General features: G+C 45.7%; 2 protein-coding genes and 2 pseudogenes across 3 annotated transcripts; 2 read left to right on the plus strand and 2 right to left on the minus strand.

Moving 5' to 3' along the window:
* The first annotated feature begins 1,208 nt into the window (after positions 1-1,208).
* Pdzk1ip1 (PDZK1 interacting protein 1) lies at positions 1,209-6,251 on the plus strand. Of its 2 annotated transcripts, XM_051171778.1 has the most exons (5): positions 1,209-1,336; positions 1,589-1,762; positions 3,791-3,899; positions 5,653-5,748; positions 6,160-6,251. In XM_051171778.1, the coding sequence occupies exons 2-5, from the start codon at positions 1,696-1,698 to the stop codon at positions 6,230-6,232; spliced, it is 345 nt and encodes a 114-aa protein (XP_051027735.1). In that variant the 5' UTR covers positions 1,209-1,336; positions 1,589-1,695; the 3' UTR covers positions 6,233-6,251. The 2 variants fall into 2 exon arrangements, with proteins under 2 accessions (XP_051027735.1, XP_051027733.1); XM_051171776.1 differs by lacking the exon at positions 1,209-1,336 and having other exon boundaries at positions 1,343-1,762.
* Positions 6,252-23,793: 17,542 nt separating this feature from the next.
* On the minus strand, positions 23,794-52,913 carry LOC127211426 (cytochrome P450 4X1). Its single transcript, XM_051171303.1, has 12 exons — positions 52,707-52,913; positions 46,173-46,314; positions 45,072-45,116; positions 42,383-42,510; positions 38,246-38,373; positions 38,014-38,168; positions 36,373-36,473; positions 35,621-35,811; positions 28,268-28,401; positions 27,008-27,072; positions 25,519-25,601; positions 23,794-24,107 (listed from the first exon to the last, which is right to left on the minus strand). The coding sequence occupies exons 1-12, from the start codon at positions 52,881-52,883 to the stop codon at positions 23,933-23,935; spliced, it is 1,524 nt and encodes a 507-aa protein (XP_051027260.1). The 5' UTR covers positions 52,884-52,913; the 3' UTR covers positions 23,794-23,932.
* LOC127212103 (uncharacterized) lies at positions 39,638-39,761 on the plus strand (annotated as a pseudogene).
* Positions 52,914-57,564: 4,651 nt separating the features above from the next.
* On the minus strand, positions 57,565-62,671 carry LOC127211938 (cytochrome P450 4A6-like; annotated as a pseudogene).
* Between the last annotated feature and the right edge of the window lie 8,396 nt (positions 62,672-71,067).

A 71,067-nucleotide genomic window follows, 5' to 3' on the forward strand; every position in this document is an offset into this window, starting at 1 on the left:
AAGCAGGCTCAGGGCTCTCCCTTGCACAACAGTCCTGCAATGGCAAGAGCTGTCTTAGAACAGCAGTTTGGTTGTCATCTCTGGACCTCTCTTGGTCTGGCAGCATTTCCTTCCTTCCTTCCTTCCTTCCTTCCTTCCTTCCTTCCTTCTTTTTCCTCCTCTTTTCCTCCTCTTTTTTCTCCTCTTGTTGTTGTTTTTTCCTTTGGACAGGAACTGGGACCTGCTGGCAAATGTGACTGTGGACAAGCAGCGCAGTGGAAACCGTCACGAGTAAAGTCCCAGCACCAGCCACAGTACTGGGCCTTACTGCCACAGCCACCTGTTCTTAGCTGCCTTATTTCCAAACTCACCCTTCTTAAACCTGGTCAAGCCAGGTTGATATTGGCTCTTCTAGGACTTGAACTTAGCCTTGTGTGGGACCTGGATCACAGACTCCATGTTCTTTACACTTGGGCATTATTCTGTACAGATGGGCATTAACGACTGTGCCCTGAGGCTTTCCAAAGGCATCTGTCTGAGAACCTGCCTGGAGCCAAGACCGCATGAGGTCTCTTATCTGAGTGTACACTGGGAAGGGCTGTGTGCAGTGTTGTCTTAGGAATCCACGTGAGCAACAGGGACTGCCAAGAAATCCTCTCCCCCATTTTCCTTAGGAAAGGGGTTTAGTCTGCTTTCACATCTCAACTCTTATTCTGGGATGGATGGATGGGCAAGGAGGCCTCCCCGCCCACCCCATGGCCTTAAGCCCCAGACTTCAGTAGGTACTTGGGCCATTCTTAGTGTCTGGAAGGTCAGGTGAATGCAATGCATCCTGTGGGATAGGAAGTGGGCTCCTGTAGAGTCTGGCTCTGGGTTGTCAGTGATGTCTGGGGACAGTTGAACTTCCTCCTGGCTACTCCTGGCTACTGACTGGGCCCAGGCATTTGGAACCATACTCCCTTCTGCTAGACCTTTTGTCTTCTATGATGATGGTGGATCTAAAGGTAGGTGCTGAGGTTACTGACCAAGTCGATGTTGAGTGGGGCTACGAGACAGCTGAACTGGTCAAGGCTGGGGACTGTGAAGGGAGGCTGTGTCTTAGAGCTGAGGTCCCAGGGTCTGGCTTGGTGGGACAGAAAGGTGAGGAGAGGGCAGAATGCAGGACAGGCTCTGGGAGAAATTGAGCGGCTGACTCTTTTGGCCACTGACGGTTTCCCTCTGGCTCCCAGAGCCAGCCAGCAAGTGTCTTAATCCCACTGTCAGTCTTCCAAGAAGCCCCACCCACTGGGCCCATTCAAGGCCGGACTGAAAAATGTGTCACACCTTTCCCTGGGAGCCCAGCCCACTGCCAGGAAAGGTGAGCTCAAAGGAAGACTTCTGAGGCTGCTTGGGTCTTGGGGGAGGCTGGGACTTCCCCTTTAGTCCTCCGTCCCAAAGACCAACTCCTTAACAGGGAGTACCTTAAATGCCAATTTGTTGGGCTGGGCATCAGCCAGGCCTGGCAGCTCATTTCCAGAGGAGGAAGGGCAGTTTCTCTCTACCAGCCTGCCAGTCTTTCCTCCCCGCCCTCTCTCCATTTCTGCTTAACCCAATTGCGCTGCTCCTTTAGAGCCAGACTGCTCCCCAGCTGATCTCATACAAACACCCCCAGACCTCCAGCAGCTCCAGGAGACCAAAAGCCAGCACTGGACCAAGGCAGCACAGCTTCCTGCAGCCATGTTGGCTCTCAGCCTGCTTGTGCTGGGTCTGCTCACCGCAGTGGCACCTGCCAGCTGTCAACAAGGTAGCACAGGGCAGGGGCACCTGGGCTACAGGGAGGAGAGGGCTGGTTGGAATACAGTGACCCAGGATGGGTTGGGGACCTGTGACGGTGTTTTGGAGGGGGGACAGACACTGGGCCAGTCACAGTCCCCTGACTTAGGCTCTGTGATTTGCTTTCCTTCAGTAGGAGGTGAGGCAGCAGGGGACATATTGGGTTGGGGGTTTAGGGGAGAAACAGGAGTTGAGATCCAATCTTCACAGCAACAATTGCCTTGGAGATGGCTGGGTTCTGAGCAGGAGCTAAAAACACGAGCCTGGGAGTGGTCCCAAGGCACTCTCAAATGCTCGCTCTGGGTTTGGAGAGGGTGTGGGATTAAAGGCATGAGCCACTGGACAGGATGACCTGGGTCTTCTTTTTCTCACCTTCTCCAGAGTAGCCCCACCATGGTGTACTTTTCACCAGGCTCTTTCTGTCTTGCTGTGCCATCATGAGGAAATTACTGGCTCACTCGGAGTCTTTGTTTTTTCATTCATTCTCAGTAAACCTTACCCTGCCCACCTCTCAGGTTGCTGCCGGGTTGGCGGTGTGGAAGGGCTTTGTTCCCAGTAGTCTGGTGCTCATTTATATGTTTCACCTCGGAGTCCCATGTCTTGGAGAGGCCCTCTGAGAGGCCAAAGTACCAGAGAGGTCCAGTAACTTATAATGGGCTCAGGAAGGAACAGATCCAGAGCCATTTTTCTTCTGCTACCGACTCTGCCCCTTGCTCTATAGGCTGTCTACAGAGCCACAAGAGGAGGAGGAGAAGACTGTGGCCCCTGGAATCGGGGGGTGGGGGGTGGTAGGAGAGTTATCTGTAAGATCTAAAGGAGAAGAAAATGGGGAGAGGGCCTCCCACGGTTGTTCCAAATGCCTGAGCATCATTGGCCAGAAAAAGTAATGGGCCGGAGTTTCTTGGCCAGGGTGAGAAGGGATGTATCCAAAACATCGGCCCTTGCAGGGCAGTCAGGCTGTGCATCTTCTGCTCCCTAAGGGAGTTAGGGGAGTTGCTAACCTAGGCCTGCCATAGCTATAGCCCGGAGAGTCCCATGATCCTCTCTTTTCCCAATGCCTGTCAGTCTTAAAGGAAGCACTTAAGGGTAGGCAAGCCACTGCTGCAGCAGCTGAGCACCGAGGTGGACCCTAAGAAGGACTTTGGAGTGGGAATGAGACAAGCTGAGGCCTTTTGCTGCCCAGCCTCTCATAATGTAGGGCGGCTCTCGCCCAAGTCGCCTGCCGTCCTCCCTTTCCTCCTGAGACTCCTAGCCGGTGGGTATCATGCCTTTGGAGAGTGAGATCCTTAGTCTAAAGGGGAAAATGGTTTCCCCTGGGAATGTCAGCAGCCTGAGGAGAATTTCTGGCAAGTTTTAAGGGTTGGAATTGACACCAAGGGTAAAACAGTGGAAGGGGTACATGGGTAGACCATAACCTGGCCTCTGAGCTTTGTGCCCTGGCCACACTGCTGAAGAGGATGCAGGGGCTCCAATCTGGAACCCACCCACCATCTTCAAGTCTCTACACCCCAGCTGAGCAGCCCTGGGCAGACTTCAACCCCTCCCAATCGTCCCAGAGAAGCTTTGTGCTCTAGAACTGGGTCTTCCAGATGCCAGCCTAGGCCTGGGGGCTCTGGGCCAGTGGGGGAGGAGAAAGGGCCACTTCCAGCTGACAGAGAAAGGCCTAGGCCAGCCATTGGGGCTGCCCTTTGGTCCCTGTTTACGTGTACTTCCTAGGGGGCCCTGCATGTGACTGTAGGGGGTGTGTGCAGGAAGGAGCCTCTGGGAGCCTGAGCCTCTGAGAAAATGCTGAGGCCTGTTCCCTGTCTGGCTGTTCACGTTTTCTTCAGACTTCAGTAGGCTTCAAGCCTCCATCCTTCCCTCATTTTCAGGAGAGTGGACAGGCCTTCGTTAGGCCTACTCTGGCCACTCAGATGTTTCCCTTGGCCTTCCAGAAGCTATTGGCCTTGGACACAGTCCTCAGACTGCTGTGTACCTGCTGATCCTCTTCCTTTTCCAGGTCTAGGGAGCCTTCAGCCCTGGATGCAAGGTCTTATTGCCGTGGCCGTGTTCCTCGTCCTTGTTGCAATCGCCTTTGCCGTCAACCACTTCTGGTGCCAGGATGAGCCGTGAGTATCATGTGAAGGCCTATAGTGGCCAGGGTGGCCCTAGAATCCATTGCTTTGACTCTAATAGGGGGGTGACCTCAGGAGCTCTAGCTGAAGTCTTGTGGCCATGAGGAAGGGAAACCGGGCTCAAGTTCCCAGCAGGAGTTCGTGACAGAACCAGCTCAGAGCCTTTCTGGCTTCTAGGTTTTCTCTCTGTTGGCCTCATAGATCTCTCCTCTCCCTCTGCATGACTCCAGCTCCGCCCCCAACATCTCCCGCACTCCCCCCTCCCCCGGGCATGAACTTGGGAGCAATGTCTTCTCTCTTTGCTGTCTCAGTTTTTGTTTCTACTCCTGGAGTTGGGGTTGGGAACCTGGTCTTCTTCCAGAAACAGACGGCCCCACCCTTTCGGAGGGTCAGTTACATAGGACCCCAAAGGCACACAGACTTGGATAAGCAATTCCAGCCAAATGTAGCGGAAGGAAAGTACAGAGTGCAGGACACCGCCTGAACTGGCTTGGGGCTGGGAGGGGGTTTGTTAGGAAGACTTCATTGATTGCACATTCACCCCAGAACCTGAAATACAGGAAGTCAGTCAGAGGATGGGGTGGTACGGAAGAAGGACACTTGAGTCCCAAGTTTGGGGCCTGGCACTAAGGCCAGCCACCAGGCATGAATGTGCAAATGCAACACCCCACCCCCACCCCCACCCAGTGAAGCGCTATACTGTCTTAGGAGATCTTTTCCCAGATCTCGACAAAGTGGCCTGGCAGCCAGGGGCTCAGGAGCAGCCTTGCATGGCCTGCAGAAGGAGCTCAGGTGTGGAGAACAAGAGAGTTAAGTGTGAGGCTGGTGAGGTCAGCGGGACTGTCTGGCAGCACCAAGGACCTAGAGTGGGGGACTTTATGTCAGTGCAGCTGAAATCAGTGGATGTCCTTCACTAGGTACTTTTCCTTCAGCTGCATTTGACCTGAGTTGCTTATCCAGTCTGGGTGCCTATGAGGCCCTCTGCATCCCATGAGGCAGACCTTAACAGCCTTCTGTCTGTTCCATGTGGGTGCATGCTACACAAAGTCGGCAAGTTTAGAGACACATGAGGCTGGACAGGCTGGACTTAGAGGGGAGAAAGGCAGCTCAGAAAAGGGATGGACATAGGAGCTGTTTGAAAGGGAACCTGGGAGTTGATGGAGGGGGGCAGTAGGGAGCATCAGAGGAGAAAAGGCAGGGATGGCTCTAGAAGCATCCTTGAGGCAGGGGACACTGAGATCAAGCTGCGTTGACTTGGGTGGGCCATGTCTGGTGTGACGTGACTGTGGGGATGCCTGAGGACAACTGAGCAGATATAAGGGCCCCTCACAAAAGCAGTTTCAAGGATGGAGTGAGGGAGCTCTCTGCCAGAAATGCTTTGTTAGCCTTATCTCTGCCTTCTGTGGCCCCTAGCCACATCTCCTAATTTGGGATGTACTCTGAGTCCTGTTGGGTCTATGATGGAGGCTGAGGGTGTGTGTGTGTGTGGTCAGTGAAAAGAGACCTGGGGCCCATGACGAGCATCTTACAAATGCCCGTGTTCCCCATTTTCCTTGTCGATCAAGGAGGAGAGTGTGAAGTCTGATGTTGGGAGCTGGTGTCCGCAGGGCCCAGGGGACAGAGGTGCTTTCTGATCTGGGGTGCTCCCTGCCTTGGACTTTGAGAACCAGGTTCCAGAATAGAGTCTTCTTGGATGGGATGGAGTGGACAGTCATTGATGAGCCTTCCTGATAAGCTTCTTTTCTAGGGAGCCTGGGAGCATGGTCATGATGGTTGGAAACAAGGCAGATGGGGTCCTGGTGGGGATGGACGGCAGATACTCCTCAATGGCGTCTGGTTTTCGGTGAGATGCTGCTGGGGGGACGTGGGAAAGGTGGGGGAGCCAAGGGAAAGGGCTGATGAAGAGAAGGGCTAGTGGAGTGAAGAGGGCTGGATGAAGACGGAGAAGGCTCAGTGGGGGAGGGGGGCAGGATCTTTGTAAGGCAGTGGGCATCATGGGAAAAGGGGAGTCACTGAACCGGCCAGTGAGTGGAGGACATGTAAAAGAGGAGTTCTTTGGGAGGCTCGATGGGGAACGTTTGGGGGGGCGGATGTTTCAGGCACACAGGTCCAGATATGTTCAGGGGAAGGCCTTCCCTCTCCACTCTCTCTCAGAGGCTAATTCTGGAGGGAAAGCTGATGCAGGAGGGTCAAGTGGGAAAGAAATGGGGGGAAGGGAAGTCAATGACCCAGTAAGCCCTACATCCTTTTTCAGGTCCAGCGAGCACAAGAATGCTTTCGAGAACGTTCTGGAGGAAGAGGGCAGGGTCCGCAGCACACCCATGTGACAAGCCCGTCTACGGGGGGCCCCAGCCCTTAGGCTGCAGGGAATATAGAGTTGATGCCTACCATTTCACCTGGCTGCTGCTTGGCAGTAATCTAGTGAAGCAAGCTGACCCTCTCAGCTCTCTTGAATCACTGCCATCTCAAGCAAGGGCTCAGACCAACCTGAGCATGGGATGCACTGTGGCCCTGGGGTCTTCCACACAATCCTAAAGAGATGCCCAGCTCAGGCCCTCTCTTATCTCCTCCCCCCCCCTCCTGCAACTATGGAAGTGGCTCTTATTTCTGTGAAATAAAGACTTTTTATACTTCTGGGGTGGCGACTCTGACCCAGCTTCCAGGCTCTAAGCAAGGCCTCACCCATTTCTTTTCACTTATAACTCCCTTCTAGGATCCATTGCCATGGTGGGTTCACATGCACATCCCTAGGGGCATAGAAGCCCAGCTGGAGAGGCTGAGTCTATGTCTAGGGGAGAGAGAGGTGGGTGGGGTGGGTGGGGGCAGTGTCCTCTGGTGTCTGGGTATGTGTGGGAACTCTCTGTGGGTGTGAACATTTGTGGGAGAGTTGAATTCATCCCTGTCTGTGTGTGGCTCTTGTCTCTCCCAACTAAACCCACCCTTTGCCTCAAGCAGGCAGGAGATCTTCTCACGAGAGGAAGACCCTGATGAGAGCTGGGTATCATGGACACCCCCAGCCCTGGCCCATTTCAAAATGCATCCTTCATGTGTGGAGGGCAGGAAGAGGCTGAGGAGCTTTTTACTCTGCCCTTGTTTAAGGCTGGGCCTTTCTGCAGGGATATCCCTCTTTGCAGTTCTTCATGGACCTTCTGGATTTTTCTATACAGCACGCCACCCACTATGCACAGCTCTCCCCTTCCCAGGGCTTCAGAGTGTTGGGCTACCACATGGAACATGTTGGGAAAGAAAACTGGGGCTGAGACTGAGGAAGCCCAAATTTGTGTCCTCAGTCAACCTACTATGTGATCTTGGGAGAGCTGCTGTCACTCCAAGCTCCCTGATACTGTGCGGAGGATTAGGCTAGTAGTGTCTGGAGGAGCTAGGATAGAATCAAGTCCTCGCCAGCGTCCCAACTCTCAGCCCTGGATGACATGGGAGTCAGGGAACCCAGTTGGGCAGAGGGGGAAAGAGGCAAGCACCTGCCTGGCCCAGCTCCTCCTCTGTGTCTGTGTCTCACTGAGCGTCATCTGCCCCTCTGTCTGTGGTAATAACCCAAAACAGACTCATTTCCAGATTTAGAGGCCTGTGTGGAAAGCCTGGCCAGAGCCCCCTCACCGTTTCACAGCATTCTTGTCCCAGTCATAGTGGTTACTTTGTGGTCTAAGGCTTGCCTGACCATCTCAAGGAGTACCCACAAATCACCTCCCGGGGTTTAGGAGCTAGCCTGCAGCACAGGTAGAGCTCTGAGCAGAGAAGAACAAGCGATGCTTCTGTTCCAGGTCTCCCTTCCCTGCTGTGTGATCTTGAGCACTCTCTGTTCCTCTCTGATCTTCAGCGTTATGAACATTGATCTCTGCTTCTGACGACTCCTCTAGGCAATCGCCTTCTGTGGTGTTCTATAGCTTGTGCCACCTCACCAACGGCTGCCAGTTTGAAGTGTGCCTATTCTTTCCTCTTTTCCTTCAGGAATGATTCCTTGATAAAAAAGCAGGGAGCCAGACTGCCCGGCTTTTTTTCTCACGGAAGGAGACAGAGGGTGGTAGAGACTGGGTCTCCCGCTAAGGCACACATAGTCTTCTTTGATCGAGCCAGATCTGATGCCCTTGCAGGTGGCCACATTCCTGCCTATCTCTGCCCCAAAGTTGTTCCTGGGAAGTGTTAGGTGGGATTAAATCAGCCCCCAGTCTGCCAGGGCCAGGACAGAACCACCTGTGAGGTGTTGCTAGGAGAGACCTGTCCCTCCCCTTTCCCCTCACCCCCCACCCCGCGCCCCCGCAACCCCGCAAGCTCGCCCTTGTCAGTCAGCAACTGTGAGGATGCCCGGTCCTGCTCTTAGAGCCTTGGTAGCCACCCTGCAGGGGCTAGGCTGATAATGACCTACAGTCGTCCCCCTCCCCCCCCCTCATGTTCCATCCTGACCAGGGGCTGGGAGTAAGCAGTCAAGACCCCCGTGCTTATCGCCAGCTCCCACCTGCCGGCCTGGTCGGATCTGGAGGGAAGGAGGCTGGGCTAGGGCCAGGCCGCTGCTTAATGACCCTCGCGGGGCCTAATCTCAGACTGTCAGCCGCTCGGTGGCGCGGGCCGGCTCCTGGAGGAGACTGATAACGCACCAGCTGGGCCCCTCACCATCTACTGGGCTGAAGCACCAGTCCCTAGGGGCGGCCTTTGAGGGCCTGGGGCGGGCCTGGAAGGCGAGCGCCCCACCCCTGCCGCGGAAGAAAAGCAAAACTCCCGAGTGACCAGGGGCGGGGCCGCACCGACTCACCCCTCTCTCTGATCACGCCCCATTCTTCGCTTTCCAAGTAAGACCTCTCAGCTGTCCAGTTTCTCTTTTGTCTCTTAGCTTCTTAAGAACGTTTTAGTTTTTGTCTCTGTAGTATCCAGTCCAGTCTCCCACTGCTCCCCCTCCCCCCAAGCTCGATCCGATGCCAGCTACTTCTCCTGTCTCTTCAGCTTCCAGCTGGTTCTCCCCGTGCTCCCTCAGTCCAAGCTTCCTTAAGGTCTGTGCTTGCCTTGCAAGTCTCATGCATGAGCCAGAATCTCTCACTTGTATGTGTCATCTCACCTGCCGCTGGTCCCTACCACCCGCTCTGTAACAAGCAAACTGTCGCCTGTCGCCGTCTAGCTCTTTCTGATTCCAGGCATAGGGCTTGTAACCTTCCGTCCCTTATCCCACCCGCAGCGTGTGGATTTCACAGGGTAACATGGTCACACCGAAGTCAGGCAGGAAGAGAAACATCTACCCAGACTGCACAGGTGGAGAGAGTTTAAAGCACTGCTAACCCGTTAGTGTTGAAGGGGAGCTTGACCTCTGCGGCTGCTTTCAATAAAGGCTGTGGAGTTCTAGCTACAGATCTATGACATGGGATGGAGAGCCAGGTGGAGATGAGTTTCAAGGTTACCTCCCTCGTACTCAGGGTAATTATGCAAGAAATAGCTTATGAGTCAAGGACTATTACATCAGGAAACTCGTAGGCGGAGCTTCATCCCTGAGCCTAGGGGAAAGAGGAGTGTGGGGCCAAGTCACCAGCCTCAAAACAAGCCACAGGGCTGGAGACACCAGAGTGTTCCTTGGGGCCCAGGCAGGAGGCACCTGCTTTCTGGCCGAGCTGCTTGGGGTGTCTCAGCTCTACAGTTTGTCCACCTTCTCAGTTTCAGTTGCTGCCAGCACACGGAAGCCAAATCCCGGCTCCAAGCAGCTCTGTCTCTGGGATTCCTACACTTCCAGATTATCCAGTCCCTGCCCGGAGAAACTGGTGCTGTAACAGCTTCCCTGTAGATGTACTGGGAGGAAGCCAGGGCAGCTTAGGTGTTGACATACCTCCCAAGACTTGCCAGAAAGTAAGACACCTGGGAAGATGTCTCTTCCTCCCATGCTCCTCCCATACCAGCCTCTAGGCAGTTCCATCCTGCCTGCCCCACTGTGCCATTAGGTCACTTCTCTGTGTCTGGCTCTAGGAGCCCCATGGGAGCAGGAAGGGAATCACTCTTACATTGCTGTTACTATGACAAGGATGGATAGAGTTAAGGGCAGCAGGAGGAAGGAGAAAAGATGCCAAGGAAGGGAACTAAACTCCAGCAGTCTGTCCACATGTCTGTCTGTATGTTTCCACCCATATGGATGTGGATGCAAATGCACATGCACACCCCTCTCCCAAGAGAGTTGAAGGTCAGTGTTAGGTTTTTCCTTAACATGGATGGTCATCTGATACTCAGTTTTGGAAGCGGGTAGCTCTGCTGCCATCTAGTGGCTGTACACTCTGTGGGAAAGACTAATCAGCAGTTTTTAGGTTTTTGTTGTTTTTCAAGACAGGGTTTCTCTGTGTAGCCTTGGCTGTCCTGGACTCACTTTGTAGACCAGGCTGGCCTTGAACTCACAGCCTCTGCCTCCTGAGTAGTTTTTTTTTTTAATTAAAACATTTATAGCTGGGCATGGTGGCGCACACCTTTCATCTCATCACTCTGGGAGGCAGAGGTAGACGGATTGCTGTGAGTTCGAGGGCAGCCTGGTCTACAAGGTGAGTCCAGGACAGACAAGGCTACACAAAGAAACCTTGTCTTGAAAAAAACAAAACAAAACCAAAACCCAACAAAGCTCTGGGTTTCTGGTAGGGATCTCTTCTTTAAGTGCCCAGACTCAAACCTTGCCACGTCTGGGTCCATAGTCTTACTGTGGCCTGGTCTGCATTGATGTCTGTGGCCTGTGCTACTACCAAAGGCCAAACTGATATCTGTGGTCTGTGGGGCAGTCTGACACCATGTTGCTATCTGTGGGCAATGCTGCCACAGGGGTCCAGGCTGATGTGGGTGGCCTGTGCTGCTTCCTGGGGCCGTGGTGATGTCTGAACCTTTGATGTTGCTGAGGGCATGTCTGTGTCCATGGGCATACTGTGCCTGGGTCTGTGATGATTATGTGTAGTCCGCATTGCTGCCAAAGGCTGGGTGGATGTTCGTGGCCCATGCTGCGGCCGGAAGCCATGTTGATATCAGTGATCCCAGTGGCAGTGGAGGGCCTTATCTGGATTCGTGGCCTTACTGCAACTGGGATCCCAGTTTGTGGTCTGTGCTGATGCCAAAAAAAAAAAAAAAAAAAAACCACGTGGAAGCCCAGGACCACATTCCTGAAGACTACAAATTGCAAATAAGCTAATTTGGCAACGATATCAATTTAGGCACACAAATGAGAAAGAGGGACATGGAAGACTTCTGTGACAACCTACTGCTACTCCCCTCAAACAACAACAACAACAACAACAACAACAACAACAACAACAACAACAAACCAAAATAAAACAACAGTTTCAGCAGGAAGCCATAGAAGAGAACTCTTTTTTAAAAACAATATTTATTATTTATACAGTATTCTGCCCCTATGTGCGCCTGCCCACCAGATCTCATTACAGGTTGTTGTGAGCCACCATGTGGTTGCTGGGAATTGAACTCGGGACCTTTGGAAGAGCAAATGGTGCTCTTAACCTCTGAGCCATCTCTCCAGCCCTAGAAGAGAACTTTAAAGAGCTGTCATAGGATGCTGAAGTGTGGCTCCCCACAATAGGTGGCTTCCTGCAGGGGTGCGGGAGGGGAAAGACTCAGCTCCATCTAAGGGGCAGGCCACCACTGAGAGTTTGACCATGATTCAGTGAGAATATATAGATAACAGAAGTTGGGTTTTTTTTTCTGTGGGGGGGGGGCAGGTCACAAGGGCAGGGCTGGGTAAGACAGGGAAGGACTGGGACGCGGACCAATAGGGTTATATGATGTCAAATCCACAAAGAATCCATAAAAATGTTATGTTGGAAAACAAACAGACAGACAAACGCTCAGAGAAAGCGTTTTGAGACAAAAGATCGGCAAAAGTGCCACCCAGTTCATTTTATCTTGGCTGTTCTACTGCTGGGCATGGGCCTCCCTTGAGTGTGGTTTGTATCTCAATGAGACTCCATTGGAGACTTGATTTTTCCTTTTCAAGTGGTTGTGAACTGGAGATGGGTTCTGAGTTAAGGATGAGAGCTTACATCTATTTCTCCTTTGATCACTGGGGGCCCATCTGGCTTGTACCTGTGCAGGCTCCGTGTATCCTGCCAGAGGCTTTGTGAGGTGATATGTTCATCGCTCTTGCGTTTGCAAGACACATCCCCTCTGGCTCTTACAATCTTTTGGTGCCTCCTCTTCTGCCCAGCTCCCTGAGCCCTGATGGGAGGGGTTTGATGAAGACGTCCCATTTAGGACTTAGTGTTCCAAGGTCTCTCAGCCTCTGCGTATTGCCCAGTTGTGGGTCTCTGTATTAGTTCTGCAGGAGGAAGCTTCTCTCATGGCTGCTGAGCAACACCTGATCTAGGGGTGTAGTTGAATATAATAGGAATCGTTATATTGCCACGTTCATTTAACAGTGTGACTCATGCGACATGGTGACTCAAGTGACAGGGAAAGACTTGCCTGCTGTGAATTCCCCTATACACTTTGTATGCTTCATATACTTTGTAAACTTTTAAATCCTCAAGGTAGGAAAGGGGCCAGGCCCCTGCCTGAGGAACTCCAGCAGCCACACTCCTCTCCCGGACCTCTCTGTCATAACAGCAATTCTAGCCTCTGTAACTGTCACAAAGGTCATCTCCACAAAGGTTCCTCAAAAGGACTTTCCCCAGATTATGCTAAATTTAGGTGAAAAGTCTGAACAAAAACCTACCAATCCCTGGACAGGAAGACCCATCAATCCCTGAACTTCTCCAACCTCAGGTCTTGAAATCTTGCTAATCCTCACCCTGGAAATCTCTGCCTGAGAAAGCTCCACTCCCTGAGAAATCCTATATAAAGGCTGTGTCTGATCAGTTCCCTACTGTCCTCCTCTGGGAGCAGGGGCAGCCAACCGTGGATTCATCTCTCCATACTCTGGACTCTTCCAATAAGTCTCTTTTATGAGATTTTCTGCCTGGTGTGATACTATCATCCAAAGAAGGCAAGAAGCAATGAAGTGAGGCTGGGGCTACTGAGCTCCTGAGCTCAGCTGGGGACACCCTCCCCTGGGAGCTACCACACCTCTGCTGAGGAGGCCTCCCCTCAGAGCTGTGTGGTTCCTGGGCTTCTGAGTCCCAGGACACCTTTCCATACGAGACCAACAAGCAGTATTTGGTTTTCCTCTAGGTCCACGGCCTGTCTCAGGTTCTTCGCTACTCAAGCAGTGTCAGGCATGCGATCCATCTTATGGAGTGGGCCTTAAACCCAGTCAGATAGTGGTGGGTTACTCTTACAACCTTTGGTGGCACACACCTTGAATTCCAGAATTCAGGAGGCAGAGGCAGAGGCAGGAAGATCTCTGTGAGTTTGAGGACCACTTGGTCCACATAGGAAGATAGTAAGTTAGTAAGTTACATGTCAGCCAGGGCTGCATAATGAGACCTTGTCTAAAAAGAAAGAAAGAAAGAAAGAAAGAAAGAAAGAAAGAAAGAAAGAAAGAAACACGCATATGAAATCCATAATAGGACCTAGCACACAGTGTACAGCATGCTAATTATTTTCAAATTAATTCCATCTTTATATAATGACGTAGTCAGATTCTTAGAATCACAGCCCAGTTGATTAATATGACATCTCACAAGGGGCAGTACCTGTCCAGGGTCACAGGTGGAGGTGGATAACATGCAGGCTGGAGGGCTTCATCACCCCACGCACAGCAGGGCCCAGCTGCTTTCCAGAATCACACCTGCAGAGGCATCTTAGAGCTGGTTCTATAAAATCATTCTATATTACTAAGACCAGCACAGGTATTCAGTGGACTCCATCAGTAAATAACCAGGCCTTTCCTTTGGGTCCTCAGGAACTGCAAGGTTAGACCGAGCTCAGCCTTTCTCCTGCCTGTGTGTGAGGGACACAGATGGGAGGGTGACGATGATGATGATGTCACAGCCAGCAGAGGTGAACTACACACTGCCCAAGTCCCACCCAGCTCTATAACTTTCCCTCTGGACGAGACCTGCCTGCCCCAGGAACATCCAGGCCATTGGGTCCCCAGGAACAGCCAGGTTAGACCCCACCCAGCCACTTTCCTGCTGCTGGGCCAACTAGGACACAGCCAGCAGAGGAAAACCCAGGCCTGCAGGTCCACAAGAACACCTAGCCAGCAGAAGCAAGCAGTCTGTTATTTCCTGTTATTTCAGGCACAAGGCTCTGTTAGCCTGTCAGCATTAGGAACATCTAGCCAAGACCAGGTCAACCAGATGGCTAAAGGCCAGCATAAGAACACAACTAGAGCCAGGGCATGATGACATCACCAGAGCCCGTCTATCCTATTACAGCAAGCCCTGGACACCCTGACACAAATGAAGCAAAAGAAAATGACCTTGAATCCAACCTTATAAAGATGACAGAGGCCTTAAAAGAGGATATGAATAAATCCTTAAAGAAATACAGGAAAATTCAATCAAACAGGTGAGTGAAATGAATAATTCTATGTAGGAAATATGGGAAGGTGCAAACAAATAGGTGAAGGAAGTGAGTGAAACTGTCCAATACCTGAAACTGAAAATAGAAGAAAAACAAAAGCACAAAAGCCAAACAAACAAAAACAACTCACAAACTGAGGGAATTCTGGAGACAAAAAAACCTAGGGAAGAAAACAGGAACTACAGACGCAAGCATCACTAACAAAATACAACAGGTGGAAGAAAGCATCTCAAGTATAGAAGATACAGTTGAAGAAATCCATACATTGGTCAAATAAACTGTTTAATCTAAAAAGTTCCTGACCCAAAACATCCAAGAACTCTGGAACACTATGAAAAGACCAAACCTAATAATAATAGGAACAGAAGAAGGAGAATACTTCCAGCTCTAGGGCCCAGAACATATTTTAAACAAAGGCTGGGCAGTGATGGTGCACACCTTTAATCCCAGCACTTGGGAGGCAGAGGCAGGTGGATCTCTGTGAGTCTGAGGCCAGCCTAGTCTACAGAGTGAGTTCCAGGACAGCCAGAACTGTTATACAGAGTAACCCTGTTTTAAACAAACAAAAAGCAAAATCATAGAAGAAAACTTCCCCAACCTAAAGAAAAAGATTCCTATAAGTACACAAGAGGCTTACAGAACACCAAATAGATTGGACCAAAGAAGAAAATCCTCCTGCCACATAATAACAAAAACATTAAAAGTACAGAACAAAGAAAGAATATTGAAAGCTGCAAGGAAAAAAGGCCAAGTTATATATAAAGGCAGACCTATCAGAAGTATACCTGACTTCTCAAAAGAGACTTTTAAAAGCAAGAAGGACCTAAGCAGATGTCTTACAGACACTTAGAGACCATGGCTATCAGGCAAAAATACTATACCCAGTAAAACTTTCAATCACCATAGCTGCAGAAAAAACAATAAGCAATATCTATCCACAAATCCAGACATACAGAAGACACTATAAGGAAAACTCCAACCCAAGGATGTTAACTACCCCCAGGAAAACACAGGAAATAAATAACCCCATATCAGCAAAACCAAAAGAGGAAGCACCTCTGTCTCTCTCTGTCTCTGTCTCTCTCTCTGTCTCTGTCTCTCTCTCTCTCTGTCTCTCTCTCTCTCACACACACACACACACACACACACACACACTACACACACTACCACCACCAACATCAATATAGCAGGAACTAACAATCATTGGTCATTAATATCTCTCAATGTTAATGGACTCAATTTCCTAATAAAAAGACACAGGCTAACAGAATGGATGCAAAACCAGGATCCAACATTCTGTTGCATACAAGAAACACACCTCAGTGACAAAAATAGACATTACCTCAGAAAAAAGGGCTGGAAAAGGTTTTCCACGAGAACAGACCCAAGAAACAAGCTGGAGTAGCTATTTCACTATAATAAAATAGACTTTCAACCAAATGAACCAAAAGAAATCAGGAAGGATATTTTATACTCATCAGAGAAAAAATCCTCCAAAATGACATCTCAATTCTGAACATCTATGACCCAAATGCAAAGACCCTTTCATTCATAAAAGAAAGGTTACTAAAGTTTAAATCACACATAGAAACCTACACATTAATAGTAGAAGACTTCAACACCCGACTCTTACCAATGGACAGGGCATCGAGACAAAAGGTAAACAGAGAAATAATGAAACTAACAGATGTCATCAATCAAATGGACCTAATAGCTATCTACAGAACATCTCACCCAAACACAAAAGAATATACATTCTTCTCAGCACCTCATAAAACTTTCTCTAAATTTGACCATATAATTGGTCACAAAGCAAGCCTTAACAGATACAAAAAATTGAAATAAGCCCTTGTATCTTATCAGACCACCATGGATTAAAGCTGGATTTTCAACAACAGAAACAAGTGAAAAACTATAAACTCGTGGGAAGTGAATAACTCTCTATTCAATGACCTATGGATCAGAGGAGAAATAAGAAAGAAATCAAAGACTTTCTAGAATTAAATGAAAATGAAGGCACACATATCCAAACTTATGGGACACAATGAAAGCAGTGCTAAGAGGAAAGTTTATAGCACTAAGTGGCTTCATAAAGAAACTGGAGAATAACGGATCATGGTGGTAACGCACGCCTTTAATCCCAGCACTCAGGAGGCAGAGGCAGGTGGATCGCTGTGAGTTCGAGGCCAGCCTAGTGAGCAAAGTGAGTCCAGGACAGCCAGGGCTGTTACACAGAGAAACTCTGCCTCAAAAAACAAAAACAAAAACAGAAACAAAACAAACAAACAAACAAACAAAAAAACCCAAATCAAACAACAGACAAAAATGGAGAATTTAAAAGCACAGCTGGAATCTCTAGAATGAAAAGAAGCAAACACACCCAAGAGGAGTAGAAGGCAGGAAATAATCAAACTCCGGTCTGAAATCTCTAACTTGAAAACAAAGATAACAACACAAAGAATCAATGAAATGAAGAGCTGTTTCTTTGAGAAAATCAACAAGATAGACAAACCCTTAGTCAAACTAACTAAAAGGCAGTATTCAAATTAACAAAACCAGAAATGAAAAGGGGGATAAAACAATAGACACGGAGGAAATCCAAAGAATCATTGGGCCTTACTTCAAAAGCCTATATTCGATGAAAATCTAAATGAAATGGATGATTTTCTTGATCGATTTCACTTACCAAAGTTAAATCAAGATCTGGCACTAAGACATCTAAAGGAGATCAAAGGGATACAAATTGGGAAGGAAGAAGTCAAACTTTCCCTATTTGCAGATCATGTGATAGTACACCTAAGTGGTGCCCCCAAATTGTACAGAACTCCTACAGCTGATAAACACCTTCAGCAAAGTGGCTGGATACAAAATCAACTAAATAAACAGACAAAAAAAAAAAAAACAAAAAAAACAACAAAAAAAAGTAGCCCTCCTTTATACAAACAATAAATGGGCTAAGAAAGAATTTAGGGAAACAACCTCCTTCACAATAGCCACAAATTATATAAAATAACTTGGTGTAACTCTAACCAAGCAAGTGAAAGACCTGTATGACAAGAACTTTAAGTCTCTATAGAAAGAAATTGAAGAAGATATCAGAAGATGGAAAGATCTCCCATGCTCATGTATTGGTAAGATTAACATAGTAAAAATGGCCATCTTACCAAAAACAATCTGCAGATTCAGTGCAATTCTCATCAAAATTCCAACACAATTCTTTACAGACCTTGAGAGAGCAATTCTCAGATTAGTATGGAAAAACAAAAAACCCAGGATAGCAAAAATAACCTTGTACACTAAAAGAACTTCTGGTGTATCACCATCAGGTATCACCATCCACGATTTCGAGTTGTACTACGTAGATATAGTAATAAAACCACATGGTACTGGCATAAAAACAGACAGGTCAACCAGTGGATTGAATCAAAGACCCAGAAACAAACCCACATACCCACAGACACTTATTTTTGACAATGAAGCCAAAGCCACACAATGGAAAAAAGAAAAAAAAATGCATCTTCAATAAATAGTGCTGGTCTAACTGGATGTCAGGGTGTAGAAGAATGCAAATAGATTCATATTTGTCATCCTGAACAAAACTAAAGTCCAAGTGGATCAAAGACCTCAAAATCAGACACACTAAATCTAATAGAAGAGAAAATGGAGAATAGCCTTGAATCCATGGTATAGGAGACAACTTCCTGAAGAAAACACCAAGAGCTCAGACACTAAGACCAACAATTAATAAATGAGATCTCCTGAAACTGAAAAGCTTCTATAAGGCAATAGGACAAAACCACAGCCTACAGAATGGGAAAAGATCTTCACCAATCCTACATCTGATAGAGGACTATTATGCCAAATGTATAAAAACCTCAAGAAATTAAACACCAACAAACCAAATAATCCAATTAAAAATGGGGTGAAGAGTAAACAATTCTCAATAGAGGAATCTCAAATGGCTGAGAAGCACTTAAAGAAATGCTCAATGTCCTTAGTCATCAGGGAAATGTAAACCAAAATAACCTTGAGATTCCATCTTACAGGAAGTGGGTGGGAAGGTGGGACTGGGAGGAGAGGAGGGAGTGGGGTTACGGTTGGGATATAAAATGAACAAATGAATTAACGAGAACCCCCCCACCCCCCCCCCGGCCTTTGGATAATCCCAGCAAAGGGCTGGGTAGTACAGAGTGAGGATGACAAGGCTGGGCTTGGCACTAGGGAAAATGGTCACAGAGCAGCAGGGAGAGGAAGGGAAAGGGGTGGGAAGGACTAGAGGAGGGGTTTCAGATCCTTAGGGCTAGGGAACTAGAGCAAGAGGCTGAGAAGGGACTGTCCTCAAATCCAAACCTAGTGATGGCGATGGTGCTTTTTGACACAATATTTGAGAACTATCGTGTGTGTGTGTGTGTGTGTGTGTGTGTGTGTGTGTGTGTGTGTGTATGTGTGTGTGTGTTGGACACTTTCTGAGTGTCAACTGGATATTCCCAGGATTGGCTTACTTTTGGAGGAGGAAATTCCACAGCCATCTTGGGACTTTGAACCTTGTTGTTTTGACTTCAAATTCACTCTTTTTTTATTTTTATTTTTTATATAAAGATTTATTTATTTATATATTTGTATTCAATGTTGTGTCCACATGTGCACTTGCACACCAGAAGAGGGCACCAGATCATATTATAGATGGTTGTGAGCCACCATGTGGTGGCTGGGAATTGAACTCAGGACATCTGGAAGTGCAGCCAGTGCTCTTAACCTCTGAGCCAACTCTCCAGCCCTCATTCTTTTTTTTTTTTTTTTTTTAAGATTTATTTATTATTTATACAGTATTCTGCCCACACATGTGCCTGCCCACCACAAGAAGACACCAGATCTCATTACAGGTGGTTGTGAGCCACCATGTGGTTGCTGGGAATTGAACTTGGAACCTCAGAAGAGCAGAAGGTGCTCTTAACCTCTGAGCCATCTCTCTAGACCTCAAATTCATTCTTAACTCTGTCCTAGAGAAGGGTTCCCAGCATGGTGCCCCGGTGAAGTGGGGAACTGAAGAAGAAAGGCATTGGGATCGCAGAGCTTGTAGTCCCTTTGGGGTGGCACGTCTGGGAGGATGGCTAGAATCCCCTCAATAAGTTAAGAAAGTCTGATTCCCGCTTGCAGTTTCCACCTACCTGCGTCTCTTTCACTCATTCCTTGAGCCTGCTCCCACCAAGGATGCTCTTATTCCACATTCTTGCTACAAGGTACGGTGGGATGGTCTCAAAGTCTTCCATGTTCAGAGAAACATGATAACAGCCATTTTCTTCTTTGGACCTATTCCTGGTTGTTACCTTGGCTACTCAGTGCCAGTTCAGGTTGGTGGGTTACCCCTACACATGTGGGTGGGGTGCTGTTGTTACCAGCCAGGAAACAGAATACATCTGTCTGTAACATTCAAGTGCCCAACAACGTCCTGTGCCTCAACAGTTTGTTGAGTGACTGACATGGCGACCTTATCTATTCCGTCCATTTACAGGAAGTACCCCACCTTCAAATGGGCACCTTCAGTCTTATCCCCTCACAAAGGATTCCACAGGCGCCTTAGCTCCCCAATAGAATTCTTCATCTTGCCCAGGCAAGACCCTAGTTCTGTAAGCGGCACCCAAAGGCACAGACCCGAGACAGGGGCCACTCCAGCCCGTCTGCTCCGCGTTGCATCTTTACTTTGTGACACTTTCCCTTCTACCTCACGGCTTCCCCGAATCAGTGGATTATTTGCCTGGATGTTTGCAGCAACCTCCCCTTTCTTCTCATCTTTCTTCTGCAGCCTCAGGCCTCTGCCATGCTGCAGTCAGAGAGACAAGATCCAGTCCTTTACCTAGAGAGAGACGGTTGAGCACGTCAAGACAAGTGTAGCCCAATGTCTCTTTTGTGCTTGGGTTTGACGCTCACTTCCCAGGGCAAATCTCATCTGTCAGCTTGACATCAGTGTGATGTTGGTCAAGTTATTGACTAAGGGACCCCAGTGCCCAACTATTCAAATTAGAGTTAAATAATATCCGTCCTATGACATTGTGGCAATCAATAGACAAATTATCTTCAGAAAGCCTACAGCCAATACTTACTGAATGCTAACAACTGCCCGCCCCTTCTGCCTCCCCCCCCTCGTTTGCTTAGGGGTCTTTTCTGCAATTCCCAGAATGGCCACTAGATGGCCACACAGTAATTCAACCTCCCTTGGCAGTCTCATGACTTAAAGAACAGAAAGAATAAAAGAGGACACGATCTGCCGCTTAGCTGGGCGTGCTAATCTTCATGGGAAAACCGAGACCAGTGCTTAAGAGAATCAGTTTTTGCTTGTGTTTTATCTTTAGGCTGGGTGGGGGTGGAGAGCAATGTGAACAAGTCCTGGTATTTTGTTCAGGTCTATGTGGCTCTTTTAAGATGCCTGTTTCTTTATGCCATTCCTGGTTTGGGAGTGGCTGTTTGGTTGTGGAAGTCACTCTATCCTTTTCTAGTGCTCGTTTTAACACCAAAATTTTGACAAATAGTTGGACATTTTAAATAGCTTTGAAGCAGAGAGTAGAGATCTTGGTTATCTGGAGAGATATAAAGAAAAGCATTGCTCACATAAATAATGGCCTACTATAACAATAAGGTCTCAGGACAATTTAATTCTTTCACATAGAAACTTTGAGGAGGCAGGTGGCTTAGTGCTAGTGGGGTGATTTGTTCCATGCGCTGTCCAAACCTCTGTCTATCTTATTGTGTCTCTTCAATACACAACTCTCAGGTAGTAATATAAGATACTGGCTGTAGGTTCTGTCACCACCTCTACCATCAAGTAAGTTGATAAACAGGAGGTGAAGGCCACACACCTTTCCTTTAGAAGGTATCAGCCCGAGACAGAACACATCACTTCTGCTCATAGCTCTGCCCCAAATTTAAAAGCATCACGCGACTCACTGAAAGACTGGGCTGGAGAGATGGCCTGGCTGGTAAAGTGCTTGCTGCTGAGTTTGAGTCCACAGCACCCATGTAAAAAGCTAGTGCATCTGTAATCCCAGTGCTGCAGGGGCAGAGACAGGACAAATCCTGTGGTTTTCTGATTAATTTAGTTAAATTGGTAAGCTTTGATTCAGTGACAGATCCTGTCTCCAAAAGTAAGGTAGAGAGTGATTGAAAAAGATACTCAGTGTTGGTCTTTGGCCAACACACACACACACACACACACACACACACACACAGAGAGAGAGAGAGAGAGAGAGAGAGAGAGAGAGAGAGAGAGAGAGAGAGAGAGAGAGAGACAGAGAGACAGAGAGAGACAGAGAGAGACAGAGACAGAGACAGAGACAGACAGAAACAGAGACAGACAGACAGACAGAATATACTCAGTAGCTGGCAACCACGTGCTCAGCTAAGGATTCCATCTAGACAGGAGTGGACAAAGGATGTGGGGAAGGATGCTGAGGCATCTCTGGTATAAGCAGACTGTAATGTAAGCAGGGACTGTGACAGATCCTTTAAAATAGAAACAGTATCTGGGGCAGTGCTGATTATGCATGAGTCACACCATGTAGGACTCAGTAGTCGAGTACCACCCAAGTTTCCACCAGGCAACAGGTTAACTGACAAAAGAAGCTTCTGGGCTCTTCCCTTTTGTATGTTACGGAGTTACTCAAACATTCATTCCATTGCCGCTGTAGTTATCCTGTTCAGCCTTACTTGGTTAAGTACCAGTACACAGTGAAGCAAGATGATCAGTCCCCAGGTGGCTGGTAGGTCCCTGCAAGTGTGCCTATGGGCATGGAGGAGACAGGCAGAAAGCAGGGGCTGCGTACAGCCATGTGAACCTGCCAGCGAGGTGTGTCTGTGTCTACAGAAAGCATTTGATAACATTGCATTGGGAAGCTAAATTCTCTTTATCTCTTCATATACTATTGATAAGATATGGGTTTTATTAATCCTGAGATGGTGGATTTTCTGTCTGATTAAGGGAGTTGTTGCCTCCACAAGCCATCCCTCCATGCACCATGCTTCCATGTTTGTTATCACCTTCGGCTGCTACCATAGGCATTCCCCTTTCCCTGTAGTTAAAATGTCCAGAAATGCAAAGGACTGAGAGGCACCTGGTCACCGTCTCAAATCTCGGATCCCGTCTCTTCAGTCATCCGTCTCTCACAGTCCACTGCCACCACCCTTGGCAAGCACCGTCTACTTTATCCAGGGGAGAACATGGATGTAGTCCCCAGCTACCACAGGTCATGTTTCTCACATTTAGGGAGATCTCAGAGGTCAGCACAGCTGGGGTGCAGTGGGTGAGCCTTGCCCTGGGAAAAGCACCTTCAGGACCGTGGTGCGTCTTCCTCCAGGTGAGCATCTACTCTTATCTGTGTCCTAGGTTTCTAATTGTGTCCTTTTCTTCTGGGCTCTACTTTTATCACCTTCTAACCTACCACTAATCTGTTTACTATCCATGTGACATATACAAAACTCTCTCTCTCTCTCTCTCTCTCTCTCTCTCTCTCTCTCTCTCACACACACACACACACACACACACACACACACACGCATACGCATACACACAAACACACACACACGCATACACACACACACACACACACACTGGTCTTGAACTCGTGATTCTTTAGCTTCTCATGTGCTGGGGTTATAGGTATGCTCAGAAAAACTTCCTTAAAGTGCAGTTCGCTCTAGTTGTACCTCTGGTTGAAGGCCCTTCAAAGGGTGCCCTCTATACTTAAAAACAATCTAAATTTCTGACTAGGTTCCAGTGAAATCATCAAGCAGTTCCCATTTAGGCTTCATAAGAGTTGTTAACACCAGAAATGTAAGTAGAATGTTTTTGTAATATTTTAAGTTTAGATTTCCTTAGTCAGGATTCAAAACCTATTGGCCAATGGGTTCATTGACCAAAGGCCAATGAACGCTATAAGTAATCTAACTATTCAAAAGTAGAAATATTTTAAAACTCATAAGCCACCATATTTTAGAAAAGCACACCCTTATGATAAGGATTAGGAAGGATTTATTTTTATTAAGTGAGAAAGATCAAGACCAATTCAGATATGATTCCATGTCTAAGAGCACGCATAGGCATTATATATGAAATATGCAGGAAAACGTCAGGAAGAATGCACACCAAATTACCCTTTTTAAGGAAAAGCAGTAGGCTCTGTCAGGGCGGCGGCCCAGGTGAGGTGGGATTTTATCCATACCTCCTAGTGCTGGAAAAGTTTTGCTTTCAGCACACATCCATTCTCCTGTTACTTGCATAATTCCAAAAACTGTTTAAAAAAAAAAAAACAGAAAATATATACATGTAACCTAGTGATAGGCTCAGTAATAATCACTAGAAAATAGCTCCAAGTCATACGCATCCAGGGTCACCTGGACTACCTGAAAATGTCTTGGGGGGGGGGCGGGCGGGGGGGAATGAAGGGGGGGGGGGAAGAAATGTGCTGCTGGAGAGAGGCTCCAGCCCGCTGTCTTCCAGCTGTCCTGCCAGACTCAGACTCCCCTCCATTTGCCTGGACCACTGCCTGTGAATTTAACTTAACAACAGGAAGACCAGTAGTCATGCCCCCTTGTCTCTAACACTCAGGAAGTTTCTTCAAGTGCAAATAGATCCCATGCTTGGGTCTGAGGACAGTGTGGCTGGAGAAGGCGGGAGGCCTGGTGAGGTCCGGGGCTACTCGGAAGCGGAGCAGAATCAACGCAATAGCCACCTTTAACTCCAGCATGGCGAACTGCTGCCCAATGCAGTTCCTGCAGACACAGGGGAAGAAAAGGTGGGGGGGTAACAAGTCTGGAGGCCACAGCGACTTAGCGGTTTCCTCTCATAGGAAGAACATTCTTTGCAGGAGGGAGAGAGGGAAGAGACTCATGCCACTGCACATGCCTGGACAAGCTCTCACTTGGGAGATTCATGCGGGCCCCTCCCCAGGGCTATAGAGGAAGTAAACAGCTGCTGGGGAGTCCCCACAGGCCAGTCCAGATGCCTGCGAGTTGTGCAGAAAGCTTCAGGCTTGGACTTCTTGGTGATGGTAGCTTGTGGCGGTTTGATGAGAGTGCTCCCGCCCTCCCACCCCCCGCCAATAGGCTTATATATTCGAATGTTTGGCCCACAGTTGATGGAACCGCATGGAAAGGGTTAGGAGCTGTGTCTTGTTGAAGGATGTGTGTGTCTCTGGGAGGTGGGATTTGAGGTTTTGGAAGTCCCAGCCTTTCCCAGATGGCTTTCTGTCTCTGCCTGGTGCTTGTGGACAAGACATAAGCTCTCAGCTACTTCTCCAGGGCCATGCCTGCCTGACTGCCTTGCTTGCTCCCCACCCCCCATCACAACCGTTATGGATTCAGCCTCTGAGTCTGTAAGCCCCTGGTAAACTCTTACTTCCATAAGTTGTCTTGGTCACAGTGTCTCTTCACAGCAGCAGAAAAGTAGCTCAGACATAGGTGCTTTAGAGTCATCCCTGTGCCCTCAAGCAACCCTTTGCTTTCATTACTAACCCCAACAAAACTCAGTGGTTTGCCAAGCTAGACTCTAATACATTCATTACTTTGGCCTGTTGGGGATACTTTTTCTGGGGTGAGTAGATGTGTTTATATTACTTCTTCCCAGAAAAGGTATTTTTAATCTTTAAATATTTACTTATTTATTTTATGTATATGAGTGCTCTTTCTTCAAACACACGAGAAGAAGCAATCATATTATAGACGGTTGTGAGCCACCATGTGGTTGCTGGGAATTGAACTCAGGACCTCTAGAAGAGCAGCCAGTGCTCTTAACCTCTGAGCCATCTCTCCAGTCTGGGGGAAAAAAAAAGCCTCTTATACAACAAGAGTAAAGTAGAGTTTTCACACCAATATCACTGAAACTTTGAATCATTCCCTGCAAGAATGTGGATTTGGAGGTTCCAGTGTGATACTCTCCCTGAAGAAGGTGACTGTTGGAGTCACCCACAAAATGTTTCTTCTGCAAGAGGAGGTGACATTGAGCCTATGAGCAATACTTACCCTGCAGGAGCGCTTTCTAAGGCACAACTCACGTGCTGTGATATAAAGTGCTATTGTCCTTTGTGAAGAGATGGATTCTGGGAATAAATTTACGGAGCTGAAGGACTACTGGGTGTAAGTAAGCCTTTTATGCAAATTTTCAACAGCTTCAAGTTGTCCTCACCTTGGACCACTGGAGAACGGTAGGAAAGCGCAGGGGTGTCTCTGATCAGAATTCTCCTTAGTGAATCTCAAGGGGTCAAAGACCTGAAATGAGAGGACAACCTTCATCCTCAACATCTTGCCAGCAGCACAGTTTTTAAGGTGCTACTGAGTGAACGTATTTAAAATGTTCTGCTGGACACATGCTAAGAAGACAACAATTTTATTTTATTTTTTGAGACATGATTTCTCTGTGTAGCCTGGCTGTCCTAGAACTTTGTAGACCAGGCTAGCCTTGACCTCACCAAGATCCACGGGCTTCTGCCTACCGAGTGCTGGGATTAAAGGGCATGCACCACCATCATCTAGCTTTTTTTTTTTTACAACATTAATTTTAATAATAGATTTTACCGAACAAAACTCTATCATGTACTCAATATAATAATTAAGGAAATATTTCACCCTTGAGGGGAGTACTATGTCTTCACACTCCACATTGCAATTTCAATTAGCCAAGTTGCTCAGTAGCCACAGGGAGGGCCTTATCTGGCCCTGCCCAGACTTGTCTTCTAGCTAGTTTAAGAGTGCACCCATTTAGAAGCCAAGCCCCAATGAGATATAACGTCCTGGCTTCTTATTCTGCAGAGTAGATCTAAAGCCCCAGGGGTTATACCGAACAGAGCACTAGCACTCTGAATACTGAATTAACTCAGGCTTACCACACATCTCCTTACCTGTCCAGGTCCCGCTTTCTCTCTTTCTGAGCCTATTCTGGGCTCCAGACAGCTTACCCACATGGTTTCCCACTGGATTGCAACAATCAGTACAAAGCATTGATGGGGATCTGAAGAGTGGGTGCAGAGAGTTTGGGGTGCTGAGTGTTTATTGGCTCCTCCCTGTTGACTGTGTTAGGTTGGCAGTAGGTCTTCAGCACAGGCCTATTTCCTAGCTCCTTACTCTTTCCCCTCAGGTTCTGTAACTTCCCCCTTCCAGGGCCCATCAGGCCCAGAAAAGATAAATGATCCTGAAAGCTACCCACTTTTCATTTGCTTTCCTTAAACTCTGCCCATATCTTCACAAATGCTTCCTTTATGTAGCACTAGAATTGAGCAACTTGAGTGTGCTGTCAGTATCACCAGGATCCTGATTGTTTCATACAATAAAAGAGAGGCTGAGCTGCCCAATTTGCTCTATTGACCAGGCAGAGCCCCGCAGATACCAAACACTCTGCAGGTGTTTGGAAGAGCTTGATGGGCCCATGACTGAAAAAGGGATTAATAGTTGGGCGCAGATTGTGGGACTAAGGTCGTTCAGATCACCGTAAAGATAAAGGATGTGAGGTGAGGACAAGATCGTGATCGTTAGTGGGCGAGTTTTACGCATTTTTGACTTTTATGTTTGTTTGCTCAGTGTCATTTACTTTCACAGCACAGCCACTTGCATGCTTAGCTGTCCACACATGAATCACTCAGCATCACTCTCTGAAGCATGGCCACTGAAGACAGTCTTACCTTTGGGTCTTTCCAGACAGCAGGGTTGTGGTGGAGACCCCAGACACTAAGAACCACAGTCATTCCTGAGGCAGGAGGGAAACAGAGCAAACTGTTGGCTGCTGTAGTGTGCTCTCCCATAAGACTTTCCTTCCTGGAGAAAAGAGCTAGCTCCCACTGAGCTGTGTGCCAACGCTCCACCAGGGAGGATGCTGGGGAAGGTGGGCTTGGGTTTAAGCTTTAGTTTTCAAAGCAGTTAGTTACTTACTTAGTTCATGATTTTATCCTAAGGAGTTGGTGGTATCCGACCAAAGTGTAAACCAAGGTTAAGTTTTCTGCCTCGTTTGGAAATTACTTAAGTATCTGTTAACAGCTAGACAGCACTTCGTAGAGGAAGTTCTATTATTCTACCTTGAAGATCCTGGTTAATTTCTCTTGGCACTGTTTATCTATAAAAGGTGGAGAATTTGGGCAAATATTCCTATTTGGTTGGTGATTTAAAAAAAAAAAAGATGAAAAAGAGGGAATTTGAGCATCATTTTCTTATCCAAAATAATTCTGGTTCTGTCAAGAAAATTACAGAGGTCGAGGGTGTTGGCCTCAGCTCTCCTGTTGACTTGTTGACACTGAAAATGGAGACGTTAAGGGTTGTCTCATTCAATCCTACTGCCACCTACATGCCCCGCCCAGAAACAAGCATGCATCAAGTACAGGATCTCCATGAGTTAGTTCTAGCTTTGTTTCACATCCATTAACCTTATGTGCATATTGGGGCTCCCCAGTGGGTTTTTGGCGACATCAAAATATTTAAAAGTGTTTGCAAACTGCAGAGTACTGAAAACATGTCTGTTAAGAGCACATTCCAAGGGAAAAATGAGACAATGCATTTCAAAGTTTTATATAGACCAAGATTGTTTCCTTCTAAGTTGCTATGGTGATAGACTCCCTTTCTCATATCCCGCATTAACAGAATGATGCTCATCTCCCATAAAGACCCATGTGGATCTCACACTCAGTCTCACAAATAGTATCTTAGAGACAATGTCCCACAACGGGTGAAATCCTTGGCCAGGATTCTCAAAACGAGGCTGAAACCTAAGGGCTCTAATTGCCTACATGGCTTAGGAAGGTCGATAAAGCTCAAATCTGATGGAGGAATTATCCTCCGAGTTTTCAGTAGCTGCTTAATTCCAATCCAGGGGTCCCTCAGAGCCCCGAATCCCACTAGTCAGCATCACCGTGACCTTCAGGATCTCATGCTTAGGGGAAGAGTCTGAAGACCTGCGGGCAGCGAGTGTCCATCCGGGAGGGTCAGGGGCTTGCTGAGTTCTCTGGAGATGGTTGGGATGGGAGGGATCAAGCGGAGTGTCTCCTTGATACACATTGTAGTGTACGGCATCTCATCCAGTTGATCCCTGTGAGGACAAGGGAGGGAGGGACTTAGACTCCAAATCCATTTGTCTTAGATTGCTCTCTATTTGATTGCTTTTCCTAGTAAGCATCACTGTTGGAGTAAAGTGATTTTTGTCTGGGTTTATAGAGCACATTGTTAAAATTCAACTTTTTCTGCCTTTGTGTCAGCCGAAGTCCCCAAGTTGGCAGACACACAGACATGACATGCCTAACAAGGCTTATGAAAAGCAGTGTTGCAACTTAACTCTTCACAGGAAGGAAGAATGTAGAAGGCAGAGCTAAAGACTAAAGAAGGTTAAGAGAGGGGAAAATCAGAAAAATCATTTAAAGAGAATTGGTGAAATGCTGAGGTGCCCTGGGAGATGGAGTGGGATGCTACTCATCATAAACAAGGAGAGACTTAATCCGGGTCACTTAGAGGATCTGCCGTGTGCTTCCTGGAGTCTGGGGAGCACAGAACCAGGACAGAGCAGACAGACCAGCAGGGGAGAGTAGCTGAAGCAAGGTAGGGATGCACAGGTGTGTCGGGTGGAGGAGGAGGGAGACCAGCTGGAGCTGCACTGTGTCCAGAGTTCTTCCATCCCATGAACCACCACTAGAAAGTTCCAGGGAGAGAGTCTCCAAAATACCTGCAGAGGTATTGGCTGAGAGGGAGGAGGAACACAAAGTATCTGCAAAACCCTTGGCATGACCACGATAGTTCCAGCTGCTTTCCCCTTCATACTTGAGTCATTTCTGGGTCAGGGCCTCAGGGCAGGGGAGAAGCTGGTCAATTAGACAAGCCAACAACAAGTCCCTCTCACGCTACTGGCTTCCAGGCCAAAGAAAGGCCGAGGAGGGAGGGCGAGGCGCCAAGTGGATGAGCCTATGGATGGTGGTTTGCTATGGCTCTGGACTATACAAGCTAGTTGCCTGCATGAGAGTGGTTTGTGATTTGACGGGACTCGATGGGACACCTTAAGATTTGCCTTTAAGATGAAAAGAACTCTCGCCACAGAGCAAGCCTGCAGTGAGAGCAGGAAAAGAATGAAGTGTTTCATTTTTATCTGGCTAGTCAAAGGAGGTCAAGGAAATGGCTGCATACATTCAGTCATTTTGCCCAATTGCATTTCTATTTCCTTTTTTTAAATGGCTTACTTAAATGTAGGCATTAGCTTCTTAAAAATTTTAGTTCTGAATTCTTTCCCCATCTAGGCCAGGAAATAAAAGGGCAATTGTGTCAACTCTGGCACTTGTGTAATTAAGAATAACAGTTTTGCTCATATCAATGCAAAAGGAAAGAAGAATTTCAGTTTTTGTTTTGAGACAGGATTTCACTCTGTAGCCCTTAATGGCCCGGAACTCTTTGGATACACCAGTCTGGCCTTGAACCTCCATAAATCTTCCTGAGAAAATAATGTTAAACCAACACAGAAATTGCCTGACAAGGAGACAAAGAAAGAAATTGCTTAAAATTTTCTGAATTCCACATGTAAATTTTATTAATAAAAATAATGGGTATGTTATAGAGTTTTTAAAAAATGTGTTCTGGCCTGGGGCAGTGGTGCATACCTGTAATTCCAGCACTTAGGGAGGCAGAGACTGGCAGATCTCTGTGAGCTTGAGGCCAGTCTAGTCTACAAAGAGAGTCCAGGACAACTAAGGCTATACAGAGAAACTCTGTCTCAAAAAACCAAAACCCCAAAACCAAAACCAAAACAACTAAACTAAACCAAATAAACCAAAACCAAAACAAACAAAACCAAACCAAACCAACCAAACAAACAAAAAACCTAAACCCCCCAAACAAAAAACCAAACCAAACCAAACCAAACCACACCAAACCAAAAATGTGTTCTGGGAGTGGAGACGGCTCATCAGTTAAGGGTCCTTGCTGCAGCTTTATTCATAATAGCCAGAAACTGGAAACAACCTAGATGTCCCTCAAACAAAGAATGGATAAAGAAAGTGTGGTACAATAACACAATGGAATACTACTAAGCTATTAAAAACAAGAACATCATGAAATTTGAAACCAAATGGGTGGAACTATAAAATATCCTTCTGAACGAGGTAATCCAGACCCAGAAGACACACGTGGGATGTACTCACGTATAAGTGGATATCAGCCACAAAGTACAGGAGGACCATGCTACAATCCAGAGTCCCAAAGAAGGTAATTAACAAGGAGGCCCTAAGGGAGGATGCTTGAATTTCACTGAGAAGGGGAAATAAAATAGATGGATGGAGGGAACTGGGTGGGAGAGGAGGGTGGGGAGGGGAACAGAAGGGATCAAGTGTGGAGATGACAGAAGGGAGAGAATTGGGAGTGGTGGGGGTGGGGTATCTCTGGGATAAGCTAGAAACTTAGGACAAGGGAAACTCTTAGGAATCTGTGAGGGTGACCCTAGCTAAGACTCCTTGCAATAAGGAGAACCTACAAGGCCACTTTCTGTAACCAGGCAAAACTTCCAACGGAGGGATAGGGACACCAACCCACCCACAAAACTGTCAACTCACAATTTGTCCTGCCTACCAGATGTGCAGGGATAAAGATGGAGCAGAAATTGAGGGAATGGCCAACCAATGACTGGCCCTACTTGAGACCCATGCCATGAGAGAGAGCACACCCTTGACACTATTAATGATATTCTCCTATACTTGCAGACAGAAGCCTAGCATAGCCGTCCTCTGAGAGGCTTCAGCAGCTGATGGAAACAGATACAGAGACCCACAGCCAAACATTTTCCAGAGCTCAGAGAATCTTGTGGAAAAGGGGTCGGAAGGATTGAAGAAGCCAGAGGGGTCAAGAACACCACAAGAAAACCTACAGAATCAACTAACCTGGGCCCATAGGGGCTCACAGAGACTGAACCAGTAACCAAAGAGCATGCATGGAATGGACATAGGCCCTCTACATACATGTAACAGATGTGCAGCTTAGTCTCATGTGGGCCCCCTAACAAGTGGAGTAGGATCTGTCTCTGACTCTGTTGCCTGCCTGCGTGCCTAACTGGCATGTCTTGTCTAGCCCAAGAAGATGCGCCTAGTCCTCACTGCCACTTGGTATGCTAAGGCAGGATGATATCCACGGGAGGCTTTCCCTTCTCTGAGGAGAAAGGGATTGGGGTATGGGGGAGAAGAGGGGAAAGGAGGGACTGAGAGGAGAGGGAGGGGAAACTGTGATCGGGATGTAAAGCAAATTAATGAATTATAAAAAAAAGGGAAAAAAGCACTTGCTGCTCTTTCAAAGGACCTGAGTTCAGTTCCCAGTGCTGTGTCAGGTGGCTTATAACCACTCCAGCTCTGGGGAATCTGACACTGTCTTCTGGACTCTATGGCACCTGCACTCATGTGCATGTACTCGCCCCTCCCCCCACATAAACACATAAAACACATAAACACATAAAAAACGTGTTCTTTGAGGTATTTTCCCTTTTCTTTCATTAAAAGAGAGAACAGTTAACAGATCATCTGGACTACTTCCTCCTCCTCCTCCTCCTCTTCCTCCTTCTCCTCCTCTTCTTCTTCTTCTAAACCTGGCCAGGACTCAATTGCTGTTTTCAAATTTAGATCAATCAAGAATGAGAAAGGTCAATGTTGGGAATAAGCAAAAGAAACGTGTTCTAAGTACTGCCCTTTTGTTTTAAGGCTCCATTTAATCAACGGGAAAACTAAGTTCAAGGTCCCAGGCCCTCGGGGAGCTGGGGACTTCCCAACAGCTGAACAGCTTCTGTTGTAAGGAGACAGTTGCCCGAGTCCAGCAATCTCAGGGACAACTTCTCCATCTTGTTAGCAGGGTCAAACTAAGTTCATGTTGTCAGGCCCAGGAATCAACTCCTATCCTTGCGTAACCCCTTATATCAAAATATGATGGGACAATGCTACAGTCCACCTCACATCCCTTTGCTTTATGAGTTCATCTTTTAAATATGACATACAACTTTCCTTCAAGGTCTCAGTTCAGCTCCTGGGTCTGTTCTGTAGCCCTGACTGATCAGTAGTGGCTTGATTGCAATAAATTTTTGTCATCTGCATTGACCTGGTGTTTGAATTATGTTGGATCTAAGTGGACCTCAAAATGTTAACACATGAGTTTCTTTCTTTCTTTTCTTCTTCTTCTTCTTCTTCTCTTTGTTTTATTTTATTTATTTTGTTTTTTTGAGACAGGGTCTCACAATGTAGCTCTGGCTGTCCTGGAACTCACTAGTGTAAGCTGTAGTGGCTTCACATTGACAAAGATCTGCATGCCCCTGATGGGGTTAAAGGTGGGAATCACCGTACCCAGCCTTATTTGTTTCTTAAGTAACTACAACAGACAAGATAACGCATTGAATTCATGCTTGAAATAGACACAACACTCTTCCAAGTTTAGTGAATAGATAAAAATGGACTGGACTAGCCAGTGAGCTGATAGGATAGGAGGCTTCCCACTTGGATCCCTCCCCACCAGGAGCAATGATTTCACAGACCAAAGTGCCTTGTGTGAGACAATGCTTGGTCTGGCAAATGTACTGGGAAGCTGTGGTAATAAAAAAACAAATGGAGCAGGTGGAGAGCCTGGACTCATCTTCATCTTTATCCACACACACACTTAGAGACAATCTTCAGCAAAGGTGCCAAGAGGACAATGGGGAAAGGATATTCGCTTCAGGGGCTGATGTTGAGAAAGCTGGATATGCACATCAAGAATAAACTGAGACCCTTAGCCTATATACAAAACTCACCCCAGAACTGAATACTTATAAATACTGTCTGATTGCAAAACGACTACAGAAACCAATGACCGAGAGATGCTTGCTGACATGGGTTATTGCAAAGATATTTTGTTTTTTTTCTCTTGAAAGCATAAACAACAAAAACAAAACAAAACAAACAAACAAACAAAAAAAACCCAGAGGAATTTATATTAAGTGAAAAAAATTCCTCATGTATGACAAGGAAGCATCAGAGTGATGAGCTACAAAATGGGGGAAACATTTGTGAACCACATGTATGATAAGGAATTAACATTTAAAATATATAAAGAACTCAAATAACTCAATAAGACACAAACATTAAAATACATGAAAAGGGCTTAAATAAGGCATTTCTCAAAAGCTGACCTACAAATACTTGACAGGCATGTGGAAAAGTTCTCAATATCCCAAATCATGAGAGAGAGAGAGAGAGAGAGAAAGAGAGAGAGAGAGGAGGAGAGGAGAGAGAGAGAGAGAGAGAGAGAGAGAGAACCAACAATGAGCTATCACTTCACACTTGTTAGAGAAAAGAGACACAAACAAATGTTGGTGAGTATTTGGAGAAAGCAGGATTCTTGCACACCGTCAGTGTTAACATGGATTGATACATCCAAATGGAAAGCAGCATGGACGTTCCTAAAACTCTACAAGCGGAAGCACTGCATGATGCAGGAATTTCATCACTGTTATCAACTGCAGCTTTGTTCACGATAGTTCAGATATGGAATCAGCCTACGTGCCATTATCAGAAGAATGCATAAAAAGCACGCACATACACACAACACAATGCCGTGTACCACTCATTTGTCAACTCATGAGTGAGCCTGGAGGACATTAGGCAAAACAACATGAGGCAGACTCAGAGAGCCAAACACTCCATGAACCCAGCCACACGTGGCTGTATAGAAGTTGAAGTCATAGAAGCAGAAAGTATGGCAGTGCCGAGCAGGGGGGTGATGACAGGAAGTGCAGAATCTCACACAGATATGGAGGAGATACATTGTTGTATATTTGGAAATTGCTCAGTGAGTATATTTTAGATGCCCTTACCACAAAATAGTTACATAGTTAATGGATGTGCCTATTGGTTTAGTTATTTCAAAATGCATGCGTGCATGGATGAAAACAGTATATGGTATGCTATAACTTATATATGCAAACAAACATGCATACTTTTGTCAGTTAAAAAGTCATTACTTAACACTGTATTTTATGCAGTGTAGATGACTGTGTGTGTGTGTGTGTGTGTGTGTGTGTGTGTGTGTGTGTGTATGCCATGGTACACACGTGGAGGTCAGAGGCAACATTGTGGAGTCAGATCTTTATTTCTACCTTTAAGTGGATTATGGGGTTTAAATTCAGAATAGGCTTCCATGACATCTTGCTGGTACTCTGCTCGTCTTTCTTTCTTTCTTTCTTTCTTTCTTTCTTTCTTTCTTTCTTTCTTCCTTTCTTTCATGTGGGTGCTAGGGATCAACTCAGGTCCTCACGTTTGTGCACCAAGCACGTTAGTGGCTGCTAGCCACCTCCCAAGCTCTTAGATGAAGCTTTGAACTTCTGCTGGGAAATGACTCTTGGTTCCTTATGAAAGGAAATCTCTACTGCCTTTAGAACTTCAGGTTTTGTCTTCTGAGCTGCCCTTTGCTTGCGACATGTGGCCCAATGGACTTTAGTATTTTTTATCTTCTGTCCCTCTGACTAGAGCAGTGGGAATGACTTTCCAGGGTTACATTACTTCCTTGCAGGTAGCATGTCTGAGGGCATGCCCAGCATCTAGCTTATTAAAAGCAAGATACATTAAGTCTGGTGAAGCCGAGTTGGGGCCTTCTTCTGGTTTACTCTACCTTTCCTAGACGTACTGGTTCCTCAAGGGGGGCGGGGGAGTCTCATTCTTGGTCAAGGGTGTGAATCTGTCTTCTGGGGGCCAGCAAATATCTTGACCTCACAGAGATCCACCTGACTCTGCCTCCTGAGTACTGGGGTTAGAGGCATGCGCCACCATGGCCAGCAGTCAACATTTTCTAAACGCAGAAACAGAATGTAACTATTTAATATCACGTGTAAAGTTCAGAGTCTACCCTATCCCGAAGTATGATGCTAGTGACCTGGAGATGGCCTAGGGTATCTACAGTGACCTTAATGATGCAGTTACTTCTTCAGCCTTCTCAACAAGGAGTACCTGTGGAGTCTTGCCTTTGAAGCCCCACACGCATGCCTCAGGCCAGTTCCTCACTTCAAATGTGCCACAGCTTGGGTGAAAGAAACAAATGCAACATTGTGTAGAAAAAAAATAGTGATGGATGGTTTATGGATACTGAAATTCTTTTGCAGAAGATAGGCTTACCTCAGGCTCTCTTTAGAAAGAAAAGACAAGTGGTCTTCTTCCTCTGCTTTGGTGTACACATACCCGAGGGACACTGTGGTCACTAAGGCATCAGGGTAAGAAATGAGCAAAATCCCAAAAAGAGAGCTAAGATGTTGTACTTAGGGCAGCAGGTCTTACCAGGTAATGGAAGACCCATCTCTCAGGATGCTCCTGATCTCTGTCCTGCATCTGTCTTGATGCTCAGGGTTCAGAGCCAGGCAGTAGAGGAGCCAGGAGATGCTGGCTGCAGAGGCATCGTGTCCAGACCACATGAAGGTGTTCACCTCAGACCGCAGGTCAGCGTCTGAGAAGGCTCTCTCATCTTCCGCCTATAGCACGCGGCAAAGATAGCCGAATGAAACATTGTTTCACAGATGTTTGGAGACACCATCAAAATGATATTCTACAGAAATACTAGTGTTTCAAAGAAAGGGTTCAGTTTTAGTTTAGTCTGCCCAAATGCATGCTACAAATCCCACTTTTCCCAGAGCACAAAGGAGAACCAAAATTAGCCTTTGCATAAGCACTTGGAAATATTTCTTTACTCTTCCGGATGTACCTAATTTCTCAACATTTCTTTATAAAGTGCTTGTTTGTGCTTCTAACTCTTCTACAGGTCTCTAAGCTCCAGCTCTCTGTATGGAGCTTAGAGTTCCATCTGTATGGAGCTATCTGCACGACAAACAGGTAACGTTGTGTTCGCCCACTCCTAGTGAGTTGCAGCTCTCAGTCTTTTCACCAAGAGCCAAGTGCTCATAGCCCGTGCACTGCTTGGATTTGGCTGAAGAGGTTTGCGTCTGCCTTCCTGCCCTGACTCCACTTTCTCATCCACCCTCCCACGTGGTTAGCAGCTGTTTGAGCAGGCCTAGACTTTTGGTGCATTTATTTACCTGGGCAGAAAGTACGATATCCAGAAAATCTTGAGACCTTTGAGTGTCATCCTGTTTTACTCCATCCTTGCGGATTTTCTTTCTGTCCTGGATTATCTTTTCTGTGTAGAATAAGAGGTCTTCGTTACTGAAGGGACAGCGGGGGTAGTCAAAGGCAGATGCATTATAAAGCAAGGTAGAGCCCACACAGAGTGTCATAAATTGCCTGCTTTTGGAGGGCGGAGTGGGTATATTATATCCAAACACACTAACTTGTATGAAGGGCTTATTTTCCGTCAACAGTCAACCTTGAGCAAAAATTTCAAACAGAAGAGACCAAAAGTTAGTTTCTCTCAGTAAACAAACAAAATGACCAACGTGGTTGCAAAGTTAGATGCAAATGGCCAATCACTGTTTTCCTCCTTAGTCTGAAATCTTGTTTTCATGGAAATTACCCAATGAAATAAATAGGCAGCAGAGAAAGTGCCCAACATGTATAACTAAAGGGGTGAAAGGCAAGTAAGCAAACAGTCAAAAACAGGACATGGGACAGACTAGCTCAACTACCTTCTACAGAAACTACTTTGTTTTCTCTTTTAATTGGGGTCAGTTTTATTTGAATCATCATTCCATATAAATTTTAAGTGAACTTGGATAGACCTAAGTAGACTAGTATGTTTTGATTTTCAAAAATGTTTTCTGTATGTCACGAACGTAGCTTCTCATCCGTGCTTATGGAAGCAAAACGAATCAAGCTCAGCAAGGTTACAAAAAAAAAAAAAAAAAAAAAAAGACATGAAGGTAGGAGGGACAGGAGCTGGAAAAAGGGGGTTCAGCAAGAGCGGGAGGGGACACGAGAAAGCAATGCGGGAATGAAGATGATCAACGCGCCCTTGTATGAAAGTGTGAGCACAGTTACTACTGGATGCGGACCAATGGCTCAGTAGTTAAGAGCACTGCCTACTTCTCCAGAGGACCCAGGTTCAATTCCCAACATCCACATGACGAAAATTCCAGGCTGTCCTGGAACTCATGTGTAGACCAGGCTAGCCTTGAACTCCCAGTGACTGCCTGCCTCAGCCTCCTGAGTGCTGGGATTAAAGACGTGCACCGTACCTAGCTTTTGGGTGTCTTTGGGACACATACTCCCATCTATGTTTTCCTCCGTGTCCATGCTGTGCAAGCATTTTAGCTTGTAATTGTTACGTAACTTACTGCACAAGAAAGCCTCATGCCATGCACATCTTGAAATCTTAAATGCTCCTGTTATATATGCACTGGGAATAACTGCCTATAATAAATTTGTACAGTACATGATAATGAGGGAGTAAACTTAATTTTTTTTTGAGACAGGGTAGCCTTGTGTAGCCTTGGTTGTCCTGGACTCGCTTTGTAGACCATGTTGGCCTCGAACTCACAGCGATCCACCTGCCTCTGTCTCCCGAGTGCTGGGATTAAAGGCATGCGCCACCATCGCCCGGCAAGTAAACTTAATTTAAAAGGCTGAAATTGTAATTATTTGAGCAGTGACAATATTAAGGCTCCAAAAAGAAAAAGAATTCTTTTCTTGCTTACTGTGGGACTTATGCTTCTACACATATGACAGGCATGATGGTGCGTGGACTTGGGTAACCCACATGCAAGAAAGGCCTACGCTTTTACCTGTGCACTGATGTATCACTTTGCCCAACTCCGGGAAGGAGTGGCCCTTAGGGCTGAACTTGAAAATTATGTCATGATGATGCCAGAAATTATACAAGCGAAAAGAAATGATTTCGTCAAGTTCAAATGTTGCCTTCACATAGGGCTCATAGGTGCTAGAAGAAAAAGTTGGAACAATGGGTTAATAATGGACTCAGATCGCAATGAGCTTGTTTACTGTCCCCTCACTAACCTGTTTATCTGGCAGTTGGTCTCCTGGCCAAAAGCACATTTCATGATTATGTCCAGGGCCATCAAGTTGATGTGTTCAAAGACCTCTATGGTTGTTTCCTGAGTGGTCCACATCTTCTCCCACTTATCCTGCCAGAGGAAGCCAAGATCAATATCATCACCATCATCAAATGGCCTTTATTTGCCTGTTTTCCCCCAACCCTTCCCTTATCATCTCAGGGACAAAGCCCTGACCTTACAGGAACTGAAGGCCAGGAATAGATAACTCTTGTGTTTATTTAGGACATGAGGGTGGGAAACACACACCAAGCAAGCGAGAAAGAGCGTGACGCACACACTTCACATCAAACAAATGGTCCTTCAATGATTGTCTCGGCTCTGTGCCAAACAGTATAGAGTTCCACACATGGCATCTCCCCACGGTTTCCTCCACCTTTCACCCCCAACTCGCTAGGTACCCCACCCCTACTCTCAACCACTTAAAATAAATTCAAAGCATTTTTCAAAAACATTTTAGATTCAGCAATTGATAATACCAGTAGACATGCTAATGCGGAAAGGGGGAAATCCTGGGCCCCAATCATAGACGAGGAGCTTTAGGCAAATAGTGATTGAAGAAAGGGGGAGAATGACGAGACCCCTAAATGGTTATTCAGTACCACTGGTCAGCCCTGAAAACAAACACACACACACACACACACACACACACACACACACACACACACCCCACTAAATGGTTGAGAGGAAACAAGGCGGGATGTGAAAGGAGTTGGTGGGAGGAGAAGAGGGGATAATATAACTATTTTTAACTTAAAAATTTCAAATAAAAAAATAAAATTTCAGAGTCAAGCATTGAGAGCCGAAGGAGATCTGTAGAAGGAGCTGTTGCAGGGAGCTGCCTCTCGCCTCCCCACAGAAAGAGGCCTACTTACTCACACAGCCTCAAACGTGGTGTCAGTCGGCTAAACTGTCGGAAAGTGCCCACACCCCGGTTATAAAAGTGCTCACCACAGCGAGCACTCTTTTTGTGTGTAAAAATGCAAATAAATGCAAACGTTTAAATTTAGTTCAATTTCTGTTTGTTGAGCTCTTCCTACAGGTGTCAACCTAGTTGCTGGATGCTGAGGTCCTGAATGCTTGGAGACTGAATAAAAAGCAGAATTTGAGAGCCTTTCACATAAGAGTCTATCATTTGGTCAGATGGCTTACAGCTAAATTGGCTAATCTTTCTAAAGAATTAATTGTTATTGTACCTATTACTAGAATTCAGTGTGATGTTTCGGCTCAGGCGTTTGAGGAGCACTGATGAGCCTAATCTGGTAGCTTTGGAGGAAATGAGAGGAAGACAGGCCCCTGAGCTGCTCTGGAAGCCTTAGAAATACAGCAGAGAGCTGCTGCCCTTCCAGACCTTGCAAGCTGCATCACTTGTGTGTCCGTAGGTGGCAGAGAGGAGAGAGGCTGTGTCTAAACTCAGTGTTCCGGCCTGTGAACATCTGAGTGATTAGTAGCCTAACATTGCCTGAAAACTGTAAGCCATACACAACCACCAGTGCAGCACCACTGTGCAGGCACAGACTGGCTCCCATGGTGGGGAGCAAGTGGAGACAGACAAATCCTTCCTAAGGCCACGGGGCCTGGCAGGCAGGAGCCAGAGACTAAAAGAAACCAGCCTGAGACCTCGGCCAGGGCTGCAGTAAGCCCAGATACCTCCCCCTTCCCATCACCTGCACCCCTAGCCTCTCTACATAGGGTCACATGGGGCTACATGGGCAGGCCTTCCTGAGCAAGGAGCAAGCCCAAGTCCTGCACCATTGGTCCCGGACAAGGAGCTAGCCTGAGATGATCACCAGTCCAGCATACTGCATGGGCGGAGCAGAGCACTCCAGAGATGACCTCAAACACTCAGAAACCCTGGGCAGCACTAAGAGGAGCAAGTAAGTGGTGGAGAAATGGAAGAGAAAGAGAAACAGAAGGATGTGGGCACAGTGAAAAGAGTCAGAACTGGAGACTCCAGGGCCAGTGAGGAACCACTTGATGTGAGTAGCCGGTGCTCCCACCTCGGCCCATGGGACAGTCCTGGCCTGGGCTGCCACTGAGGTCAGATCTGTGTCCATGGTCCTGCAGCAGCAGAGGTCTGTTACCACCAAAGGCCAGGCAGACATCCCTGGTCTGGGCTGCCACCCAGGGAAATGCTGATGCCTGAGGGCTGTGCAGCACTGGCCACATCCTCACCTGCACATTGTGGGAGAGCTGACCATGCCCTAGCCAGCTGCAGCACTGGGGAGACCAGACCCCACATATCACCCAGAAACCACAGTACACCAGCCCCTGGTTGCAGGAGCTGAGGATGGAGTATGGCATGGAAGAGCTGTCCCGGCCCCTCCCCAGCTGCTGCACCTGGGAGAGTAGGCCCTGCACCTCACCTGGGCAGCACAACCGATAAATAAATATAATAAACATTTTAAGCAATAGTGTAATCTCTGGAAAATTTACTTAACCTGTGTTATAAAATGGCCCCTGAAACATTCTCTAATTTATACAGAGATTATTTCACCGTGACTACATTTACCGACATTAGGTTGGTTAAGAACTCTCAAGAGACAGAAGTTAGGAGCAAGACATGAAAGGTTGCGATACAAACTCTATTAACTTTAGCGAATTTAATTGCAATATGACTCTTTAAATTTTAATTTAATTTTTGCTTTTTTTGTTCTTGCTTGTTTTGGGGAGAGAGAGAGAGAGAGAGAGAGAGAGAGAGAGAGAGAGAGAGAGAGAGAGAGAGAGAGAGGAGAGAGAGAAAGAGAGAGAGAGAGGAGAGAGAGGGGAGAGAGAGAGGAGAGAGAGAGAAGAAGATGGAATTTGGTGGGTGGGGAGGTGAAGAGGATCTAGGAGGAGTTGGGAGAGGGAAAAAGTCATCAAAATATATTATGTAGAAAATTCTATTAAATACTACCATAAGGAAAGATGCAGAGAGAAGGGCTGGAGAGATGGCTCAGTGGTTAAGAGCACTGGTTGTTTTTGCAGAGGACCTCAGTTCAATTCCCAGCTCCCACATGGTACCTCACAATCATTTGTAACTCCAGTTCCAGGGGAGTTAATACTTTCTAACTCACACAGGCACATGATACATATATATTCATACACATAAAGTAAATCTTTAAAGAAGAAGAAGAAGAAGGAGAGAGAGAGAGAGAGAGAGAGAGAGAGAGAGAGAGAGAGAGAGAGAGAGAGAGAGAGAGAGAGAGAGAGAGAGAGAGAGAGAGAGAGAAACACAGGACACAAATGGCTGCGAGAAACAGAGGGGATGAAATGGTTACCGGTGGAGCTGAACTGTGCTGGACACTGAGCAGCGCTGAGGGCGATACCCCTCCCCTCCCCCATCTCCGTCCCCTCTCCACCTTCCTTGAGCCTGGTGCTCTCCCAGTCTCTGCCATTCCTGTAGAAGTTTGGCTGACCGCTCAGCCACAAGGTGGTAACAACTGTTTCCTGGGAATAGAGTATGAACTTGCAGGTACGAAGGGAAATTTGGCTTTGTGGCATTTGAAGTTTATGAAGACACTGTGTCAATTATTTGTTGGCTTTTTAATTTAAAAAATTCTCTGTTTTTAAGATAAATACATTAAACCTGTGAAAACCTCTACAGCTTACATCAGAAGCTACCCAACAAGGATGCCCCTCCTCCACAGCAGTGCCACTCACCGAAAGATCCCCCACCACCTACGAGGGGCACCGATGCTTTGCTGGGTCCTTCACGCTCATACCAAGACCATTTCAGCCGTTGGCTTACACCACTCTGCCTAGGGGTGTCATGTTCTTAATACTGACATGTGCAAATCAGCTTATATTCCTGGCCAATTTGGGTCACCTCTGAAGTCTGAAGCCGGTTAGCTGCTCGTGGCTTCCTTCCCACAGCACCTGCTATCTGTGTTTTACCACCATAGAATGCAAGACTCAATCTAAGACAGAGGACCACCAGCTTTCCCCTTTTTAATCACTCAGATAATTCACTAAAGGCTTACATGGCCATCACTACTCAGCGGGCACTTGTATTCTGATTAATTTCTTTGAATCAGCTTTTTAAATCAGATTTTTTTTTCTCAGTCCACTACATGGATGTCTAATCTAGTGTCTCACTTACCAGCATCACGTTCACAGACTGGGCCATCATGTCCACACATGGCATCAGGATGTCATGATGGAATGCAGGGGACAGGAGGCAGCGGTGTTGGAACCACCTGGGTCCTTCTAGGTTCAGCAGTCCTCTTCCTTGAGAATGAAAACGTGCAAAACCTCATGCATTTAATTAGACGAGGAGAGAACACAGCCTGACGCGGCTGACTTACAAGTAGCTGTGAAGCAGTAGTGACCAGCAAGGAGCTGACAGATGAGGACCATGATGAGCTCTGATGCCCACACCTGGGGTGAGTATGTTTAACACTGAGAAAGCGTTCCAAGGCTTGAAAGGCTTTGACACCCGATGGGGCGTAGTTTCTGAAAAATGGACCGTGGTAATCTGTGTTGTGCATTCATGAGGGCACACACATACACAAGGCACTCAGCTCAATACCTCCTTAGCTCATGGCAGAAACATTACCCATCTCCTCTTGGCTATAGACCCGTCTGTAACGTTACTGTGAACTCAGACTTGTCAGAAAGGAGGCAAGGTGTCCATCGATCCCAGGTACCCTCACCTCAAACACTGGTTTGTGAAAACCCTTATCTAGGCGGATACTTCACAATCTTTTATTGCCAAAAGTGTGCTGCCATTAAGGTTTGGCTTTCAGGGGCTGGAGAGATAGCTCAGTGGTTTAGAATATTTGCTGCTCTTGATGAGAACGGGCGTTCAGCTGCCAGCACCGGCACTGGGTGGTTCATAAACCATCTATAACTACAGATCCAGAAATCCAAGCCCCCTTTCTGCATCCATGGGAAACTACACACATGGGCACAGACACACAGATACACAAGCATACATACAAGTAAAAATAAAATAAATCTTAAAACATATTTTGAAGGACTAAGTTTGAACAACATCCTTTAAATTTTTAAATATTTTTTCATACAACGTAGTTGATCATATGCTTTTACTTCCCCACACTCATCCGGATCCTTTCCGCCTCTCTGCCAGCTCAACTTCATGCTTTTCCACTTTCTCCCAAAAAAAGAAAAACAAAACAAAACAAAACAAAAAAAAATCAAAACAGACTAACAAACAAAATAAAATAAATAAGACAAAACCAAACCGAAACAAAGTGCATAATAAACCATGGAGTCTGTGTTTTGTTGGCCAATTCCTACCGGGCACGGGCCTGCCCTGGAACGTGGTTAATATACACAGTGATGCTCCATCTGGGAAAACTGGCTTTCCCTTTCTCAGCAGGTACTCATTGCAAATAACTTCCTGGCTAGCGGTGGGACTGTGTTCATTTCCCATTCTCAGTGCTGGGATTTTGTGAATGACGTCTCTTCTTGAGTGCTTACCAAATGCCAGGTTTGTGGGGCTTGGTTTGAATGCTGGCTGTTAAAGTGTTGGGAATACAATGTTCACCTCTGTCAGCAGCCACAGCACTGACTCTCAGTCACGCTATCACGCTCCTTTCTTTCTTTCTTTCTTCCTTCCTTCCTTCGTTTGTTTGATTTTTTGTTGTTGTTGTTTTTAAAAATTTATTTCATGTATGAGAGCTCTATTTGCATGTACACCTACAGGCCAGAAGAGGGCATCAGATCTCATTATAGATGGTTGTGAGCCACCAGTGGTTGCTGGGAATTGAAACTCAGGACCTCTGGGAGAGCAGTTAGTACTCTTAACCTCTGAGCCGTCTCTCCAGCCTGTCTCATGCTCATTTCGAAGAGGAGGAAAATGAGTCTCTAAGATCACGCTCAGGCAGTCTATCAGAGTGAACAGCAGCATGTGAATCTAAGGGGCTCTGAATCCAAAGTCTAGATGCTTTCATTTAATTTCTTCCTGGTCTAAAATAAACACTAACGACATGAGAAAGCAGCTTAATTTATCTGCTCATGGGATAAAGCCAAACTACAGGTCAGAGGAAGATCTTACTGAGACGCAAATAAAAACAAGAGAAAGAAAAATATAAGAAATCAAGAGAGAAGAAAGGATTAAATCCTCCCTTAGTGAAGCTAAGACTTTGAAGAATTCGCATGCATGCTGTCTTGAAAAGGGGACTTTGAGGAGAGAAACAGACGAGGGTGCTTTCTGTGAACTGCTGTTGGGTTGACCTTTGACTCTCTCCTAGATAACTCTCCTCATAGACCTTACTCTTTAGAAATGTCATGTGTTCATGTGTATTCCACTGTTTTTGTTTGTTTCCTTGTTTGTTTTGTTTCGTTAAATTGAGATAAGGTCTCTCACTAGCTTGGAACCCACCAATAGGTTAGGCCTGCTGGGCAGCCCAGAGACCTGCCTGCTCCTGCCTTCCCAGTGTTGGGACTCTCATGCCACTCTTCTCTATGTGGGTAATGGGAGTTGAACTCAGGTCTGCAGATTCCACTTTCAAACTTTAAAAATTATATATTTAGGTGAGAATAATATAAAACCCTGTTTTTGCATCATGGCATTTTCTTATTTACCTGTCGTCATGGGTTTTTGTTTGTTTGTTGGTTTTCATTGGTCTCCTCCCTCTGCTGCCACCCCCATGTCCCTTGGGTCCCCTGTCTCCCTCTGGAATGCTCTCTTTCTTCTCCCAGATGGTTCCTACTCTGTATTCACGCCATATGTGTTTGATGGCCCAGATTCGAGTCTCTGGGGAGTGCTCTGCTATGGGAAAGTGGTTTGGAGTGAGAACGGGCGGCACACAGCACACACGTACCAATGCATGGAGTCATGAACTGGTGCAGATGCTGGGTCTTCGGGTCTGCAGAACCAAGCAGAGGAAATAAAAGGCAGCGTTAGTGAAAACACTCATGACCAGTTTAAGCCGGGGAAGGCTTCCTTCGTTTGCCTGCACTCAGCGCACACAGTGGGCAGGAGGGAATCCCAGCTCACTTTCTATAGCCTCGGAGGCTGGGAAAACCCAGGCCTTGATTCAGTTCCAGGCAAGAAAACGTCCCGGGACTTAAGCTCATCTTCTTCCTTGGTGTATTCCCTTCAGCATTTCTGGTTCACTTGAAGAGGGACAAGTTTCCAGAATGAGTGTTGGGACATGTATGCTTGTTAGAAAACATCAGACACGGAGGTACAAAGGCCTCTCTGATGTTCTTGTGACTCTAATGTAAATATATTTTATGACTCCGGTTCTGAGGAGGTGAACTCTAGACAGGGCAGGGGGACAGAGAAACATGGAGATGCTCAGAGGAAGTTTTGTTTTGCTTAGGTTTTGCTAAGAGTGAGGAATTTGTAACGTGGGAAAGATTAGACTGCAAGACACTCACGAAGTTGGCAGAACTCAAACTGGCCACTCTAGTTTTGTGCTATGAGAAAATCCATAAGAAGAATGATGCCAATGGATTGCATGGGTGTGGGTAGGCGGGTTGGGGGAGTGACCTATGCTCTCCAAAGGAACTGAATAATTAGGACTGTTACCAAGAGTCTGGTCTGTAAGTGAATGATTGCTCGACCATCTTCGCTTCTGTTTGGACCCACAGAAGCCGGTTTCTGATCTCCCCTGGAGACCTGTGCTCATGATGCAATTCACGTATGAAGCACTGCTATTGACTCAAAAGTCCTAAAGCCAAGGAGGCAAAGAAAGCCCCTGAGGCTGGTGGTGGCAGCTGGGACTTACGGAGCCCTGGAGCCAAAACTAGACAAGGAACTGGGGAGTAGATGGAGAACTCCGTTACCGGGGCAGACCTGTCCCCTCTCCATACTTTCTCAGGATCTCTCCCAGGCCCAGGGCGAATCTTTGTTTCAGGTTGGGCAACTCACTCCTACCTAGCAGGCTTAGGATTCTGAGTTTTGTCCCATCTCTTACCTGTTCTGCTTAGGAATATCTTTGCATAGTCCGGATCATAGATGTAGAAAAATGCCTGAAAGGGCCCTACCCAGCAGGGGAAGGCACAAGGGTACTTTCTGACCATCTCATCAAGCGTCTCCATATTATCCTCCTGAAGAAACTATAGTGGAAAAGGGTAGGACATTAGAAAGTCAGTCGGGCTGGCCTTGTCTTACAGACACAGGGTGATTTCGGGGCTCTACACAGCAGAGGGACCTGGATCCTTTTTTTTTTTTTTTAAAGCTTTATTTATTATGTACACAATATCCTGCACGTATGCCTACACACCAGAAGAGGGCACCAGATCCCACCATAGATGGTTATGAGCCACCATGTGGTTGCTGGGAATTGAACTCAGGACCACTGGAAGAGCAGACAGTACTTTTAACCGCTGAGCCATCTCTCCAGCCCCCCCGGGACCTGGCTCCTTTATTAAAAGAGGGAAACATTCTTTCTCTTAGGTGGCTAAGTTGGGGATAATGTCCTAGACAAGGCTTATGTGTTTGTTTCTCCGGTACAAATACACGTTTCGCCATTGGAGTAAATCCTTGTTGAGTGACACATCCTAGGCTCTTCCCGGCAGAGGGTGAGGTGAGGTAAGTCTCACTCTTCCATCTGAGGACATCACAGGGCTAGAGAAGAGGTAGGGCTGTGCCTTCCAAATCTGTGTGTTGTCAGTCAACCGCTCTCATCTATGAGCTGGTCTCTGGATATTTAGGTCCACTAAATGGTTAAGATCCTGAGACCCAGGTCCTGAAACGATGCTGATGCCCCCATCATCAAGCCACCATGAGGTTTTCTAACAGTGTAAATATATATATTTATTCATAAGCAGCGAGCACTTATGGCAGGCCTGTGACATACTAGGTGATGACTATTCAGGAGCAGGGAAGACATGGGATACACCTCTCTGTTTGACAATAGGCACTTATGAGTTGTTTAAATCATGGTGAGCCACGGGGTAGACAATAGGACTGGGAGCAAGCCTGGGCTAGATGTCTCGAAGGCTCTCCTCTGGTGACTTATGTCACCATGCCAACCTCTCCAAACTGCCACTGGCTGGGTATTAGGTGTTTAGACACGTGATCCTACAGAGACATTTCCTATCCAAACCACGTGAAGTCAAGAAGGTTCTTGTTGACTCTGGAGTGGTCATAGCGGACCTTAATGCCTCGTTTCACTAAGTGTCTGACAGGTTTTCAGTTAACATTAAGCGAGTTTAACTCTTGAACAAACCAATTATATGTTACATTGCAGTGAACTAAGGTTTTCAACCAAAAGACAAACATTGTTAGAGTGCATAGAAAACTATATATGTGTTGATAGAAGACAATTTTTAAAAGTCTCCATATCGCTGGAAAAATTTAACATTGATATTACCAAAGAAAGCTAGTGTAACTTCACTAATGTGAGATAAGGTAGACTTTAAGGCAAAGATTCTCACTTAATAAAAGGGACATTTCATAGTAACAAATTAGCCTACTAAAAGACAGAACAGTTAATAGTGTGTATGCAATTATATAATAACTTGAACTAAAGCAAAATCAGATGATAGAATAAAAACCCCCAAAATTCATAATCCAAGCAGCAGACCTAAACCATAACATTATGCAAGGCCCCACAGGCCAGTGTTCAATGAGACAGTCACAGAAATCAAGGGTAAGTATTTAGAAGGTTTACGGCAATACAACTTGTGATTTCTTGAAGATTTTATTGAGAATAAAAGCAGAATGGAAATAAGCTGTTTCTTTGCCTTTTAAGAGAATCACCTCTTTAACAGTTCAATCCCAGTAATTGGTAGAAAATATCTGTGAGACAATTTTCAGGGTTTTTCAGCTTTCACTTGAGAACTTCTTAATTAAGTTCTAGAAAGCATGGAGTTGAAAATGAACTCTAACAAGAAACAGAGTAATAGAAGTTGAGGACTGAGAAGGTTAGGGAAAGTGAATTAGGTTGAGTGAAAAAAGTTAAATGTAAAGCATTAGCATAAAGAAGAGGTGGGTTATGGGAAGAGACCTAGTTGTACCTCAGCTTTCTCTTTCCTCAAGCAGTGTTCACTTCAGCCGCCTCAAGGAACTTAGGGAGAAGAGTTTTGCTTTTTGACACAAACCGAGCCAGAGAAACTTTGAGGTTTTAAGACACGAGGCCTTGTGGTAGTTAAAAGCAAGACAACGAACTACAACAAGAGCCTAGGGAAAGACTGTCTAACAAGTCAGATGTCGGTTGGGTGTGGTGGCACATGGCTTTAATCCCAGAACTTGGGAGGCAGAGGCAGGTGGATCACTGTGAGTTCGAGGCCAGCCTAGTCTACAAAGCAAGTCCAGGATAGTCAAGGCTACACAGAGAAACCCTGTCTCAAAAAACCAACAAACCATACCAAACCAAACCAGATGTCCTATCTTCCTGCCTTCTTACTCCCAGAATGCCAAGTCATTGAGAATCCGCCCAAGTAGAAAAATAGAAAATTCTTCTTCGTATAACCATAAGAAGAGATGTAGATACTGATGGTTCTGTTCCTCCAACAGTGGTTCTAACTTATTGCTCTTTAGGAAAGTTCTCTATGAGTACAGAAGACTTCCAAACCTCTGTAGTGCCTCATAGGATAAGAAACTACAGCCTCAAACCATGTGACATTTGAGGACAGCCTTTATCATGGAAAACACAAAGCTAAATGTGCTGTGCTACCCACCAACAAGATGGCCCCCAAGATCTCACCTCTGTGCTGTCCTCTCTCACAGTGCTTCAAGATTCGTTGACGTGGCCAATTAATCACAGTAGAGGTGATGGCAGAAAAGTTTCAACTAAGTTAAAAAAAGATTGCTGCCTCCTTCTTGACTTTCCATCTTGATCTCTCCTCTCTTATCATGAGGTAAGCAAGCTGCCTTTTTGACTGTAGGATGGCTAAATTTTCCAGCTTGTTTGGGATAGAAGGGTTTCCAGGATGCAGGACTTTTGGTGGTAAAACCAAGAAACAATTAGGTATCCTGGGATAAATGGAAATTTAGCTGTGAGTAGGCCTATGAAAAGACTACCAAGGCCTGTCAACTGGGAGAGAGCTAGGCATGGGGCATTTGAAGGCAAGATGTGAGGAGGACAGACATAAAGTGCCTGAGCACAGGTAACCAGTCATGTGGCAGAATGGAGATTAGAATACATGGTTATTTTAAGTTGTGAGATAGTCAAGGAAAGGTTGGCCAAAATGGTACAAAACCACATCAGATAGCATCTTTGTACTTGGATTCAGAACCCACTTTGATGGTGGCAAGACAACTGGCTTTGACTTTAGATTATACAAATAAGAATGACCCTAAACACAGACTTGCAAGAGATGGCCTTTATGAGACGAAAAAGACCTCACGAAGATAGCAAAAGGAACACAGGAACAGAAGGAAGAAGCCAGGGGGACTATAAAGGCCAATGTCAGTGCTGGGAAAAAGCCAAAGGATCTATAGTAACTTGATGGGCAGTGATATGCGTATTTCTAAAAGGACAAATAAACTAAAAAGCTTTAAAAAAACCCTGTTGTTCGAAGTTGCTATATTTGAGAGAAATTTGTTTGGCAGCAAAAGATAACAATACATAAATAGAAAGGAATACGCAGTTACTAGAAAAAAAGTTTACAGAAAACTACAATACATCAAAGGAGATATTGCTGGCATAAAGCTATTGTGTAATTCAAATGCCTATTTCTGTACTCTGCGCCCCATGTCTGGTTGCAACCCTTGTTCTGAGGATGTCTCAATGTTGTATAAACTCTGCTCCTCAACTGTCTCCCTGACGTCAATAAAGCAGCTTACAGCCAATCAATGAGCAGGGTAGAGAATAGGGCTGGACTTCCTGCCAGCCAGGGGAGGAGAAGTTAGAAGAGGAAGTAGATCCAGGGGATTCAGCCAAGGGTGGAAGTCCAAGAGAGATCAGGAAGAGTCAGCTGGAGCAACAAAAGGACTAAAAATCAGGTAACTTGGGGATTATGGCAAAAATGGAGTCAGGATAACATAGAGGGTTAAGAATAGACTTAAGCTGCTCAAGATTGTGTTGTGAAGCTTATTATAAACAAATATAGAAGAGTCTCAATTATTTGTATGATTGCCAGGTTAAGAGAGAAACAAACACTGTTTTATAAAAATAACTTCAACAAGATATGATACAGCATCTAATGAAAAAAATTTAGAACTCTATAATCAAGAAGGATGTATTTAGTTACTATGACAACGGTCCTAACTCATTACTCTCCCCTGTTCATGTGCTCTGTGTACTTCCCCCTGACTGGATTTGGTTACATGACTGGATCTGTTCAATCAATGTAAGTGGAGCAAATGTGGCTGAGAAGCTTAAACACTGCTTGCAAGGTCAGATATGCTCTCTTGCTACCCTATGACATTGACACAAGGTAAGCAGGATCAGGCTTGCCGCTAGCCTTCTGAAAGATAACACAGCAGGCAGAAGACACCAAGGTGTTTAGAATAACAGCCATCTTTTATCTAATCAGAAGTGAACAATGGCCCATTAAGTCAGCCTAGCCAAAGTCACCTAGAAAGACTCTGACCTCACTCAACTCTGACTGCCAACCCAAAGAATATCGAGTTTAAGAGATGGCTATTGTTGCTGGGCATTGCCGGCACGCGCCTTTAATCCTAGCACTCGGGAGACAAAGGAAGGCAGATCTCTGAGTTCGAGGCCAGCCTGGTCTACAGAGTGAGTTCTGGGAAAGCCAAGGGTATACAAAGAAACCATGTTTGTGTTTGTGTGTGTGTGTGTTGTATGTGTGTGTACGCGCGCGCGTCCCCGTGTGCGTAGAAATAGCTATTGTTAAAGTGTAGTGTTTTTTACGTAATATAAGGTAACTGGTGAATGGAGAATAAGAAAACTCAGAGAAACTAAAACTGTGACAGCCAGATTAAAAACTTTTTCAGAGCCAGGTGGTTGTGGCACATGCCTTTAACCCCAGTGTTTGGGAGGCAGAGGTAGGCGAATCTCTGTGAGTTTGAGGATAGCCTGGTCTACAAAGTAAGTTTCAGGAGAGCCAGGGCTACCAAGTGAAAAACCTGTCTTGAAAAACCAAAACCAAAACCTGTATTTGAGATGGCTCAGTAGTTAAAAGCACTTGCTGTTAATGCAGAGGACCTGGGTTTGGTTCCCAGAACCCACATGGCAGTTCACAACCATCTATAACTTATTCCAGGAGATTTGATGGCCTCTTTTGATCTCTATGGGTACTGGGCACATACATGGCGTACACATGCACATGCAGGCAAGACACTCACACACATAAAATGAAATAAATAAATCTAAAAAATCCAATGAGTCATCTTCTGGGTATATGCCCCAAATAAATAATTACTATTTCATTAAGACATCTGACTTTTATGTTTACTGCAGCACTATTTATAAATAGCCTAGATTGGGAGTCAACCTAAGTGTAAACTGATAAATGAAAGGAAGGAAAAAACATAGTCGCAAAGGATGGTGGCTCATGTCCGTGATGCCAGTACTTAGGAGCCTGGGCTTTGAAGACAGCTGGGGCCACACAGTGACTTCTAGGACAGCCTGGCCTATAGAGATTAACTCTGTCCACCCCAAACCCAAAATCCAAACTCCCAAACAACCAAAACATATTAACAAAAAGAAGAGAAAAAAGGAAGAAAAGGAAGCGTGGTATATGTGTGTCTGGGAGTGTTCCTGAAGGGCCCTGAGTCAACACACGGCACATGGGAATGGTTCATGCCAGAGTCTGGGAAGCTGAGGAGCTTTAACAAAGGCAGCCCACCCATTCCTGGAGCGCTGGTGCAGCCCCTTGGGCATCCTCGGAGGAGGCACTGTCATCCCTCCTTACCCAAGATTTTTATTTTCTCTTTGCAGCTCAAGTCTGTATCTTACTTGGGACCCTCGAGGGCAAAGACCCACTTTCTTTTTGTAGCCTGAAGACTTAGCACACAAGTGCTACTTCCAATGGTCTGAAAGAATTTAAGAGTCTGGGTTGGGAGTGAATTTGGAAAACAGGTAAGACAGAACAAGTGATTTTCACTCAGCAAATCTTCCTCAACTAGTGTCCTCAGAGCAGTGGGGTGGGACTGCTCCCGGCTTTACAGGGCTCTTAAAAAAACATTTATGTATGTATGTATGTATGTATGTATGTATGTATGTATGTATGTATGTATTTCTCGTTAGAATGTACCAACTATTGGGTTCACTTTTGCACATTTTCTATAACTTATAAGTATGACTTAGACCAACATAATGAGTTTAAAACAATACAAGCCAAAGACATACCCAGTCGACTGGAGGCTGAGCTGACACCTAGCGTTCTTTTCTAACATCCAGGTTTCCCAAATAACGCCCCTCTCTAGCTACCCTTCCCTGGAGGGGATGCGAGAAACCCTAGTATTTCAGAGGAGTGCCGCCGCCCTACCCCGTTCCCCCCTCCCCCGCCAGAACACCAAGGGAGAGAAGGAAGCAGACGCTTGGCTTGGGGCTTCCTCCGCAGCATCCCGCGGCGCCCCTCCCTCCATCTACCTTCTGGTGTCCCAGGAGCCAGTGGGCAGGCGGCCCCGGGAAGGGGCGCAGGTCTCGCAGCAGCCGCTGTCTCCGCAGGTAGAGCTTGATGACCTGCATCAGTCCCAGAGCCAGGCAAAACACCAAAGCCAGGTGCAAGGGCCGCGCCCAGCGATTCTCCAGCCAAGAGGCCTCCATCACTCTGCTCTTGCTACCGCGCGGGTAGTGGGTGGGTGGGTGGAGGATACGGTGGTGGTGGCGGCAAGCCGGTGGCTTTCTCCAGCTGGGAGCTGGCGAGGATCACCCAGCCCCCTCCCCAGTGAACCCAGCGTGTAGCTGCGGTGGGGAAGGGGGAAGAAGAAGGTGGGAGGGAGAGGGGGAGGGGAAGAAGAGGCCAACCCGCGTTTTTTTCCACTCACTGGTGCTTGCCTGGATTCATGCAGATTTCTTGTACCTTCCTGGGGTGTCTTATTTTAAGTGTGACAGTTTCCAATCGCCGAAGATCTGAATTTAGATTTTGAAATAATGCTCAGGCCAAGGTAATTATTTCTCTTCCTTGTCACTAACAAAAATAAACTGCCATGCGAAAAGACCGGCTTTCCCACTCTGGAATTTTATGAACAGCCAGAGGAAGTAGGTGGGCTTTGAAGAGGGTATGGCCAGTATGCATGTGCTGTGTGGCCTGCCAAACTATGCTTGTGAATATTTGGTACTTGATCCTCATCTTGATTTCTAGCGTGCACCAGTGGCACCATGGCTCCCTTTCATGGCTGTGTGGGGCCACTAGACCCTGACTTGGGAAGGGACAGACAGTGCTCCGCCGCTGCAGAGTTTATCTACTATTCAGGTCCAATCAGGACGGCCATATCATTTATAGATCCAACTGCAAAATAAAAATGTGGGATAAGAGCTGGCGACTGGCTCAGGAGCAAGGATGAACCCACATGGTGGAAAGAGAGAGCAGAGGGCTGCGGACTGCTCAATAAGTAAATGTATAAACCTTAAACACTAATTAGGTTTAAGATTACAATAGCAGACCATTAAGCCATATTCGACCAAGTGTATGCCTTTCTGAGTTAGAGCCATGTCACTGTTCCGGTCCCTGCTGTAAAGCCAGCCTTGGATACAGACAACCTAACAGTAAAATGTAGGGGAATAAAGTCAGTGCTCCACAGAATGGGCTTGTTACATAGTAATTAAAGAAGGAGCTGGATAACTATTTTAAAATGCTTTTACCAGACACCAGCTATCCTCTTTCCTTATCTTCTCTAGGGTTCTAGACAGATACCATGTGTTCTCACATGCTTTGGAACAGTTTGTCACATGACAATTCATTTCAAAAGAACTGGCCACCTAGGGTGTATGAGTCACTGTTCTCAAAGCTGAAGAAAAAAAAAAAAAGTGGACAAAATGTTCTTTCTGGCCGGGCGTGGTAGCACATGCCTTTAATCCCAGCACTTGGGAGGCAGAGGCAGGTGGATCGCTGTGAGTTCGAGGCCAGCCTGGTCTACAAAGTGAGTCCAGGACAGCCAAGGCTACACAGAGAAACCCTGTCTCAAAAAACTAAAAAACAAAACAAAACAAAACAAAACAACAACAACAACGAAAAAACCCAAAATGTTCTTTCTGCCCCCACAGTGCTCAGATTTTTTCTGTCCTGAGTCCTAAGCTATGGACACAAGTTAATTTATAGTTCCATCAAAGCTATAACTTCTATAGAAGCTAGTTCCCAAAAGCCAGAATCTGCTGAAGAACCACATAGGAAGATGTGTCAGCCATCCGTGGCTCAAGAATAGTTGGAAAAATCTGTACCTGTACTGAACGTGTGCAGCACTTTTCCACGTCACTGTTCTCTAAAGAATACAGCCACATACATAGCATTTACACTGTACTAGGCGGTATAAGCATGTTATATGCAAATACTATGCCACCTCATATAAGGGCTTGGGCACCTATGGATTTTCTAAATTTACTTTTAGTTTCATTTATTTTATTGTATATGCATAAGTACTTTGCTTGCATGTATGTCCATATAACACATGTGTGCCTGGTGCCTGCAAGGTCAGAAAAGGGCAAAGGATCCATGAGCCGCTATATAGGTACTGGGAACTGAACTGGGGCCCTCTGCAAGAACAAGTATTCTTAACCACTGAGCCATCTCTCCAACCCATCTATACACTACACCTGTAGGACCAATGCCTCATGGATACTGAAAATGTCATATTTAAGCTGGGTGTGGTGATACATTTCTGGAATTACAGTGTTGGGGAAATAAGCCAGGAAGATTCCCGGGCCAGCCATTTTAACCAATTTGGTGAGCTCAAGATTCAGAAAGAAACCTTAGCTCACATGATAAGGTGGAGGGTGATTGAGGAAGATATACAGTGTTGATCTCTGGCTTCCACAAATACATATGGATATGCACACTCAAACATACACACACATACTCACACACACATGAGCATGCGTGTACACACACACACACACACACACACACACACACGGCTGGGTGGGGGGAGAAGGTGATGCATTTTTAGCATTTAATGGACAAGATCTAACAGGCCTAGCTTCCCCAAGCTTCTGCCTTCTTTATGGTATGGTCTGTCACTCACTTGTTTGTGCATTTTTGCTAAGGCAGACGAATGGTAGTGTTGGAGTCACAGTCCTGAGCAACAGACTCAATCTCGGTTACAAACTCCCTATTTCCCTCCTTGTCAACATTGCCACTCGTGAGTCTTCCACCTCCAACCCCAGCCTCGGAAGCTAGGCTTTTATTTGGCAGGAAGGAGTCACCACAGACCCCAGGGGGAAGTGGCTTCATCTGGACCATGTGCTGATGTTTTACACTTTCCATTGTGCTGTAGCAGTAAGTGTTTCAGCGGCATCCTCCTGCCTCTGCTGTCTCAGAACCCTCTGCGGAACAGTTTCTGCTGGTAACACCTAGCACCTTCACTTGTCAGGTTCTTCCTGTGACGCTCTTGCTCCATCCTCTGGGCCTGACGACTCTCACACTCATGTCTTGTCTGTTCTGGTCTCTGGTTCCCTTGTGCTGCTGACAAATCAAAAGGGTGAGGGTTTGGGTTGCTCCTGTGACAACTGAGCAATGACATAAGCCAGGACAGTAATGGTGAGAGGAGGACCATTTCTTTTAAAAAAACATTTTTTAAAAAAATTTCTAACTTGGCAATGACTGCCTAAGTCATTATTGATCTTGTATGTTTTCCCATTTCAATCAACCCAGCATTACACATCTTTGTTATAATGATCCTGGAGCTTTTTTTTTGAATAATTTTATTATTTATACAGTATTCTGCTTGCATGTATGACTGCGGGCCAGAAGAAAGCACCAGATCTCATTATAGATGGTTATAAGCCACCATGTGGTTGTTAGGAATTGAACTCAGGATCTTTGGAAGAGCAGTCAGTGCTCTTAATCTCTGAGGTATCTCTCCAGCGCCAGAATATGAATTTCTTTAACTTATGAAATAAATACATAAATAGTCTCTTTTATTTGTTTGTTTGGTTTTTTGAGACATGGTTTCTCTGTGCAGCCCTGAATATCCTGGACTCACTTTTGTAGACCAGGCTGGCCTTGAACTCACAGAGATCCATCTACTTTTGCCTCTCTAGTGCTGGGATTAAAGGTGTGCGCCACCATGCCCAGCAAGAAATGTTCTTTTTTTTTTTTTCTAACCTGGCTTAAATCTGAGACTTTCCATGTTTTTGTAGAGTAAAAATAAACAGATATTCTGTGGTAATAATCTTTAAATTATTTTAAGGAGTTTAAAAATGTTTATTATTGTTCATGTGTGTGTATGTTTGCACGTGGAGTGCAGAGGACAACTTCCTAGGAACCGGTTCTCTCCTTCCACTTATCAAGGCCTTATGTTATTTTTGTTGTTCTGTATATGTTTCAGGGTGATTCTCTTGTCCTCACTCTGCCACCATTTTGTTTGGGGTTACAGATGTTTGTGGCTCAGGGATTAGAACTCCAGCCATCAAGCTTGTACAGCAAGCCTTTTTACCCACTGAGCCATCTTGCTGGCACTAAATTATTCTTTTAAAAATAATATTTTATTGAAAAGCTATCCAATTTGTGTTGCCTAGATCCTCACTGGAGCATGGTCAAACTTCCAGTGTCCAGCTCTTTAAGGAAATGGTGTCTTTTCCCACATGCACCCCTGCCAGAAGCCATCAATTGTGGAGCTACATTTCAGCATCCTCATCACAATTTTTAAGGATTTTATCTAATGGTTTCCTGTCTAGGGTGTTGCTTTTTTGGGGTGAGAGGTGAGGTAGGGTGGGGTAGAGGTAGTCACTGAAGACTTCTATGTCTCTTTTCTCATGTGAGTCAGCAAGAGCATGGGTTATGGACTTCCACATGGTCTCAGGTGCTAGCATGGACCATGGGAACGCACATGGTCTCTGGTGTCAGCATGTGTCATAAACCTTAGCATGATTTCTGGTGGCAGTACAGATCATGGACATCCACTTGGCCCTTTGTTATAGCACAGGCCACAGTTACCACCATAGCTCTCAGTGGCAGCACAGGCCGAGGACACCAACATGGTGTCCAGGGCAACATGGGCAAAGGACACTAAAATGGACCCCAGCAGCCTGGCCCATGGACATCAATATGCCTTCAAGCAGCAGCATAGACCATGAACATCTGCTTAGCCTTCAGTGGCAGCACACGGCCTTCTCTCACACTTGTAATCGCCGTTGAGTCTCTAGTTTTTCTCTCTTCCCACACTCACTTCTCCTTTCCTTCATCTTTCTCACCTTTCCGTCATCCATATTTGTTTTGTCATAGTGGCATTGGAAGCTGCCAAGTGTCACACTGTATATTCTTTTACCCAAACAGCTTTACATGCAGATATATTCACTGCAATGAGTTGCTGGTCTGGTTCAAGGTTTTTCATTTCTGATGCAACATAAATACTGGACCATTGCTGGAACTCTTCTCAGATATCCTGCTGTTGCCCAGGGTCAGGGCAATCTTACAGGTAGGCAGGGAGGGCATCAGAGGCAGGTTCTGTGCAAGTTCCATGCTGCCACACACTTCCCCACCATCGATGTTGACCTCCCTGAGGGTCACTGGCTCTACCTATGTGTTTGTAGCTGGCAGACAGCACCACTGTACATCCTCCACCCCCACAGCCACCTTCAGCACATTCATGGCAAATTGCTTCCCAATGCAGTTCCTGGGTGAGAAAAAAACAAAACAAACAAAACAACAGCAGCAACAAAACGGTCTCATGTCCTGTGCAGAGCTGGACTGCTTTTCCATCGTCCATACATCCCTCTCTGCCCCTGTGTTTTTACAAGGCCCCCCACTCCCTCGGGGTTAAGTCTGACCCAGTCCTGACTTCAGAGGCGGGAACAGAGGACACTCTAACCACATTTAGCATCATACACTCGGTGTTTGGGTGGCTCACTTCTTCCACTGAGAGTTTCAGGTTCCCCAGTAACCACCAGTGGTCAGAGCTATAAAGGGAGAGGCAGAGCACACTTCCAAGGGATAACTCGGTACGAGGACAAAGGATTGACAGCTGTCACAGGGGAGTCAGATGTTGACAGAGACTTTAGTCTGGAGATCTTCAAGCTGTTTCCCCACCTGTCTCCACTCAGTGGTCAGACTCAATTCTTCCCTTAGCCCAACAACACCTGTCATTCCGAACTCTGCCCTAGGAATGTCCCTTCTCGCAAACTTTATTATTTTCTCCCAATAGTCTCTGGTATCCATAACTCTCCCCTCCTTAATGACCCTCCCATGCCTTCCTTCAGGTAGGACAGTGTCCAAGAAGCCATGGACGTGGCCTTGTGCTCTCTGGCTACCATCTTATGCAGTTCTACTTCCTACCTTAGATTCTGTTACTGAGTTTGCTGAAAACAGTTTCTCTCACTCTCTGCCTGAAAGTTCTAAAGGCTAACCAACGGCTTTCCTGGTCTGCCAGCTGTCTCTTTCTCAACTCAGACGTCCAATACAGCGTTAAGTCCTTTATTAGAGGCCACATGAGTCGGGATGTAGGACAGTGTTTAGAACGAGCACTATTTCACAGACTCCTCAATGAGCAGCAGGTGTGAAAGAGTGAGGAACTGATGTGTGTGCTTCAAGTGTCAGTGTTTGACTCTGTGTAACATAAATGTGGTCTCATTGAATCAGGGGAAGACCCATTTTTCTGGGTCCCACTCTTAGGACAGAACTTGGCGTAAAGGGCAGAGAAATAAGACCTTTGTGGTTGCGCTAAGCAGAAAAAGTAAAGCACACAAGAAGAAGGTCAAAGCGCATTTTACTTTGCCCTGAGGACTGACCTGCCTGAACTTTACAGCCCCTTGTCTTTAGCATCCAGATTCCCACCAGTGTCTGGAAGGAAGGACATGGCTCTGGCATGAAACCAATACTGGGAGCAGTCTACAGTGGGTAATTTGTTTAAAGATTGTTCTGTGGAGGTTGGCCCAGCATTTTAAGGACTCATATCATTATTGTAATAATCCTACTCTCTACTAGTATTTTTAAGTTTTTTGAGATTTGTATGCCACATGGAATTCTCATGCCATGATGCCAGTAGATGCTTCAGCTCCTTCAGCTGAATTTAGACTTTACCATATTCCCAGAAATTTTCAAGTGTTATGCTTTGGTTCAAAATAGATTTTTCCCTTCACACTCAATTTACTTTCACCTGATATGTGTGTGTGTGTGTGTGTGTGTGTGTGTGTGTGTGTGTGTGTGTAGAGTATATAACTGTAATTTCAACACATATAGATCTTATTTTCCCTGTCAAGTTTTGACAACTAGGAAACTTGCAAATGGGATGCGGACACTAACGTACAGTTGAGTGTTACATTCAAGAGAGTGCTGACATGGACATTTTGTTCAAAGACTTTCTTAGAAGCACCACTGTGGCTTTTCAGTCATTATGCTTAATAGCTGCACATAGCAAATATCTGGAAAGCAAACCCTGGCAAATCAATCATTTGCTGCAGTATTCCAGCATTAGAGAACTATTCAGGAAGGCGTCTGGGCTGGGCCAAGAAGATGTGGATAGAGGAGTCCTAGCAACTGAAAAGCCCAGCACCTAAGTTAAATTCACATTAGTGCTGCCTTTAATGGGGGAAGGACATACCAGCACATACTGAGGTGGGGGAAATACGCTGACACTGATACTGGCTTTCAGGAAGGAACTTGGTTAACACTTCCCAGAGTGCTCTGAGATGTTGCCCTTTTTTTAGTGCACACTCACGCCCGATGTAGGCTTCTTTCTCAAACACCAGCAAACAGAAGCTTACCTAACTCTGGCACAGATAAATGTAAGGGGTCACATATGTGAGCAAGGACGATTCATCACCACCCCAGTACCTACACTGAATCACCTTGGTCATCCTGACAAGGGCAGGAAAGCATGGCTGTGTTGCACAGAATCCCTTGCCATCTGGCAAGAATCAAACACCTGCAGAGAGAATATTAAGGACAAAGCAGACAACAACCACACGCTTGTTTTTAACCTGTGAGGGGACAGAACTCTCAGGAGAGACTGGCAAGAGGCACTGCCCTTGGGTTATGTTTCTCTTCGTACTCCAGTGATGCCTACCTTTGGATTTGGCCACACTTTTGGGTTGTGGTGAAGAACAGAAAAGTGAAGCTGGACCGTGGTACCTGTGGGGCAGGTGGGGGGGGGGCGGGACAGAGAAAATACATGGAACATTCAAATACCTGGTCTGATAGACTGCAGGGTCCCTGTGTACATGAAAGACCTGGTTCCATAAGTCATAACTTTGGTCAACATAATCTTTCTGGAAAGGTGAAGAACAGATGATGATGATTGTGGGATAAAACGTAGGAAAGTATTGGAGACCCATTGTCAAGTCACCCTAAGTGATCACTCCTGTTTATCAAATGCCTTCCATGCATTGGAGAGCATGTCATAAACCTGGTCTCTATCAACAGTCTGAGGATACCTCAGACCATAGCACATAGAATTCATGACACAGAACTTTCTGGACCCTCCTCTTGCTGTCACCCATCTAAAGAACCACCTCACCCCCACCTCTACCTCATCACCTTTCCAGCCTTTGCTTTCAGGAAGTAAGACTTTTATATATAGCTCTAGTCATGAATCTACTTCAAGAGGTTATGAGTGTTGAGTCCACATGGAAAAGACCCTGAGATTGAGCCATTACTGTGTAGATGAATATGTTTTCTAAGCTTTCCATCCCAAAGGAACCACCCCACACATTCTATCCACGGTGAAGAATGCTTTTTAAGAGTATACAGCTAAGAAAGAAGTGGTCACTTTGTGTTATCAGGAATCAGGGCAGGATGCTGGAGTCAAAAAATAGTATGGAGGGCCTGGAGAGATGGCTCAGTGGTTAAGAGTGTGAGCTACTCTTCTAGAGGACCTGGGATCAGTTTTCAGCATCTCATGGCACCTAACCACAGTTTGTATCTCTGGTTTCAGAATATCCAACACCCTCTTCTGGCCCTCAGTGGCACTACAAAGATGGTACACAGACATAAAATGCACGCAAACCACCTATGCACATTAAGAAAATAAATAAAGGAGTGAGTCATCATAGCTCATAGGGAAAAATGCATGGAATCTGAATAAAGGGGCCTGTTGTCATGAAATTGTGGGTTTCAAATTATTGAAAATTGATAATGCCATTCTAATTAAATGCAAATATGGATGTCATTTTCCCCATGAAATATGCACAGATTTACTTACAAGGAGAAGAAGACCAAATGAATCAGAACTCCTGAAGCACACATAGACTCCTGATCCTCCCTTTTCCCCAGAGAAAGCATAAGTCTTTGAAGATGGGAGCTCATACTTTTGCGTAAGGAGCGCCCATCTGGGAGGGCCATGGGTGTGCTGAGCGCTCTGCCTACAGCTGGTACTGGTGGGTAGATCTTCATGGCCTCCTTGATGCACATGGTGGTGTAGGGCATATGGTACAGGTGGTCCTTGAAATGAAGCCCATCCCAAAGAGCAAGCTGACCCTGAAAGAACCAGGGACTCCCTTTAGCAGAAGGCAGAGTTTCCTTTTCCCTTGAGCTCCCACTCACCATGTGAAGGGTGCTCCATCCCCTAGATGGCTTTGCACCCCCTCTCTGCATCTCTGTTGGTGCTCAGGAAGTGTGGGCCGAAGCACAGAAGACCCAGGAGATACCACTGGCTGGTGTGCCATGACCCCCCAAACAGTGAGTCTATCTCAGCATGCTGCTCCTCATCAGACAAGCGGCTCTCATCCTCCATCTGGGGAGTCCACAGGTGAGAGACCAGTCTTTATTAATTAGTTTAATCCTGGGCAAAGTCTCAAGCCTCAGCCCTATCCAATCATTCTGGAAAATAGAAGGATGTCCAGGAAATCCAAGCCCCTCTCTCCTCTGAGCTTCTCTAGCAACCCCTCATCCTGCAGCTGAGCCTTTCTTAGCTTGACCACTCGGTCTGTCCCATGAAAATGGTTAAGAGACAGGGATGATAGCTACAATGACCCCAGGAGCCCTATGATCCCCCAATCCAAACTGAGTGCTCTATAGAGTTCAGGAAACACGTGGAGGTAGGACGGTTGAGAATCCAAAACTATCAGAAGGATGTTTAGTCTTTCTTTCTGGACCATGGCTCACGCAGTCTCTGCTTGAGTTGCTGTAATGGGCATCAAACAGCATTGCTTGAGTAGTAGCAGGGATAATCACTCTCAGGTCTCCAGACAACCTACCATCTCTGTTACCAACATTTGTACTAGGGAAATATCCAGGACAAATGCGTCATAAGCCTTTTAGGGACACTAGAGGCAACAGGCCTAGCTGAGATGTTATGGATAAAGGAGAAAATGAAACCCACGTGCTCATGGACAACCTGACAGGCACAGTTGGCCCTCCTGCCATCAGAAGTGAGATTGTAGGTAATGGTGTTCTGGAGGAAGACACTCTTCATAAGGGAAGCCATGTTGCTCAGGTCACTAACAGCCTGGAAGCCATTCATCAAAGTCAGAGAACAAAGCACTGGGGGTTCAGAATGAAGTTTCATGTGGGAGGGGACAGTACAACAGATTTACCCATGAGAATGAAGTTCTGGCTTCTATTTCACAGTCTAGTCACTCTAGTCAGAACAGAAGTAGTAGATCATGTCTGTCCTGCCACTGAAGCCACCACTGACTAACAAGCAAGGGAAAGCCATCGTGATGCCTAAGTGAACTGACTGCTCTAGGCCACGCCGAGGCTCAGAAGTGGAAAGTGAGTGTGCAATCTCCTTATGATGCTCTCCTCTCAGACAATGAGAACAGTGGGTACAGGTGTGAATAGGGGTGTGTGTGGGGAGGGGGAGGAAGAGGGGAGGGAGAAAGGGAGAGACTCACTAGCATCACTTGTACAGAGTCTGCCGTGACCCCCACATAGGGCTTCAGGACATTACAATGGAAAGCTGGGGTCAATATCCGACGATGCTGGAACCACTTATATCCATTAAAAAAAAACAACAGACCATGTACTGGGCTAGAGTTGGTTGGTTGTGTTAACCCAGGTGTTAATGGGACCAGAAGAAAGAATTAGGACAATCTGGGAGGGACAGATAGTGGAGGTCCTGAGGTAGAAAAAATGGAAGGAGAAGAAAATCCTGGACTATTCCCCAAGATTGGAACAGATTGGTGACATCTATAATAGGTCCACAGTTGCAAAGGTTAACATGGTGGAGGGAAGAAGCTGCAAATATTGAACAGTGGAATTGAATACCTTGGCCAGTGACCTGAAAAACATTTAGTTCACTGAAAATGTCTCTGTTTATAATTTTCTGCTACACCCATCACAATTAATGGCTTAAAGCAGAAAGGGGTAAATGTAGTGGTAGTTTTGGAATTTTTATTTTTTTCATTTTTTATTTTATTTTATTTTTTTAAAAAAGCACAGAAATATTATAAGAATATGGTTTTGTTTTAATCCCAGGTGTGAGGCTATGGGGCCGTTTTACAACAGTTGACTATGATTTGCCTTGTGTTCTAGCAGAGGTGTGATTTTTGCAAGCTGAAGATGGTTTTGGTGATTGTGTGATGTTTGGAATTCTGGAAACTTTTCAGAGGGTATATAAATGCTAGAGGCCCGATTGGTGGGTTGGGTGGGTTTTGGTCACTCAGGGGATTGTTGGTTGGTCAGTGGTTGTTGTTGATTGCAGTTTGTTTAGTTGCCATGCGCAAAGAAGAAATTAGATATTCTGACAGGGAAGATCAAATTTTCCCCAAGGAACTGGACATCCCTAATCAGCAGGAAGCTGTCTAACGATAACATCACCCCCTTTCCGACCTCTGACTTTATTCAAGGATCTCTTTCCTTTCCTCTCTTTTTTTCCCACCTCTTGTCTAGTGTTAGGGGGGTTAAAAGGGTGGAAGAAGAGGTGTAGAGGCAGGTGGAAGAAAGAAGAACCCACAAAGTAGTAAAAGTCCAGTTACAAAGTTCTGTTTGCTAAAGACAAAATAACCTTAACTATCCCTTGTTGGTGCTGTTCTTATATCAATCAGGGGCAGAGAAGATGGCAGTCCTGTGTTCATCCTAGTTTGATTAATGCCTGGCTCTGTGGCCAAAGCCGTCTTATGTCTAAGACTCATAAAAATCTAATCTAATCTAATCTAGGCAGCACAGCATGGGAGGAGGGAGACAGAGACCTGAGGACTGTCATGCCACCCACAGACCCGTCCTCTAGTACACAGCACAAACAGGCTGTAGACATCAGCTTGCAGCCACACTACGCAGTGTGGATGGAGGAGTCATCCAGGGGTCTGCCAACCACATGGCCGGCCTATAGTGAGAGCATGGGAGAGCTGGCCCACAATGTGCAAGTATGTGGTGGAAAAATGGGAGAGAAAGAGAAGTGGAGCACCTTGAACATTTTGAAGATGGACTTGAGGGTGGAGAAGAGTAGCCGGCCCTACCACCTGGAGCCATGGTGACGTCCCAGCCCACACTACTGTTGAGGGCCATATCTGGACCTATGACTATGCAGCAACATCAAGAGTCTGTGTCAATGTCTATGGCTCATATTATCAATAGAGAACATGGAGACATCCCTGATTGGGGCAGCTGTTGGGGACCACATGGATGTTCAGGAGCTGTGGATAACTGACCCTATCTCTCACTGGATATGGTACTCTGGAGAGTTGGGCCCATCTCTCACCAGGAGCAGCACTCAGGAGATCAGGCCCTGTGTCTCACCAAGGCAGCACAGGAGCTGGCCCTGATGACAGGGGTGTGAGTGAACCGGCCCCGAGACCATGAGTGTGGGAAAGTTGACCCCACCACTCCACTTCTGTGGGGTGGCACAAGTATGGAAATGATCCCCTCCCACTCCTCACCACCTCTGGCTGTCAGAAAAGCTGCCCACAGGGTCATAAGCTCTAGAGAGCTATCCCTGCTCCTCACCAGATGCAACAGTTAGGATACTGGGCCCTGCTCCTTGCCTGGGCAGCACAGTAGAGCTGACTCTGGTAATGGGGGACATATATGAGAGCATAGGAGAGCTGACCCACCACTCCATTTGTCTGTCATGAGGTGTCTTGCACCTCAGCACCTGCAGCAGTCAGGTAAGCTGGCTCCAAGGGCATGAGAACTGGTGAGCTGGCCCTGCCCCTCACTCGGGCAGCACAGCAGAGCTAGCCCTGATGGAAAAGGTGCAGGTGAACAGTCCCAGAAGTCAAGAGCATGGGAAAGCTGACCCTGCCACTCCTCTGCTGAGAGGTAGCCTGGACAGGGAAGGGGGGTGATACCTTCTACCCCTTTGCCCCTCACCACCTGTGGCAGTCAAGAGAACTGGTCAGGCGGTTATGAGAGTAGTCAGCTGGTTCTGTGTCCCTTGCTGGCTGCAGCGCTCAGGAGAGCAGGCCCTGAACCTTGTCTGGGTAGCACACTAGAGCTGGTCCTGGTGGAGAGGGAGGCAGGTGAGCCAGCCTGAAGGGTGAGTGAGTGTGAGATACTTTCTTGATTTGAAACACTGTCACCTTTGTTTGACACAGTTTTCACCAACTAAACGACACTTTTTTTTTTCTGAGCCAGAAGTTGACAAAGACAACTAACCTATTCATTATTAGTATAATAGAATTATATTATTAATTAATATGTTAATTAATATATAATACATTAGAATTATATAATGTTAAATTATACACTATGTTGATATAACATATTAATTAAATTAATATAATAATTTATGTTGTCAGACTTTGGCTAATGGGTTTTGTATATTTTTTCAAAGTTTCCCTGTGCTGACAATCATTTGGCTTCCTAGAAACAATGGACTACCTCCAAAATCTCTATTTATAGTATCTTAAGATAAAAGCAGTTGAACTGACTATTTAGATTTTAGGCCATTTCTCTCTAGGTCACCCCATGCAGCTGTAACTGACGCTGTGCTGGGTACTGAGGTACATGAGGTGATGACACACTGGAATCTACACATGGGAGAGAAGTAGATCTTATTTAATGAGGGAGGTTCAAAAACACCTGTGCCACCCAACCAAAGAACATCAGGTTGCCCTCTCCTTGTGTGTTCCTGCCCCAAATCCTAATTTTTGGGAATCTTCATGTCTATTGGTCATTACTCCTGACACCATGAAGCTATCGCAGTAGAATGAATTGTTTTCTTGAGCTCTCACACCTCCTGGTGTGCTTTTTTGTTGTCATCACACCCAGTAAACCTAATAGGGCAAATATGCCACCTCATTGATATTTGTGCTCCCAGGAAGGTTCTTGTTAGGCAGAGGGGATGACAACGACAGACTATATAGTGAACTAGCTAAAAGCCTGGCTCTGAGAATATCTAGAATTCTGGAGGAGTTCAGACTGAAGGGGAGGCTTAGGTAAATTATTTCCAAAGAAAGTTACTACTGCTTATCCCATGAAATAAAAATGCTTGCAGTGGGAAAGACAGTTGGAAGCTCCAGCCAACTGCCTCAATGCTACTTCCTCACCTGGCTGCTGCTGGATATTTGTAAGCTCCTAATCTGATCTTCTCAGTCAGGCTACTGCAATCACTCCTGGTGGGTGCTGTCAACTTCTGATTTGATGATGTCTTGCCATCTGCTGCTTCTATCTATCTTCTATTTTTTCTTTGTCATATTTCATTTGCTTACTGCATACTTAAGCTTATTCATTCAAATCTAAAGTATGACAACCATACGTCTCTCTATGCACACAGAGCATCCTTATGCTTTCCTACCCACCTTTCTCACTAGTCTCCAAAAGAGTAAATCCAAACAGAGGGGAAAACACACACAATAAGAGCAAAATAACAGGTATGAAAACTGCTGCTCGTTGGTAAGTCTCAACATCATCAGTCTCAGTTCTCCAATAAGAAAGATACAGACACAGACTAACAGATCTCATTAGAAAGCAAGATCCATTTTTTTCTGCTACACCTTCAAGTATAAAAGGATGGAAAAAGGTATTCTAAGTAAATCAACCCAAGAAGCAAGTAGGTGTAGCCATTTTAATATCTGACAAAATAGAATTCAAAACAAAACTAGCCAGAAGAGCTAAGGAAGGACACTACATTCTCATCAAAAGAGAAGTCCAACAAGAGGATACTGTAATCCCAAACACAAGAGGGCACCCAAGTTCGTAAAAGAAACATTACTACAGCTTAAATCACGTACTGACCATCACACATTGACAGTGGGAGACTTCAATACTCAATTCTCACCCAGACAAAACAGAACAGAGGAATGCTAGAGTTAAATAACTTCTTAAATCAAAGGGACAGCCGTTGATAGAACATTTCATAGGAAAAATAAAATAACACCCTGCACCCTTTCTGATGGATATCAGCAACAACACAAACAACAGAAAGCTTACAAACTCATGGAAACTGAACAGCTCACTAATGAATGAAAAATGAGTCAGGATGGAAATTAAGAAATTAAAGAATTTCTAGAATTGAATAAGAATAAAAACACAGCACACTCAAACCTATGGAACATAATGAAGGCAGTCCTAAGAGGCTAGTTCATAGCACTAAGTGCCTACATAAAAATTTGGAGACGTCTCATATTAATAGCTTAGTGGAGCATCTGAAAATTCAAAAATAAAAGGAAGAAATAACACTCAAAAGGAGTAGACAGAGAGAAATAATCAAGCTCAGGGCTGAAATCAATGAAATATAAACAATCAAAAATTATAAAGAATAAATAAAATGAAGAATTAGTTTTTTTTGAGAAAACCAATAAGATTGCCAAGCTCTTAACTAAATTAACTAAACTATTGAGAAAGAAGATCTAAAATAATAAAATTATAGATTAAAAAGGAGACATTACCGTACACAGTGAGGAAATTTAGAGACTCATAAAAACATACTTTTTCTTTAGTTTTTCGAGACAAGGTCTCTCTGTGTAGTCTTGGCTGTCCTGGACTCACTTTGTAGACCAGGCTGGCCTCGAACTCACAGTGATCTGCTTGCCTCTGCCTCCCGAGTGCTGGGATTAAAAGCGTGCGCCACCACTGCCTAGCTATAAAAACATACTTTAAAAATCCGTACTCCACAAAACTGAAACTGAAAAGATATGGGTGAATTTCTTGATACCAAAATTAAATCACAATCAAATAAGCAATTTAAATAGACCCAACTCCCTAGCCAATTAGAAGCAGTAATTAAAAGCCCAAGGCCAGATGGATACAGTGTAGAATTCTACCATATCTTCAAAGAAGAATTAACACCAATATTCTTCAAAATACTGTGCAAAATAGAAACTGATGGAAGTTTTCTAAATTTTTATGAGCCCTGATATCAAACCACACAAAGGTCCAACAAAAAGATAAGAAAATTATAGATCAGTATCCCTTATAAACAAAGAAACAAAAATCCCAATAAAATACTTCCAAGCTGAATCCAAGACAACATCAAAAATTATTACTTATGATCAAGTTGGCTTCACCCAAGAGATGCAGCGATAGGCCAACATACACAAATCAATAAGCACAATCCACGACAAACAGACTAAAAGACAAAACCACATGGTCATCTATTTAGATGCAGAAATGACCTTTGGCAAAATTCATCATCCTTTCACGATAAAAGTCCTAGAGAGATTAGGGATACAAGGGTCATACCTGACCATAATAAAGGCAGTCTACAGCAAACTCATAGCCAGCGTCAATTTAAATGAAGAGAAACTCAAAGCAATTCCACTAAAATCAGGGGGAAAAAAACCAGGCTTTCCACTCTCCAAAACTATTCAATATAATACTTGAAGTCTTAGCTACAGCCATAAGACAAGTGAAGGGATCAAGGGAATGCAAACAGGAAAGGAAGAAGTCAAAATATCTTATTTGTTGGTTGTATGATTTTATATATGAATCTACCAAAAGTTGTGAACTATTCTTCAAATAAGATCTGTTCAGGGACATAGGCAACCCTTTTCATTTGATCAGTAATTTTTAAAAAATGACTTTTTCTTTAACATCTGTTTTAAAGTGGTAGTTGCTAAAGTTGAACTTTCCAGAAATTCTTCCTCCAGAAGCAACAATATAGTCTAAAGGGAAGTGCTTTTGGTCAACAGTGCCGTGTGTCTTGCTTTGTTGCCTAGGCAATTGTGAGCCCTTGTGGTTTGACTGGTTATTATCTCCGCTGCTTGTAATGTGATGGTGTGTTTAGCGGGTAAATGGGAGTAAGTACAGTATCTTCAAGACTCTCTGCGTATGCAGTTGGACTATAATAGTGAGCATTATTTGAATTATATGAGTATTATATGAATGAAAAAAGAAATAAAAAAAAAAAAGGAAAGGCATGACTGCTCTGAGGTGTCATGAAGGAAGTTTACTGTAGATGAAAGGGAGAGCATACCCAGAGGAGGAGACAACTGGGAGATTCCAGAGTGAACAGACCCTGAGCCAGGGCTTGTGAGGAGAGGGGAGAGGAGCCACCCCAAGAAGGGTGCTCTGGGACAAGAGACTGGGAGGGTGAAAGGGTAGACTAAAGGCTGGTAACCAAAGGTAACCAAAATGACTGGAATATATACGGAAAGATATCTGAGTGACAGGCAGCCTAGCCCTTGGGCTGGAGACATTTAGGGTAGGAAGTAGGGTATCCCAGCTATATCCTATAACAGGTAGGAACCAAGGAATGCTGGGAGAACATGGTAGCCAGGTCCACTTGGATATGTTAAGTAGGTACCTCAGTCAGCCCTTTCTCCTGGGTTTGAGACCTAACAAATACTACATTCCTGCCTTAGGGTTTCTATTGCTGTGAAAAGACACTACGACCATGGAAGCCCCTGAAAAGGAAAACATTTAATGGGTGGCTGGCTTGCAGTTCCGGGGTTGCCACCATGGCAGGAAGCACGGCAGCACGCAGGCAGACATGGTGCTGGAGAAGGAGCTGAGAGTTCTACCTCCGGATCTGAAGCAGCCTTGAACATCTGAAACCTAAAAGCCCACCGCCCAGTGACACAATTCCTCCGATAAGGCCATTACCTACTCCAACAAGGCCACACCTCTCAATAGTGCCACTCCTTATGGGCATACGGGGGCCATTTTTATTCAAACTACCACATTCCACTCCCAGGCCCCATGGGCTTGTAGCCATACCACAGTCTGTCTTCAAAAGTCCCTATAGCCCATCACAGTATCAACACTGTTTCAAATGCCAAAATCTTAAAAGTCTTTTCTGAGATTCATGCAATCTCTTAACTATAATCCCCTGTAAAAATCAAAATGAAAAAAGCTAATCACATACTTCTAATGTACAATGGCACAGGATATATATTACTGTTCTAAAAAGGGAAGAAAGAAAGCATAGTGAAGAAACGCTGGACCAAAACAAGACCAAAAATCATCTGGGCAAACTCCAAACTCTGCATCTTCATCTCTGATGTCAAAGTGCTCTTTAGATAACCAACTCCCTTCAGCTTGGCTAACTGCAACATACTTCTCTTTCTTGGGCTGGTTCCACTCCCTGTTGACAGCTCTCCTTGGCAGGTATCTCCAGCACTGCAGGGTCTCCAAGGCAATCCAGATTCCATCTTTACAGCTTCACACAACATCCACTCTAGGTCTCCACACAGGGACACCCCTGACACACGCCTGGCCTCAGCAGCTTTCCTTAGTCATGGAGGGAATTCCATAACCCCTTTCTTGTATCCTTGACTCTAAACCAGAACTATGTGGCCAAGGCTGTCAGTTTCTGGTGCTTGTTGGGGGGTGGAACTTGGCCCCTTGTTCAAATACGCTTTTCACCAGCTTTTGGTTTTTGATATTTTTCTTCACTGCCTATGTTTGACTGTCCTGGAACTCACTCTGTAAACCAGGCTGGACTTGAACTTAAAGATCTGCCAGCCGTTGCCTTCTGAGTGTTTGGATTAAAGATGTGTACTACCATGCCTAGCCCTAAGCTTTCTTTAACTCCTT

This window comes from Acomys russatus, chromosome 29 (genome assembly GCF_903995435.1).
Source record: "Acomys russatus chromosome 29, mAcoRus1.1, whole genome shotgun sequence".
Classification (NCBI taxonomy): Eukaryota; Metazoa; Chordata; class Mammalia; order Rodentia; family Muridae; genus Acomys; species Acomys russatus.

Bases quoted from the DNA above. Each gene is read 5' to 3' on its own strand.
- Pdzk1ip1 (XM_051171778.1), top strand. From the start codon at position 1,696: ATGTTGGCTCTCAGCCTGCTTGTGCTGGGTCTGCTCACCGCAGTGGCA. The intron at 3,900-5,652 runs GTGAGTATCATG...CTTCTTTTCTAG, and splicing joins TTCTGGTGCCAGGATGAGCC to GGAGCCTGGGAGCATGGTCA. The intron at 5,749-6,159 runs GTGAGATGCTGC...ATCCTTTTTCAG, and splicing joins TCAATGGCGTCTGGTTTTCG to GTCCAGCGAGCACAAGAATG.
- LOC127211426 (XM_051171303.1), bottom strand. From the start codon at position 52,883: ATGGAGGCCTCTTGGCTGGAGAATCGCTGGGCGCGGCCCTTGCACCTG. The intron at 38,169-38,245 runs GTTAGTGAGGGG...TTTTTCTTCTAG, and splicing joins ACCAACTGCCAGATAAACAG to CACCTATGAGCCCTATGTGA. The intron at 36,474-38,013 runs GTAAAAGCGTAG...TATTCTACACAG, and splicing joins AGTGATACATCAGTGCACAG to AAAAGATAATCCAGGACAGA.